At 42.1% G+C, this 59304-nt stretch overlaps 2 protein-coding genes and 2 long non-coding RNA genes across 12 annotated transcripts; 2 read left to right on the top strand and 2 right to left on the bottom strand.

Moving 5' to 3' along the window:
- Nucleotides 1-1510: 1510 nt before the first annotated feature.
- On the bottom strand, nucleotides 1511-11433 carry LOC101166845 (sodium/potassium-transporting ATPase subunit alpha-1-like). Of its 2 annotated transcripts, none has more exons than XM_004084864.4 (23): nucleotides 11271-11433; nucleotides 10827-10934; nucleotides 10699-10758; nucleotides 9958-10059; nucleotides 9779-9880; nucleotides 9594-9707; nucleotides 9360-9494; nucleotides 9158-9275; nucleotides 8201-8469; nucleotides 7789-8097; nucleotides 7359-7493; nucleotides 7032-7224; nucleotides 6776-6951; nucleotides 6562-6698; nucleotides 5619-5769; nucleotides 5368-5536; nucleotides 5130-5284; nucleotides 4931-5054; nucleotides 4698-4843; nucleotides 4462-4592; nucleotides 2658-2762; nucleotides 1804-1895; nucleotides 1511-1686 (listed from the first exon to the last, which is right to left on the bottom strand). In XM_004084864.4, the coding sequence occupies exons 1-23, from the start codon at nucleotides 11280-11282 to the stop codon at nucleotides 1658-1660; spliced, it is 3072 nt and encodes a 1023-aa protein (XP_004084912.1). In that variant the 5' UTR covers nucleotides 11283-11433; the 3' UTR covers nucleotides 1511-1657. The 2 variants fall into 2 exon arrangements, with proteins under 2 accessions (XP_004084912.1, XP_011491492.1); XM_011493190.3 differs by having other exon boundaries at nucleotides 10836-10934.
- Nucleotides 11434-23249: 11816 nt separating this feature from the next.
- LOC144983637 (uncharacterized) lies at nucleotides 23250-28613 on the top strand. Of its 8 annotated transcripts, none has more exons than XM_078930610.1 (6): nucleotides 23250-23873; nucleotides 25224-25315; nucleotides 25671-25782; nucleotides 27304-27331; nucleotides 27468-27567; nucleotides 27999-28613. In XM_078930610.1, exons 1-4 carry the CDS (start codon nucleotides 23835-23837, stop codon nucleotides 27307-27309), a joined length of 249 nt encoding a protein of 82 aa, XP_078786736.1. In that variant the 5' UTR covers nucleotides 23250-23834; the 3' UTR covers nucleotides 27310-27331; nucleotides 27468-27567; nucleotides 27999-28613. The 8 variants fall into 8 exon arrangements, 4 of the variants coding, with proteins under 4 accessions (XP_078786736.1, XP_078786733.1, XP_078786729.1 ...); XM_078930607.1 differs by having other exon boundaries at nucleotides 27448-27567; XR_013647386.1 differs by adding an exon at nucleotides 24857-24939 and having other exon boundaries at nucleotides 23501-23873; nucleotides 27304-27567.
- A 9838-nt stretch (nucleotides 28614-38451) lies between these two features.
- On the top strand, nucleotides 38452-39599 carry LOC144983667 (uncharacterized). The gene is made up of 4 exons (XR_013647433.1): nucleotides 38452-38613; nucleotides 38827-38899; nucleotides 39187-39259; nucleotides 39368-39599. It is a non-coding gene; the product is annotated as an uncharacterized LOC144983667 (long non-coding RNA).
- A 7000-nt stretch (nucleotides 39600-46599) lies between these two features.
- On the bottom strand, nucleotides 46600-48372 carry LOC144983658 (uncharacterized). The gene is made up of 3 exons (XR_013647421.1): nucleotides 48120-48372; nucleotides 47593-47743; nucleotides 46600-47229 (listed from the first exon to the last, which is right to left on the bottom strand). It is a non-coding gene; the product is annotated as an uncharacterized LOC144983658 (long non-coding RNA).
- Nucleotides 48373-59304: the final 10932 nt, after the last annotated feature.

Raw genomic sequence — 59304 nt, 5'->3', positions numbered from 1 at the left:
AGCAGCATGACTGTCGACTGAGGCAACTGCTAGAACGCATTCAGAAAATAAATCTGAAACTGAATAAAAGTAAGTGTAAGATAAGAATGACAGAAATCACCTACATCGGACATGTGCTCAGTGAGCAGGGACTCAAGCCAGACCCAGAAAAAGTCCAAGCCATTCAAAACATGCCTGCACCAGAGGATAAAGCCGCGCTCCAGAGGTTCACAGGGTTATTGCAATACCTCTCTAAATTCATCCCTAACCTTTCAGACATTAGTGCCCCTCTGAGGAAGTTGGAAGGAAACATGGAATGGCATTGGGGAACAGAGCAGCAACAGAGTTTTGAGAAACTAAAAGCACTAGTCAGCCAAGCACCAGTACTGAAGTACTATGATGTGAACAAACCAGTTACGCTGTCTGTGGATGCAAGTTGAGAGGGTTTGGGAGCGGTGCTACTTCAGGAAGGACAGCCGGTAGCATATGGCTCCAGGGACTTACTGACTGTCAAAAACCTTATGCACAAATTGAGAAAGAGTTGCTGGCTATAGTTTTTGGCTGTGAGAAGTTCCATCAATACCTATATGGAAGACACGTCCATGTAGAAAGTGATCATAAGCCATAGGAAGTGATTCAAAGTCACTCCTCAGTGCTCCAGCTAGACTGCAATGAATGCTCATGAGACTGCAAAAGTATAGTCTGGAGGTTAAATACAAACCAGGAAAGGAGATGCATGTTGCAGATGCACTAAGCAGAGCGTGTCTGAATGAACACAAAGAAACACTTATAGATGAAGAGATGGATGTTAACTGCATCAGCCATCAACTCCCAGTGTCAGAGGAAAAGTTTAGAAATGCAACAGCAGGAGATCCTGAACTGAGACTGGTTGAAAAGGCAATTCAGAGTGGGTGGCCAGAAAAGCAGAGACAACTTCCAGACAAGATCAACCAATACTGGACCTTTAGAGAAGAACTGTCTTATGAGGATGGACTCATATTCAAGAACTCAAGGTTGGTAGTTCCACACACGATGAGAAGTGAAAAGCTCAGAAAAGTCCATGAATCACACTTGGGAATAGTTAAATGTAAGGAAAGAGCCCGAGATGTACTGTTCTGGCCAGGTATGGCTAAGCAGATAGAGGAAGTTGTGGCTCATTGTGTCTGTATGTAACACACACAGACACAATGATCCCAAAGAGCCACTTATGCCACATCAGTTCCTGAAAGAGCATGGGAAAAAGTAGGTGTGGATTTGTTTCACTTCAAAATTAGTAAAATACACAAAGTGGCTGTGTGACACGGCATCAAATGAGAGCGTGTAAACTTTTTATCCAAGAGGAGCAAAGACAGTTAGGATTTACCGGCTGTCCTCCTCTGAACTCGTCGTGTTCATCTACCACTCCGTAGTTTTTAAGCTATTGAGGTGGATAATATCCCCCTAACGGGTCACTGGACGTGACTCACTCGTACAAATCTAGCAAACCTCACATGAGTGTGGTCAAAAGAAAAAAAAAACACGAGGTCAGGAGTAAAATGGTTCGGACATGTTTTATTGTGACTGACACATAAATGAAGGAATGCTCGACTTCTCCATCCTGTGTTTCACGGAGATGCAGCATCTCAAAGAAATGTGTAACAGGGCAGCAAATGGTGGTAAATGCTCCGTCTGTACTGACTCAGTAGTAGGTCTCCATTTCCACCCAACCTGGAAAACAAAGTAGAAATGGGGTCAAATTCAAATTATTTCTTTAGTTTGTGCTTTGTATGAGTAAACTCAGATGCTCCAGATAAAAAGTTTCCATAAAAGGACAGGATTTCTTACCTCCTGGGTAGCGTCTGAGGAGATATCTCCTGACTTCATCATAAACGAAGATGAGGATGGCGTATGGGAAGGCACAGAACCACCAAGTGGGCCTGAAATAACAGAAACATGAGACTTAAAAGAGGAAACAACCCTGCCTGTTAGCAGGATTGGGTGATGCCAGAATAGTTTTTCATGCTATTATGGCCGCCTGATGTGTCCCTAAAAGCACATAAAAGCTTTTTTTTTTGGCAACACAACACCAAACACCAGATTGTACAAAAAAAAAAGGTTCACATATGTGGTGAAAGTCGGGTTATAACCAGACGTAACAACACAAGAGAGAGATAACAAACAGGAGACAGAAATAGGCACAGGAAGTCTGGAGGGAGACAGGCACCCAGACACATAGAAGAAGAAAGCTGGGTTAGTTAAACATCAGCTGACACCCACAGAGAAAGGTGAGAGGAGAAAGAAGAAGAAAAAGGACAGGGAGCAGATGAAATGGAGGCAAAGAAGTAGAGGAAGAAGCAACTCCTGAGCTAATGAGGCTGATGTGTCTGTGTGGCTTTCTGAGTTTTGCCGGAGAGTCTCATTATTCCGGAAGTTTTTGCCTCTGAAATGGAAATTCCAGAGCAACATTAAAAAATTGCTTTCCTTTATTAATTAGAACCAAAAAACAAAAAGGACTTAAAATGCATTGTAGGAAAACTATCTGAGGAAAATGAAGGTAATTGTTGCACCACAAAAGGAAAGCCAGTAAGCAGAAACATTTTTTTTTTGGTTTAACGTGTTAAAAGGAAATAAAATAAGGAAAGCCAGCTTCATATATTGTTTTTCATCCAGAAAAGCATCCCATAGCTTTTGGCACTTACTTGAGGGGGTACATTCTGAGGGCGGTGTCCATTCCTGGGCAGTATGACAGGAAAGCAGCCAGAGCTGTTTCCTCAAAGAGTCCAAAGATGAGGATGCGGTTCTTTCTTAATGGAGGAAACACAAGTCCGTTAGATTTGAACATTTAAAGGGCAAAGAAGATTGCAACATACAATGTCACTACATCATTTTTTATGTTAAAAGTCGAAAAGAACCTGGTGGAAAAAGGAAAATTGAAGCCTTTTTTTGACAGTTTGAATTTGTATAAAAACAAATATGTTGCTAGATGATATTCTAAAGTTGAGCTTAGAAACTCAACAGAAAAATTTGTTTAAAAATATTCAAGAAATTCTAATTCTGCAAAATCATACAAGTCAATTTAGCTAAATATAGCCTGTTGATATGTGTCAAAATGATTCAAAATGATAAGGAATAAATGCTAAAGGCCACAAAAGTGGCCTCATTTTGGAATATTTAAGAAATAATAAATAATTAAAGGAACAAAAAGTATTTTTCAATATTGAAGACCCACTCCGACCGTTTTCCCAGTGGACTCTTAATGTTGATTATGCCGTTATTAGCCATAGTAAAAGAAAGTGTGTTGTTCTCCAGGACATGATTTTTTTCAGCGTGGCAGTAGTTCATTAGAAATTCACCTCTGAGTTGTGGGCGGGAATGCTGGCAATCCCGCCTTCTCCTCATTAGTGTGAGTTGATTTTTTAAACGCTCTCTCGCTAGCTAAAAGCCCCTCACACCCCCAACTTAACATTAGCAGCAAAAATGGCAAGCACTCTTGGAGCTATCCAGCCATCCAGTTTGAGCCAGATGCTAGCTCAGAGGAGGAAAACGAAGACATACAATCAGAATGGAGCGGAGCAAGGAGGTTTTTCCAACTGCATTTTTTTCGTCTGCTCCTGATTCACAATTATTTAAATATGGAAATACTCATAAATACATTTCTAAGTTTAATTTTCTCAATTTATCTCGTCAATCAACCAAAAAATGCTGACCAGAACATGCTAAAAACACAATTTTTATCAGAGTGGGTCTTTGAAAAAAGAATCTCGAAGGCTAAAGAATACCAAACTGGACATTTTTTTTTATTCATTCATTTTCTATTCCGTTTTTCCCTTTCAGGGTCACAGGGCTGCTGGAGCCTATCCTGGCCACTTGTGGGCGAAGGCAATGGACGCCCTGGACAGGTCGCCAGTCTGTCGCAGGGTAGAATGTCCTCAATCACACACCCATTCACTCTCACACTCACACCTAAAGACAATTTAGAGTTACCAATTAACCTATGAAGCATGTTTTTGGATGGTGGGAGGAAGCTGGAGACCCCGGAGAGAACCCACGCATGCAGGAGAACATGCAACTCCACACAGAAAGGTCCCCCATTGATGTTGTGTTTTTCATGTCCCCCAGCTGGGACTTGAACCGGGGGTCCTTCTTGCTGTGAGGTGAGGCAAGAGCGCTAACCACTGCGCCACAGTGCAGCATTTTTTTAATGTTAATACATAAATGCTATCCTAGTTATTTGTCATCAATAGAGTTCGAGTCCTAAATTAATTGAAAACTTGGACAATGCTAATGCTAAATTAGCCACAGTGTTAAATAGGCCAAAAACAAAAGCAAAATTAGCAAAAGAACGTCATAAATCTGAAATGTCATTTCTGAAGACATGTCAAGGGTTAAAATAGTGCAGAAATGTTATTTTGATAACCAACACAGGACTTAAAAAGATTGTGGAGGGACTATTTGGAATGTAATACAAAAGTGCACAGGTTTTGTTTAGCCTGGTGTGCGTACGTCATTCCTTGCTGCACAATAGAGTTCCTCCTGGTCTTGCAGATGATCAGATCAGCCCACTGGACGACCACAATACTGATGAAGAAAGCTGTGTGGCACGTGTACTCGATGATCTTTCTGCCCTCGTATGTCTGTAAGGCAAAACTCCAGGTTAGCTCTGAAGCTCTGGTTTGTTTGTTATTTTTTTGCTCTGGGGATTTAAGGTGAAAGTGGCAAAAATTGTTAGAGGTTCTGACCCACTGCTGTCCGTAGCTGTCTTCCAGGTCGTTTACAGGTTTGTCGTCCCATTGAAGCCTGATGCCCAGCAGGTCCATGGGTAAGAAGCCGTTTTCAGCCAGGATCACAAAGTAAGTGAAGAACCCAGCTAAGGCCTGCATCATTCCTGAGGTACAGAAAGCCAAAGTAAAACTAGAGAAAATCTAGTTAAATAAGAAATAGTTTTTCAATTAAAAAAAAAATGTAATGCTACCAATTTGTCCATAGGCCATACTGATGAGCCTTTCATTTACAAGTTTGTCTGTTTTGGAGTTTCGGGGCTGTCTCTTCATGATGTCGCTCTCAGCTTCTTCATAGGCCAGGGAGATGGCGGGTAGCTGGTGCAAAAACAAGAAAAGACTAAGCAAATTAAGTTGTAGTAGGTTTTTGGATATTTTTGCAAGCATCATCACCATGTCAGTTCCCAGATCAATACAGAGGATAGTGACGATTCCCAGAGGCAGAGGGATACTGGCGAGGATGAAGAGCAGGAAGGGTGAGAGTTCAGGGATGTTACTGGTCAGACTGTAAGCGATGGACTTCTTCAGGTTGTCAAAGATTAGACGACCTGAAAAGTAACACATCAGGTAACTTTTGAGGATTTCTTCAGGTGAATACTTGGGGATTTTCCCAAATTTCCCTTTGTGGTACCTTCTTCCACTCCGGTGACGATAGAAGCAAAGTTGTCGTCCAACAGGATCATGTCAGCAGCTTGTTTGGACACGTCAGATCCAGCGATCCCCATGGCAACGCCGATGTCGGCTTTCTTCAAGGCAGGAGAGTCGTTCACACCGTCACCTGTCACAGCCACAATGGCTCCCTGCAGAGGCCAGAGAAGAATGTCAGGGAAATGTCAGACAGCACTTCTGATGCCTGTCAGTTTGGGGAGGGGGGACACTCACCTGTCTCTGACAGCCTTCCACAATAATCAGCTTCTGTTGGGGGGAGGTTCTGGCAAACACAATTTCCATGTGGTGCTTCAAGATGTCGTCGAGCTGCTCTGAGGTCAGGTCTTTCAGCTCCCCGCCGTGCACGACACAGGCCTTGGCATCTCTGCAGATGAAGGGGGGAAAAAGCATTTTAGGCTACAGTAACAGAAAGCAAGCCTCTGTAAAACCACAAACCAAACCCGCAAGTTTTAAGATCATTTTTGGGCTCCACATACAAGAAGAGCATCCATAGAACACAGATTGAAAGTTAATCCAGGTCGAACTTTGACCAATCAGGGACTCTGAATTGGTAGTTACAGAGGTGCAAACTGTTCGAAAATTTTTAATGGAGGAGAAATTAATAGGTAGGGTTTGTGCCCGGATGGATTTATACGAAACAGAGTCTTATTATATATCGGAATAGAATGGAAAAGCCTGGAGCAAGATTTACGAGATCTGCACCACTTCAGCATTTCACACCAAACCTTTTCCATCTGCAGGTACAGGCACTAGTATTGGGTTGTGACAGACCTGTGAGAACACCATAAGCTAAAAGTTCAAGAACTCACGTTTGGCATGTTCAAGAAAGAGCGGTATGCACTGACTGCTTCCCACTATAGGGGGTGGACATGAGGTAGTATACAATAGAAAAAGGAGAAGAAGCCCCTCCCTGCTTATCCAGTGAGAACACCGTAGGCTAAAAGCACATTCAAGGATGTGTATTTAGCGTGCATCACATGCATGGTGTGTATTTAGCTTGATAGGGTAGCTTTCCCACTCAAAGCCAGTAGCGATATTTGGCACAGGCAATACGGGAAATTGCCCTATTACTCCCCGGCCTGGGAGTAAATTATAATAGAACCACCACTGCTCAGAGCCGCAGGTAAGTCAGAACTCTACTGGAAGACCAACTAACCTAGGGTTGACCTCTGAAACTGGAATGTTCAGGCGGGCAGCAATGTCTTCAACTGTCTCATTGCCTTCAGAGATGATCCCCACACCTTTAGCAATGGCCTTAGCTGTGATCGGGTGGTCACCTGTGACCATGATGACCTGCAAACAAATTAAAATTGTAACAATTTGGCTATTTTGGGGGAAATTTCATTAGGTTTCATCAGTTTCCTCCACACCTTAATTCCAGCGCTCCTGCATTTGCCCACAGCGTCTGGCACAGCGGCACGAGGCGGATCAATCATGGCCATGAGGCCAACAAAGCACAGGTTCTCTGTGGGGAAGTTCACCTCGTCTGTGTCAAACGCAAAACCCACGGGAAACTGATCGTCGGGCAAGTTTAAATGACAGAAACCTGGAGAGGATAAAGAAGGCTTATTGGGGGACTGTACACCAACGTGTGAAACACTGAGTTGGCTTCAGAGTTTGTTCTACCAAGAACTCTCTCTCCAAGCCCTCCAAGCTCAACATAGGCATTCTGAAAGGCGTCTTTCATCTCGGCATCCAGAGGTTGCTCTTTTCCCTGGAGAATGATGGTGGAGCAGCGGTCCAAAATCCTCTCTGGGGCTCCTTTCATTACCAATATGTGCTTGGTTTCTTCAGGAGTCGAGTTCTTGTGAATAGAAAGCTGCCATGGAAGAGAAAATATGGTTCTAAAAACTAGTCTTGGTGTAGCTAAATTCAGTAAAAATGTGGTAGTAAATCATCTAAGCACTAGAGGGCAGCAGCGAGTATGCGTTACCATGAGTTGAAATGTTTCACCTGGTATTTGTTGGTGGAGTTGAATGGGATCTCAACAATCTTAGGGTATTTTTCTCTAAAGGCGTTGACGGATCCACAGGTCAGCTCGATACACTTGAGCAAGGCTGCTTCAGAGGCATCTCCAGCCACATTTCTCTAGATTTAAACGATAGATCCAAAGGTAACAACGTTTATATTTATGCTACAGATGAAGCAAAGAAGTATGCTATTTTGGATCTAAAAGCAAACTTGGTTATCCAAGAAAGCTTTTCGATCAATATAATCACCTCAGCAAAACTCATAGTTTTTCATTAGGCTAAGTGGGTTGGTGCCTATTTTGGCTGCTTTTGCAGGTTCTTGTCTTTAGAAAAATATTTGCAAAGTACTATGAAACATCTGAGTCACTGTGTAAGGCCAAAAAAAAAAAACATACAAATAGAAGGATCTTTACCTTTAGGATGGGGACTTTGTCTTGTTCTGCCAGGAAGACAGCCCGGTTACAGAGTCCGGCAATTCTTGACAGAGCCGCCCAAGTTGGGGAGCTCCTGTCGAAGCCGGCTCCACTCTGGTTCTCGGTGGTGTCGGCCTCGTGGATCTGGTTGTCGAACCACATGTGGGCGACGGTCATCCTGTTCTGGGTCAGGGTGCCGGTCTTGTCAGAGCAGATGGTGGTGGTGGAGCCGAGGGTCTCCACAGCTTCCAGGTTCTTCACCAGGCAATTCTTCCTGGCCATTCGCTTGGCAGTCAGGGTCAGACACACCTGGAAACAAGCAAACCTTTAAGTGAGTAGACAGTATCACTAGTTTACAAGGGAATATGGACTTGGAGCAAGAAAAACAAGCTGTGGAGATACTCAAACCTACAGTCACAGTAGCTAGAAGACCTTCTGGCACATTGGCGACGATGATACCAATGAGGAAGATGACGGCTTCCAGCCACCCATACCCAAGGAGGAGAGACAGGATGAAGAAGGTCACACCAGTGAAGATGGCCACACCAGTGATGATGTGGATGAAGTGCTCAATCTCAATGGCAATGGGGGTTTTTCCGCTCTCAAGGCCGGAGGCCAGAGTAGCGATTCGACCCATGACGGTACGGTCTCCAGTGTTGATGACCACTCCTTGGGCCGTGCCTGAACAGACAGTTGTAAATTTGTTCAGAACCCACCCGATCTTACACATTTTTATGGACTAAAATTGGTATTTCTAATGCTATGTTCACATCACCATGTTCCCTTGGAAATGCGCATTTAAGTGACCAATTCCAATAAAAAGTCTACTTAAACACGCGTACATGTGCGTTTGGGGAATCTGATCGTTCTCCTCCTGAACTTATTCTTATTTGTAGTGAGTCAATGATACAAAGATTTTACTGTTTTCTTCGCTCCTTGGACTAATGCAGGACAGCACGATGTCAAACTGGGTCACATAGAGAAGGAAGTACCACTAAAAGCGTCCATCTCTCAGACACATCTGAGGTAGTAAATGGTGACGGTAACCGTGCTGGGAGAGTCTCTAAATGATCTTATTAACAGACATGAAGACATGTTTATCAATGCTTATGTAGAGCTCTTCATGCATGTCTTCCATGCATTGACTCTATAAGAAATATACTGTCAATGCTTCCATGTAGCAATGAAGCTGAAAACTTTGGCCAGTAGCTCCACCCACACGTGTGTTTGGTGTGAACATCTTTGTGGACAAGCGTCGGGCAGCGTAAAAAAAAAGATGGCGGATGCGAATTTGGTACGCAATCCTCATTCGGTGTCAATGTAGCATCACAGCAAGAGTATGGCAGTCCTAGAGTCATTCGTTTCATACCCTCAACACAGTTGGTTGAGAAGAAAGCAATGTTCCTGGTTTCCAGTGGGTTGTCATTGGAGAACTCTGGGGAACGAGCCTGGGGCTCGGATTCACCAGTCAGAGAGGAATTGTCCACCTGAAAGAAAAAAGGGGAATCGCTAAACAGACTGAAGAAGATAAGATATATAGACAAACGTTCATAGGAGTTTGAGGTGCACACCTTGCAGCCGTGAGCGGAGACAATGCGCAGGTCAGCAGGAATCCTGTCTCCTCCCTTGACCTCCACCAGATCTCCGACAACAACCTCCTGTGCGTTGATGCTCTTCTTTTCACCGTCACGGATAACCAGGGCTTGCTACATCCACCAAGCAAAAATAAGGACGGTAAGCTTTCGTTTCCACATTCTCAGCAGCGAAACCTCCCCAGAAAGAAGCGCAGGAGGTTAAACTCTAACCTGTGGAACAAGATTCTTGAAGGACTCCATGATCTTTGAGCTCTTGGCCTCTTGGTAGTAAGAAAAGCCGCCGGTAATGATGACGACAGCGGACAGCACAATCCCCAAATACAGCTGCACACAAAAAAGCATCACTGTTGTTTTGTTGACAGTTCCTTTGGTTTTTAATGAAACAGCATTTTTACATTATCATTGGTTGGCTCGTCTTCTGAAGCAGTCTGGATGCTGTAAGCAAGGAAGCAGAGGATTGCACCGATCCACAGCAGCATGGAGAACCCTCCGAAAAGCTGCAAAACAAGAGATATTAAAGCTCATATTCCATCTTTGTCTGTTGATTTTAGTTGCTGTTGAATGGGATTTTCACCTGTTTACAGAACTTGACCCATTCGGGTGTCGTGGGAGGGGGAGTGAGGGCGTTGGGGCCATCCCGGGCGAAGATCTCCTTTACTCTGGAGGAGGACAGACCCTATGGTAGCAGGAAGGACACTGTTTAGCGGAGGGCAGTTTTATTTGGTAAAACTGCTATTAGTATATGAAACAGCAGCTGTTTATTTTTATTCCTTTATGGAAAGTCACAGCTGGTGACATTGAATCAATGCAAACGTGAGATTATCAGAGTGCACTTAAGGTGTGATGAGGTCACGCTTGCTTATCTCACATTTTTTTAAAACAAAAGGAGAAAAGGAGTTGAATCAGCTCAAGCAGATCAGATTTAACAAAAGTTTTTGCATCAACCTTTTCTATGCATGCTGACACTTTAAATGTCCAATTGTTATTTCTATGATGCAGAGATAATGGTAATCCTCCATATAAAAATGCATCTTTTATCTAAAATTGTCTCATAATCCTCTAAATTAATTTGAACATTTCAGCTTTTTTTTTTTTAAAAACACTAGTTTAACTGATTACAAAGAACATAATCTGACATGATGTTGTTGATGAATTTATTTAGAGCGTAAAAAAAGCAATTACAGACAAAAATTTCAACTTGAATCATGCAAAATAATCAAACTTTATCTCAGAAAAGTTAAAGGTGCAAAGATTGCATTCTGAATAAACCAGTAGGATAAGTGCAAAAAACAAAAAAAACATTTAAAGTGCTCACTCTGTTTGCGTCGGTCCCATATTTTCTGAAAAGTTCTTCCAGTGTCAACTTGTGATCATCCTGTGGAGAGAAAGAGGGAAAAATAAATACATTAAAATAACAGGAGAATGGGATTGAGCTGAATTTACCAAATCGACCTCCTTTTTCAGCTCGTCCATGTCCATTTTTTTATCCTTCTTATTTTTCTTGCCATGGTGCTCGGAGGTTGGCGCCGGCTTGTAATCATCCTTCCCTTTCTAGATTGAGAGAAAATGAGTCTCTGAGTGGTGAAACCAAGTGGGATCAACTTCCCGGCCGAACTCAAAAACATAAATGTCCCCTTTACTGTTCAAACACTTTGAAAAAGCATGCGTTCATCATTGGCAAACAGGTCAAGAATGATCAGGAGCAACTTTCCAAGAGTAGAAAAATGTTGAGAAAAAAAACGACAATGGATTTTGAACGCTGGTATCAGAGTGCGTCAGGACAGCCCTGCAACTGTCAAGCTTAACCAGTCATTGGCGACTAACCCCGACCAAACAAACACGCTTCAAAAGTCATGCCAAAACATGTGACAAGAGTCCAGTACTCACTCCAAGCCCCATGGTTGCAGTTCAAGTCTGGAAAGGCTCGATCCAATTTTTTGAATTCAAACTTCCCTACTCCGCCTCTCTCTTGCTCTCTCACGCTCTTCCTCTCAGCCTTGTTGTCTTCCTCACTCCCAGAGCAGAGAAGGTATTCAGGTTGGTATCCGCATAGCTTTATACCTTGTAGCCAGAGGAATACCTGCCTCTGAGGGGGAGGAGCCGGGTGGTGGTGGTGGAGGAGGGATGGTAACCCAACAGGTGAGTGGGAAAGTTTGTGAGAGGACGCGCAATAGTGATGTTATCAGGAGAAACACTACAAGCACGGGACATGTGCAGATCCCTTTCTTGGTTTGAGTCTGTCTGGTGGTTTCTGTGGTTCTGATATGGTGTTTATTGGGTTCAGTTTGGCCGTCTGATCTGCACCCCGTCACTCTCACACCAGGTCTGACTTACCAAAGATTTTTCCCATTTCTATAACTTTTTGCTGATTCTTGTACGTCAAGTTTCCTGTTTTGTCATGTTTAAGTTGAATTCTTAGTTGTTTTTAAGGTACGTCTGCATTTGTTTATTTATTAAACATGTTAAGCTTCCACCAATTCCGTCTCAGATTTTCATGAGTCACTAAGGTGAAACCAACTGACCCCAAAAAACCTGAAAGAGTCACTCTATCCTGGCAATTTTAAATTTCCGATAATCAGCAAAAGACTGCGAGAATTTGGTCAATCCGCCCATTTACTTCTGTTGAAATATACATTGACAAAATAAATATTTCTATGAATTGTAATGTTGTTTTATTACTCCAAATTTCATGATCTGCAAAGTCTATTCAAAAGCAAACTCCCTGTAATTGCATTGGTTGTTAAAAACGAATACACAAAAGCACAATGCCTTGACTTTGCACCGTCTGTGATGCTAAGACATTTAATATGTTTGATAGTCAAACCAAAAGTTCTCTGCCTTCATAAATGTTACTGTTTGAATCAGTGGCGCCTCCAGAAAATTTTCATGGGGGTGGCCGGTAGGGGGCCACATTAAATGTTGGGCTGGCACACAAAAACCATGAGCTATATTTTTTTAAATTCATTCTACCAAACATAGTAAAACAACCTTTAGAAAACCAACAGAAAAGTTAAATGCCTACTTATATCATGTAGAACATTAACTTATAGTAGATACTACTATAGATACTAGTAGATATCACTAGTACAGTGTTGTTTAACCTTTTTTGAGCCACAGCCCACTTTAACCTTGACAAAAATCCTGCAGCATCCAAAAATTAAAAAAAGGAGAAAATCATGGTCTGTATTGATCTACAGCCCCTCCTCATCTCACGTGCATTTTTGTGATAATTGAAGCAGAAGAAGCTGGAATAAAAGTTAAGTTAAAGGATTCAAAAACGGTTTGATGTGTGTTTGTTGTTTTAAGACGTTAAGAGGAGAGACTCATTGTGCTGTCACTTTAACCTAATGCATCATGGGAGATGTAGTGATGCCAGAAAGACTCTCTTCTCTGAGCTTCATTGTTTTGTTCTCTTGTTCCACAATCTGATACCGGATTCTGTGGAAATTTAAGCTACACCACTAAAGACGAGCTTTAGCTGGTATTTTCGTTGGAGCTGAGAGACTTTATGAGCTAAATCAGAACAAGGAAGTGAAGACTTTAAACACTTCTGATTGGTCAGACTGATGACGTGATTAAGCCTCCAAGAATGATTGGTGGAGACAGTTAAAGGGGCGGGACTTTTCAGAAAACAGTTAATTCTTCTTTGTCTTTCGGCTTGTCCCATCAGGGGTCGCCACAGCGAACGAGTCGCATGGTGAGTTTGGCAATGTTTTACGCCGGATGCCCTTCCTACGCAACCCTCTCAAGGCAACCGGGTTTGGGACCGGCACAGAGGTAGAGAGGGGAACAGGGAGCAGCCCGGATTCGAACTTTCAATACCCCCCCCCAGAACCAATATCTGCAGTATTACAACCAAACTCTGTCCCCTCCTTCAAACCCCCCAGCTAGATAACCCACAAACCATCACCACCACATGTCACCTTCACCATCCCCTCTGTTATATCCATGCGACCTGTTTCCCCTCAGAAACGTAACAGGAACTCTAAAAATCTTAAAACATGCACATCTAGAACTCATCCAGTCACCACCAATTCAATCACAGCAATAAATCAATCAAACTGAATTTATTAAACGTTCAATCACTTTCAAACAAATCGTTTCTTATTCATGACTTTATTTTAGAAAACAATCTTAATGGCCTGTTTTTAACAGAGACTTGGAATTCTGGTGCACCAATCTCTCTGTCAGAGGCAACACCCCCCCTTTTTAACTTCACAAATAAGGACAGAAAACAAGGCATGGGTGGTGGGACTGCTGCCATTTTATGTGCAAGCATTGGCATTAAAGACACCATGTTCAATGAATATTCCTCGTTTGAATATCAGGCCATTGTATTTAATAATCCCGTCATGTTGTGTTTGATAGTGTACAGAACATCCTAAATATAATTCAGCTTTTATTTCTGATTTTTCTGAACTGCTTTCTTTAGTATACATAGATTTTAGAATGCTCTGCTCTCTGGTTTACCCAAAAAGTCTCTTTCAAGCTTACAACTTCTACAGAACTCAGCGGCACGAGTTCTGACGAGGACCAGAGGGCGGGAACACATTACACCTGTTTTAAAATCGCTGCATTGGCTCCCTGTGCGTTTCAGGATTGATTTTAAAATTCTTTTAATGGTTTATAAATGTTTTTATGGTCTTGGGCCTTCTTATTTAAATTATATTATTTTAAAATATGAGCCAGAAGTGATGTCCTTCTGGGTTCTCTTTTCTTTAGCTTTGTCATTTCTCTTTTACTTGTGCTTGTTTTTGTGTGTTTTATTATGAGGGGTTTGTTTTTATTGTATTCCTGTTTGTTTTTTATGGAAAGCACCTTGAGCTGTCAGTTTGATATGAAAGGTGCTTTATAAATAAAATTAATTTGAATTTGAACCCTTCACAGACAGAAGGTGCCGCAAACCAGCACCAGCTAAATCGCGGTACCATCATTCTTATCAAAATGTCTTTAATAGAATCAAATAAACACAAAGAAAAAAGTATTTTATGATCTTTTATATTCCTAACTACTCAGTATTTTATCAGGGCCTGTTTGAAAGAACAAAAAGCGGACATCCTGGAGATGGTAAATGTTTTACATCAGTTAATGAGGACAATTTTCCACTACACACCTGACCATCTTCCATGGCACACTTGCTGCCGCAGCACACTGGTTAAAAAACACTGCATTAGTAGATCCTACTACTGTGTGGTGTTGTTATGGAGTGTCATTACACCTTGTGACCAGTAGGTGGATGTAGCTGAGGCAGAGAGAAGCTGCAGAAGAAGAATAAAGTTGGATCTTGAACTGAGCAGGTGTCTACATTTCTTTTCATACAACTCGACCGACACAACATACTGATATATTTTTATTTATTTTGTTTCTACTTTATGCTTAGGTGTGTCTGCTTGGGGTGTTCGGCTCTTGCCTGGGAGATATCTATAATAAACAAAAAGTGAAATCAGTTGTTCTGAAATAAAAAGAATAATACCCTTCCATGGCAATTATTAATCATATCTGTAGACATTTCTATTCAGGCTAATAAACATGACAGTTTTATTATTAGGGTAACATAATTCTAACTTCACCTGTTGGTCCAGGAACAGGTCCAGCCCCTGCTTATGCTGAGTTCTGCCTTGTTTCTCTGACCAATGATGCTGACTGTCCCTCCTCTGATGCCGTCTCATCTTTGTCTTCCTCATTCTCTTCTGTCATTCATGCTGCTCTGTCTCATCTTCCTCCTCCTCACTACTCCTCTGTCTCTCCCCTACCATCTCTTTCCCTCCTTCTGCTGTACTTTTCTTCTTAAAATAAGAATATATGTTGAACTTCTCTTCATTCTCTCTCAAAATTGACAGACACAAGCATCAACTAATGACTATAGGTAACTCTGTGGAAACAGTACAAACACACATCAGAATGTTGCGGTAACACAACAACCAGTGCTTAAATAGTGCCATAAAAATGAGTGGCGCGTGTGACAGGAAAAATCCTTTTAACGTATTAATAAAAAGTAATGGTACATCCACCATGATGATGATGATGTGGCGTATTTGCACCAAGTATTTGCGCACAATACAGATCAGGTGATCGAAAGTACAGTAAACAGATTGTTGAAAGACCCACAAAAAATAGTTAACAGGCATTAAAACGTAGAGTTTTGGGTTGTGTGATTGTGTGCGTGCTTGCGCGTATGTGTGCGTGCGCGCATGCGTGCTGAAACAAGTGCTCGCGAGATGCAGGAAGAGAGGGGGAGAGCGCGTGGAGCGCATGCACGCGCGGTCAGTCGCCGTTTGGACTTAAGGAAAAAGTAATCAAGTTCATCTGAAGGAACTGAGACTGGTTCTTCTGTCTAAGCCTCAGCCTCACCGTCTGATCCGTGTTCTGTGTCCAGCGGCTCATCTGTAGATGTCTGCGCATGCAAAGGCAGCAGGGAGGGGAGGGGGTGTGGGCCGGTTTAGGTGATCAGAGCGATGTGCCAGCTTGCTGGCTGGGCATTTGGGATGAAACACACAACTGATGCTACCACAGTATATAGCGGCTCGTGGGGTGGCCACTGGGGTGGCCGGCCACCCCAGTGGCCACCCCCTGGTGGCGCCACTGGTTTGATGGAGCTTCAACACTGATTGACCCATGAAGAGTAGAAAAAGGCACCTGGCATGCATCCAAAGAAAGGGTTGGAACTCAGATTACATTTAAACTCTGACTTTACTCTACTTTAACCCTTGTGCTATCCTATGACCCCCACCCAAACATTGACGTGTTCTCCCTAACATGACGTGGCTAAAGGTGAGGAGGATTTCATGTAATCTCTGGACACCAGTGAAGATCACAAATCATTGTAAAGAAAAGGTTCAGTGCACTGTCTTGTGGGGTCTAGATGACCAAACTGCCTAGAATAGCACAAGGGTTAAGCGAACCAAATGAGTCCAGTCCGAATACACCCTAAAACCTTCGTTTTCCCCTGCCTTGACTTTAACACAAACCCAGACAAGAGCAGCACATCCTGTGTACTAGTTACTTCAGGTGTTTTGATGCAAGCTGGAATAACAGCACCCAGCAGCACTACCACTGCCTCGCTTTTCTCCAAAAAAAAAGACAAAGCAGAGTTGGTGAAAGGGAAGACGTCCGCTGAGCTACAACGAACCTGTCTATAATAAAATAATAATTAAAATGACAGTACATTCCTATGAGCATTACAATGTCTTTAATGGAAAACTGTATAACCCAAAAGAAGTTGTTCTTGAACCATTTGAAGCCAAACACATGCCATATCTTGAAGCTTCAATCAATGAATCCTGTATTTTTATCTCAGTTGACAGCAGCTACTTACCAACTAACAGCTTTTGTACACACTAAAAAAATGCATAGTTTTTAAAGTTATAACACCTAAAAATGTGCTTTAGGGTATAGCATGCAATTCTACTTCTAGTCTGATCTTTATTTCATGCTAAAAATACAACAGAACTGCAAAGTAATCGAGATAGAAAGGGCTTACTGTGGGCAGGGTTAGCCTGACTGATCCTAAAGCTTGCCAGCTAAAGCAAAGACCCACTGTTTCCGCTCAACACGTCTCTCACACACACACACACACACTCACACACATACTGCACTGTGCAAATGAACTGTGGTGCGGTGGCGAGCACGGCTGCGGACGAACCCACGCCAAACTGGCCACCAAATGTGAAAAACGTGTTTGTACCTAGCATGCTAAGTCGCTAACCTAAGACAAAGGATGGTTTGTTGCACAAAGCCCATCTGTTTGTTATCCTGAGTTTCATTATTCTTAAAAAATGAAAATGAAAATGTGGGAGTAGGTATAGTATTGGAGCTGGGAACAGGAAGACGACTGACGGTGTCAAGAGTAGCCTGGTAACCTTGGTTTGACAAGGAGTGCTGATAAATGTCACACCTTCATTTTGTTTGTTTTCATATCAGATGAGCACCTTCCACTCCCCACTGCACCACCTTTACCCACAAAATAGTGCAAAGCCACATTACTTCCTGTTGTAAGAGGAAAATCTGTCTGTTTACATAGCAGCTAGACAGGATACGTAAAAAACAAAAAACAAAACTTGTTTTGACTTTAAAGTATAAGCTGTTTTATTAAATACGCAGAATGCATACGTAGCCTTTAATGCTGGGGATGTCGCAGACAACACCTAAAGAACATGTGCTCTATCACCTATTGCTACTCTTTGACTATGTATGCGATCAATGCATATCGACTTTGCTTCAACATGGAGCACTGTCATTTTCATGACAGTATTAGCTCATTCACGTTGAGTGCATTAAAAAAAAAACTTTGATGAGTGTATTTCAATGTCTTTCATTTCATTTAAAACATTCTAAGATCTGTTGCTAACCTACTTTCATGCTTTACTTCATAACCCTAAAATTTTCTTTCTCAAGCTGTGATGCTGTGTGGTGACAAAATGATAGTTAAACACCAGCATGTCATTGTTGTGATGGAGCTTCAATAGTTGATTAAACTATCTTCCATAGATGTAATGTGGGACACTTCTTCAACTTTTTTAGGCCATTCAAATAGAACATGTTCAAATGTATTTGTATTCAAATATAGGATTCGTGAATTATTGTTCCTTTTTTCTTTGTTTCTTTAATGAATAATACCTTACTTTTTCAATACAGGAAGTTAAGAACTATTTAAAATATTTTACTTAACAAAAAAGAAAAAAAAGAAAAAAAGGAATGTACCTTGGCTTTCAGTTTATGAAATTCTCTTCTTGAACTACATATAGCAGCTTTAAGATCAAAAAGGGTATTTATTTTACCCAAAAAATAAGAGTGTACATCTATATTAAGTCAGCTTTCCTGCCCCAGTAACACAATTTCAAAAAATCCTTTATATTAAGAAAGTTTAGCTGCAAAGAGGCAGAACAGAGAGAAGCTGGATGGCTTCTATTCTACTGCTGACTCTGGCCGCATGTGGAGGGGCCTGCAGCACATCACAGACTACAGAGGCACCATCACCATCAGTGCTGCAGACAGCCTGCCCGACGAACTCAAGGCCTTCTACACCCGCTTTGAGACGTCCACCCCCCACACGGAGGGACCGTTATATTCTTGGACCATTACACCCCCCTCACCCCCACCGGTCGTCTCAACAGCCCAGGTAAACAAAGCCCTGAGGAGGATCAACCCCCTAAAGGAGACAGGTCTGGACAACATTCCTGGACGAGCTCTCAGAGCTGCTAACGAGCTGACAGACGTTCTCACCTCCATATTCAACCTCTCCGTCAGCCAGAGAATCGTCCCCCCCTGCCTCAAGACCACAACCATTGTCCCCCTCCCCAAGAAGAGCCCTCCCACCTGCCTGAATGACTACAGGCCAGTGGCACTCACTCCGATCATTATGAAGTGCTTTGAGAGGGTGATGCTGACCCACATCCAGAGCAGCATTCCAGACACACTAGACCCCCTGCAGTACGCATACCGGCCCAACAGGTCCACCTCGGACACCATCGCTGCAGCACTGCACACCCCCCTCTTACACCTGGAAAATAAAGACTCATACATCAGGATGCTCTTTATTGACTACAGTTCTGCTTTCAACACGGTTGTTCCCCACAAACTGTTCTCCCTTGGAATACATCCCATCATCTGTGACTGGCTCCTGGACTTTCTGACTGGCAGGCCTCAGTCTGTCAGAATAGGGAACAGGACTTCAGCCAGCATCATCTCTAACATTGGCACACCACAGGGCTGTGTTCTCAGCCCCATCCTCTACACCCTGTTGACCCACCACTGTGTGGCCTCTCACAAGGACAACATCATCCTGAAGTTCGCCGACGACACCGCTGTGATAGGACGCATCACTGGCGGGGACGAAGCAGCCTACAGGAGGGAGGTGGCCAGTCTGGTGACATGGTGTCAGGACAACAACCTCACCCTCAACACCGACAAGACAAAGGAGATGATAGTGGACATGAGGAAGGAGAGGAGGAACCTTCATCAGCTGCTTCTTATCCAGGGTCTGGAAGTGGAGAGAGTGAGCAGCTTCAGATATCTGGGGGTCCACCTCAGCCAGGACCTCACCTGGGCACTAAACACCTCACAGCTGGTGAAGAAAGCTCATCAGCAGCTGTACTTCCTGAGGAAGCTGAGGAAGCTGCATGTCCCCAAAGATCCTCAGTAACTTCTACAGCTGCATGGTTGAGTCCATCCTGACCAGCTGCATCACAGTGTGGTACGGCAGCTCTACAGCCATGGACCGCAAATGCCTGCAGAGAGTGGTAAAAACTGCGTCCAAGATTACCAGGACTCCTCTGCCCTCGCTGCAGAGCATCTACAAACGCAGGGTCTGCAGGAGAGCTGCCTCCATCATCAAGGACCCCACCCACCCGCAACGAGGACTGTTCACTCTCCTCCCCTCAGGACGGAGGTACAGGAGTGTGAAGTGTAGGACCACCAGACTCAAAAACTCTTTCTTTCCCTCTGCCATCAGACTTCTTAACAGCTGACTGGAGTCTGAAACAACAACTGCACCTTTGCACATCCCCACTGTCCGCTACTGTTATTGTCACTTTTGCACTTTAGTATTGCCACCCGACATCTTGTGTTTTGTGTGTATGTTGTGTGTGAATTTTTTTGGCATTCGGAGCAGGCAGCAAAGAAAGAATCTCATTTTGAATCTTGAATCTTGAATCTTTAAAATAGAAAGCCAGTAAACCCTAAACAAACCCCAAAAAGTACTTCAAATAGTCAAACGTTATTTTTTGCTCAAAGAGGACCAAACACTGAACTCCAACAATCACCTACAACATAATAGCAAGATATGAGAATTAACACCAGCTGCTAATTTCCTCACAGTAAGTAAATGTTTAATCTTTCTGGTTAATCTGCGAGGGTTGTAGTGAAAACTAGTCATGTCCACATTACAGAAGAGTCTGTGGAAAAGTTTACAATAATAACTGAAAAGAAGTAGCTTATATAAATAAACTTTTCCCGCTGGTGAGGAAAAACAAATGAAATGATTTGAACTAATGGTCCGAACTCCCACTTACAATTTCTGCTGCTTCAAACAAAAGAAAAGAAAAAAATAAATAGACTTACTTTTATGATATGAAAACAGAGTTTTATTTCAAAAGAAGATGGAGAACTTTTGGGTTGAGTCATTTAGAAAAATGTCAATCCAAAGTGTGTTTTTTTGTCCCTTTTCAAACCCTCTGGGTCAGATCATGCACACCTGACATATTTAATATACTGTTATGCAGACGACACTCAGTTTTATGTACCTGTGCCACTAGACTTTCGTTTAGTACTTAGAAACAGCTTAACTCCTCAATGAAGTTTTTCTACGTAACAATGACAAAACAAAGTCTTTTTAGAACAGGAAGGACATTTCAGGACAGTCAAGTTAGAAAATTTTGGAGCCATAATAAACATATAGATCCGAGTTTGAGTGCTCACTAAATCAACCAATGCCCATCTCAATCGCATATTGAGACTCTGAGATGTGAAGTCCAAAACAAGATTTGGAGAAATGAATTTACGCCTTCAACTGCTGTAACAGTATCTCCTGTCTGCTCTTTAAAAAAGAAATTGGTTAGAAAGCTGTGCCTCATTCAGAATGATCCATAGGAGGCAAGCAGCTGGTAGAACCTAAAGATGGAGCCAAACAAAAGGAAGCTATTTTCAGCTACTGTGTAGCACGCAGATGGAACCAGCTTTCCAATGAACTTCACCAACTGTATCTATTATTAGCATCTGAAGTCCTGTTGTTTATTTTTTTTGCTTTTTTTCACAGAAGGTACCTGTAAAATGTCCTTCAAAAATGTTGTGTAAACAAAAACTATTTTACAGGACAGATTCACACTCTAACCAATTTATGAGCCTTTTTTTCTTTTTTTCTTTTTACTTGTCCTGTCCAACAGCTGGGCAGACAGATGAGAGCTGAGGGCCTCATGTGTTGGACATATTTTACTTTAGCAAGAGGGGTTATTAATCTTCAGACAAACCAAAGGTGTGACTGAACAAACCCCTTTTGTAATTGAGGCCAAACTTTATTAATTTCAACCATGTTTGAAAATTTCGGGTCTTGGACCGGACGGAAAAGGAAAGAAGGGAAGAAGAGAGAGGGATGTTAGAGAAAGGGGGGGGTGATAGTGAGGGGGGGGGTAAGACCATGAAGCAGCATAGAGCAGACAGGTTTACTGGTTGTTTATCATTACGGTAAGGTTCAAATGTAGTACAAAAAGGGCGGGGCCTGTCCACACACACACTCAAATGTTATAAACACACCTGCTAGCTGCAAAAATGTCCACATGTCAACATGTACACAAAGCAGATAGTGTTCACACGCATACCTATGCCTTTAAACCACCTAGTGTGAAATCTTTCATTCATTCAATCATGCAAACTGTTAGTGCAAAGGTGAGCTAACACCTGTGCTCAGGTGAGTGTTTATGTTCTTCTAAAATGGATGGTGGAATGTGAAAAGAAGGAGGAGGAGCGCCCAGCCACCCCCACACCCAGACCCCCGCCGCAGCAGCAGCGGCAGCCGGAATCCCCCCAACGCCACCGGGAACGGCAGGGAACAACCGCCCCCCGGGCGACAAAGACCGCCACCCAGGCCAGGGCCAGCAGGACCGCCGCGAGGCCCCCAGAGCCAGAGAGCAGGGAGGCGCGGAGGGAAAGAGAGCGCCGCCCCAGCCCAACCAGGAAAGCAGCCCTCCCGCCGTGCCGGGAGAGCCCAACACAGGGCCCCACCGGAGAAGGACGCCCACAGCCCCAGACGTGCACCCCACCACCACCCAGGAGTTCCGGGCATCCCCCCGCCCCAACCCCAGGTACGAGCCAGGACCCCCCAAGGGAGACCCCGCTCCGCGCTCCAGGCAGCCACACACCCGGCCCACGGTTGGTCCAGGGAGGAGCAAGGCAGGGACCCGCCGTCCCCGCCCAGGAGGGGGGAAAATTGAAAAAGGGGCCCACAAGGGGTGTTGTAAATATGGCCCGACCAGGCTCGGCCACTGTTGGAAGTTTGGCGGGGCCCAGCGCTCAGGGGCAAGGACCAGGACCCACCCCCCAGGGACACGAACACCCCCGGCTCAGGTGTAATGTGAACCCCCCCACCGCGCGGAGAGAGCACCGCCGGGCCCAGGAAGCCGGCACCAAGGGGGCACAGCCGCCGTCGCCAAGGGGCCCACACCCCCCACCAGGGAAGGGGTAGGGGACAGATGGACCCAGGTCCCAACTTCCTTGCAAAATGTGTGTGCGTGTATGTGTGTTTGAGAGGGTGTGTGTGTGCATGTGTGTGTGTTTATGTTGGAATGTATATATTGAAAGGGGAGGGGTGTGTGTACTAAGGGGGGTGCAGTTAAAATTGGCAAGTAGGGCACTAAGGGGACATCTCCTGATTACTCACAGTGATGTCCCCTCACCCTCCCCACCAAGGGGCCCTAAATGTCTAAGGTGCGGTTAAAATTGGCGGGTAGGGTGCTAGGAGGACATCTGCTGCTTGCAGAGACTTTGTGTGTACTGTAAGATGCTGTAAGATGACTTTTAAATTGGTCAATTTCAACATAAGGCAGGGGTCGGGAACCTTTTTGGCCAAGAGAGCCATAAATGCCACATATTTTTAAATGTAATTTTGAAAGAGCCATACAATAATGTAGTGTCCCTTCCCCACACTGAGGCACGGAGACTTAACCTCTTTTAAAGTTCTTTATTCTGGTTACTGCAGACCGCAACAAACGCCGTTCAATTAATTCAGCAACTCCTGAATCTCTCCCGCCGACACGAGAGCGCTTCTCCCAACTTTATATTCCCCTGCTCCCGCTGCAGCCCTCCCATTTCCTTATCCGGCCCATAGCTGAACCCCATTGGTCCAAACTACCTAACAACAGGCTGAGTATGGAGTTAATTCAGTCTCAATAATCAGAAATGCACACAACCGGTTTTACAAATGCACACGCTCCGATTCACAAATGTCATTTTATGCAAACGTGAAAAATAAATTCGGAAATACACACCCTGTGTTTCACAAACACACAGATTGTGTTTCACACATGCACACTAAATGTTTTACAAATGCACAATAAGTGTTTCTCACAAATGTGCACACTGTATTTCACAAAAACATTTTAGAAATTCACAATAAATGTATCAAAAATGCACAGTAAGTGCTTCACAAACATGATTTTTAGGTACACATGTGATGTGAACTCACAGATCATTCGAACTGCAGACTGTGCATTCAAAATCCCGTTCTCGTTTGTGAATCTCCCCGTGTGTGTGAGAGATTTTTCTACGGTGAATATTGAGACTCATCTGACGGAGCGGGTCAACTAATGTCACCATTGGCTAGTGAATCTGTCAATCAAACTCATCGGCAAAGCAGGCGGGTTCGCTTTTAACCAATCGAATGGCCCCTTACACTCCTCACTTTCAAAGTGACGAGGGAGGGAGCTGTTCAGCACAGCAGTTGGGAGGACGCGGGCGGCAAACATGGCGGAGAGGTCTTCTGAACGGGATCAGTCTCAGCCCGTAAGTAATGCATTTATTTGATCATTCCCTCGTTGTACGTCCTGTAATGTTATTGAATACTAAGTTGAAGCGATCTCCTTTGCCAAGTGACATGTGTGAATGCTTTATGAACACTGCAGCCGAGTCGTTTGCAGAGTACCCCCACCGCAAATTAGCTTAGCTTTGTTTTGCTTAGCCTGTGCAAGTTGTGGCTGCCTGTGAGTGTGAGTGAAGTTCAGCTAGCGTCTATAGCCAATGATCTGTAGGTTCTTAACATGATTCATAAGGAGCCAAGGGGAAAACATGCCGGATTTACAGCAGCAAAGAAAGTTTAATAAAAAGTATTGATTTGGAGACGGCGATTTGTTTAAACACTGATGCTATGCTATGCTAACTAGCTAGTTGTTCCGTGTGCTGCCTTTATGTAAACGCGATCCGGGTTAAAGTTAGACACAGTCTTTTCACAACCCAGACTTTAAGACGGGGTGGACTGTGCAACAAAGTTAATTCATATGACATTCATGAAAACAGCATTTTTTAAATATAACATACATGAATCCACTGTTGAATGAAAGAAGCCTCATTAAGTTTCTAACGTTAGAACCCGTATTCATTGTGATGACCAGCCCTGTGAGATTGTGTCAGTGACAGCCACTAAAATCCCCGTATCTTTACTTCCAATGACAAAATGACAAGAATCCCAAACATTATGATGTTTTTAGGCTGTTTTGTAGTCGATAAGTAATCACAGAAAGGGTGGATGGGAGAAATCAGCTGTCAACAGTGATTAGAGTAGAAGTTACTGTAAGTATTACACAAGGCTTCCTGTGATCAGTGTCTTGTCTCTGATTTTTTTAAAGCTGTTCTTTACTACAAGCTCAAGTAATCATAGCAAGAGTGTTTTAAAAAAAATTCCCCTTTCATATATTTGAAAATTATGTAATTTAAGATAAGACAGCTAAATGATCTAATCCATGTTTGTTGTGTTTTTATTTATTCTCTAGGAATTACTGAAGCGTGACAGCGTGACAATCTTTTGTTCCTCGTGCCATCAGGCAATACAACTCTCTGGCAGGGCATCTTACAAGTAATTTCTTTTAATTTTACCCACTGATTTTCCAATTATTTACCTTTTTTATCAATCTTTTTATTTTGTGATATTTCTATTTGTAATGCATGTGTGTTTGTGTTTTTTTAAGATGGCCATTTTTAAAAAAATTTCCTCAGGGATTATTAAATACCCTTCTATTCTATTCTATTTCATATTTTATCATCCTATTGTATTACTGTTTTACCTGTCAATTGGGAATTTAGCATTTTTGCCGCCGTAAACATCTGTCAGTTGAAAGTATTTGTACTTGTATTCCATAGATCCTGTACCTGAAGATAGCAGAGAACAACTGTGCAGACACCCACTTGGCCTTCTTCAGTGACGCTGTGAACGTTTATGGCTTTCCTCTGAGGTATTCATGTTATTCATAAAGAAATCTTTTATTCACATATCAGGCAGTATAAGTACTTGGTTATTTGTACAAAAATAAAATTACTTTTTTTAGACTCCTCTCCATAAACAAAGGCAACTCTAAAACTCTTTCCCCTCATGAATAACATTTTACCCCCCCCCCCCCCCCCTAACAGTCTCTCTCACCTCATTTTTTCCCCCAGTGATACATGTAACCCACTCCTGCAATTTTTTAACCTAGAAATTCTACTTATTGGCATCATACATAAGAACATTACATTTTAAACTGATGTGTACCGTATTGGCGATGCATTTGTAATTATGTGTTTGAGACATGATTTTCATGTTATTGTCAGGGTGAGAGGAGATCACGGAGGAGAAAATGTGGGCATAGCTGAGTTAATGCTCACAGTACGTACAACTGACACAAACAGCTTCATTGTGGGAAAAGTGTACACACAATCAACGGTGAGTTGAACCTAGTTTTAGAAGCTTTAATATATACACAGGGCTCCAGACTGCGTCCAAATTTGAGTGTGCGACTGAATTTTACACCCAGTTGCACATGTGCTACCAGTAAATTTGCCTCCTCCACCCTCCGTATTTTTTATACATTAAACATGAAAGGAGCACGTCAATGATCGATGAAATGAGAGATGAAATCATCAATGAGACGCGAGCGCACACGCACGCAGGCAGACACACACACTCGCGCGAATACTCATGAGACTGGAGCACACGCGAGCACACACTCGCGTTTCATTGAGTGATGCCTGAGGCGGCCAATGCGTGTGAGAAGAACAGGGAAAGTCACTGCAAGTGGCTAAAATATGTGGAGGGGCGGGGCCTAGAGATAATCGAGCGCACGTAAACATCTGTGGGAAGGAAACGGAGACAAATATCATCACAACCTGATATGTGCGTCTGAGCTATGAGCAAGTGAACTATTGATTCGTTCTTCCGAACTGCAGCTAGTGTACCAGTGACAGAGTGTACAGCAGGGGTCTCAAACTCGCATGAAATCGAAGCTGCAGCGAGACTGAAAGAGACCAGGAATTAGGAGTTGTCCTTAACATTCAATTTCGTTTTAATATGCCTCTCCCCCTAAGTATGATCTGTGATATTACATCTTTTATAATTATTTTAATGTTTTGTAATGGATGTAGCCTTTTTTTAATCAGTTGGTATTTTAAATTATTTTAATTGATCAGTGAACTACAAAAAACCCATCAGGACGCATGTCCCATAATGCATTGTTTTGTAGTCTGTAGGGCAGCTTTTAGTCAGTTCAATACTAAATTTCCAGCTGCGTTCGCTCTGATTGGTGTCTTGCTCTCACCCCTTTCTGGTGATATTTTTGTTTTGATTGACAGGTGATGTTGGAGCAAAAACAAAAATATACGTCACACACCAGGTGATCTGTGCAGTGTTGCGTCCATCTTGGGTGATCTCAAACACGCTTATTGTGCATCTTGGCTGCACCTATTTGGTGTCACCAACATGAATTTCCATCCTCTAATATTTACATACATTTAAGTATTGTTTGAAACTGTGAAATTACGAAAGGTTACTACGGTAATCACTTGTTACTAAAAACTTTTTTTATTCTAAATGTATGGTATTTTTTTTACTATTTTTACTTAGTTGTACTGTCATGACAGCGATGGTGATGTCAGTTTACCTTCATGTTGCATCTTCAAAAGTGCAGAATAAAATATGACACTGAATTAGAAACAGCACATTGTAATTTCTGCATCTATTATTAAAGTATTTATTTGTAATACAGTGGAAATTAGTAGATTTGGTTAGAATGTTGATTTACGGTATGCGCCCCTAAATTTTCTGGTTGTGCCCCTAAAATTTTCAGTTAGGGGCCACTATGCTCCTAGTGAAAAAAGTTAGTCTGGAGCCCTGATACATAAAAGTGAATGATGTATTAAAAATAAATCTGACAATATAATATTTCTTTTTGCTTTTTTCCAAATACAGGATTGAGCTCCTCTGGTGTGATGTCTTCGTGAGTGTTACTGGTTTATATTACAACATCCTGCACTCTCCTGAGGACCAAGACTTTCTCAATATCAGTCACATCACGTATTCTGCTGCCATTACATTTTTCTACCACGCATTCAGGCCAGTTTGGATGTCTTTAGTGACGCGTGGGACAGCCATCCAATCAGGACGGAGCAAAGCATGACACCAAATCAGCTGTGGCAGTTGGGCTTGACCCAGAACCCTGTTTCTGATCCCCGGGTAAATGCTTTATTTAATCTCACTGTACTGGACAACTGATTTGTGTGCAGTTTGACTAAAGTGGAAAGTATCAAGAAGAGTATCATGAAATCATAATGACTACAGTGAATTTTCATCGAAAATGAATGAAAAGGATTATTGTTGTGTGGTGCAAACAATTTCCCTAAATTGTTTGTTTGTAGGAAGAATAGCACATCTGCAAGTTCAAAATGCATCACAATGCATGGCATTATGAGCCATCAGCTGTACTAATGTCACTACTTTGTTAAGGTTCACTTATTTGCAAATTATAAACAGTTATGGAGATATGAGGTCTGCCTGCAAGCAACAATATAAGTTATTATTAGTCGGTCACTGTTCCTACATAATCTAAAACACAAAAAAAAACAGTGCTGTTCATAAACAGTATCTTTTTTTTTTTTTTTTGTCAGGGTATGCTGGTTCCAGAGATTGAATGGGAGGAGAGTGGATCCATGACTGAACCTCATCCTGGGATCAATGTCCTGGTATGGGACAGTCCTCTTTTGGGTCCACAAATGTTGGAACTGCAAGACGACATCAATCCATTGTTTAATTCAGACCGTGTGGGAGTGGACCTACATCTTTACTGTCCAGTGTGTTTAGAACTTAATTTAGGTGACATAATTACATACAGAAGAAGAGAGACTGAGCGGGGCAAGACAGAGTTCAAATCAATACTGCTGTATTGTTCAAGGGACTTCATTGTATGTAAGGAAGTTATGAAAATTAGTTCCAGTTTAAATAAAATTCAAATCAGTAGAGATCCCACATTTGCTTAAATTTTGATGTTTTAATCTGTCCATGTTTCTCTGAATTTTACTCTGCAATAAAGGGTGAATGTTTGCACTTTGTTGTTCTATGACCATCTTTTGTTGTGTAGTATTTAACCAGCTATAAAACCCAGAGAGATGAGGATCTTTTTTGCAAGGGTGACCTGGCCAAGAGGTGTATATGTATATGGTTACAATATAAAATCAATGACATTTGAGTTATTAAAAAAATAAAATTAAGGTCAAGCAAAGTGACTTCGGGCTGAGCAGGGGGGGTGTATTGGGTATCTGTGATTGACAGTGAGATGAACTTGAGGTAATGTAGTCCCACTGCGTGGTACGGAGCAAAGTGATGCCAGTTTCTCCACAAAACCTGTGGAAGTTGAAGATTTTTCTCCTCCACCTTCATATGATCAAAACCGTGTCTGAGTGTTGAAATGACGCTAGCATGAAAGCTAAGAGAATAACGTACAAACAATCCCGAGTGAAACATTCATTTTAAATCTAATGACCAGTACAGAGTTCGATGGATTCAATGTCAACTGCATTCAACCAATGTTGCCTTGCTTCCAGGTCCACTGAAAAGTTGCACAAGCCAGTAATTTTTGACAACCGAAGGCAATAAACCGACAAGCCATGCTAGGGCTAACACGCTAACGACCGACTGGTCCAGAATCAAAAAGAGGGCGGGGCTTTTGCCACCCGCAGAAAGCGTAGAGAAAGTGTAAGGGGCCATTCGATTGGCTAAAAGCGAACCCGCCTGCTTTGCCGATGAGTTTGATTGACAGATTCACTAGCCAATGGTGACATTAGTTGACCCGCTCCGTCAGATGAGTCTCAATATTCACCGTAGAAAAATCTCTCACACACACGGGGAGATTCACAAACGAGAACGGGATTTTGAATGCACATTCTGCAATTCGAATGATCTGTGAGTTCACATCACATGTGTACCTAAAAATCATGTTTGTGAAGCACCTACTGTGCATTTCTGATACATTTATTGTGAATTTCTAAAATGTTTTTTGTGAAACACAGTGTGCACATTTGTGAGAAACACTTATTGTGCATTTGTAAAACATTTAGTGTGCATTTGTGAAACACAATCTGTGTGTTTGTGAAACACAGGGTGTGTATTTCCGAATTTATTTTTCACGTTTGCATAAAATGACATTTGTGAATCGGAGCGTGTGCATTTGTAAAACCGGTTGTGTGCATTTCTGATTATTGAGACTGAATTAACTCCATAGCTGAGCGACAGAACTGAGGGCCAATCAGATCTCTGCTTGACGCGTTCAATGAACTCCAGAACTTTTAACGCGGCCCAACAGCCATCCAACTCAGTCCGCGACAATTTGTTTAAAACTAAATACACAAATGAATGTGTGCATTTGATTTAATTTCAACATTTTTAAAGTACAATAAGTCTGTGGATTCTTTTTAATAACATTGTTATGCTGTTGCTAATAAATGATGAGTATTTCTCGTAGTAGTTTTGCTGATGGTCTAGTCTGGTTGATACGTGGTGAGTTTCTGCTTCATGCAGGCGTTGAGACTTTAAACGTGATCGTAGGTCTGAATGTTCTGTAGATGTGACAAAGACTGCTCACATGCAGACGGGGAGCCAGACACACACTCACACGCTGCAGTGAGTGACGGGCAGCGGGTTTTACGTCTTTACAATCCCTGCGCGATTCACCTGCTGCCTGTCCCCACAACACCTCAGCCCCACCCTCTGCTTTCTCCCTCACACATCCCGTCTCCGCAACTGCGCGCTCTTTCTCAGAGACGGGAGCGCGTAGTTTTAGGCACGTCAATTCACAGGTTTCCAGATGGTACAAACCCTGTGAAATAATAAATAATAGTAACTGATAGTGCTGGCGCAGATTTCTCTCTCCAAGCACCGCTACTACTGCGCGCCTCTGGCATCGCATCGGGCCCGAGAAGGACTGGTCTAATGAAAAAAAAAACTATAATTAAAGATTTGTCTGCGAGCCACATGTGACCATCAAAAGAGCCATATATGGCTCGCGAGCCATAGGTTCCCGACCCCTGACATAAGGCAACTGGTTGCACTTTTCATATTTGAGCTTGTAGCTTTTACTTTTTACTAGTTTTACTTAAGATTGTTGCAGTCCCACTCCAATCCTCTTTTGATCTGTTGTAAAAGCGTTCCCAGTGGTTTTTAAATCATGATTATGCAGTCTTTAGGCAAAAATGAAAAAAAAAAAAACAGTGTTGTTTTTTAGGATATCGTTTCTGTAGAGTGGCAGGAGCTCCTTAGAATTTGCCTTCGAGCTGTAAGCGGGACCACTGGTGCAAATTAAGCCTCCCCACACTTCCCATCATCCATTTGTTGACTACAGCCCCTCACACCTCTAACCTAACGTTCAAAACCGCTAGTAATACTGGAGCCAGATGCCGGCACGGACGAGGAAAACGAAGACGTACATGGATCCAGTCGTCTACAAGTGGATGAATGGAGCTTGTAGCTTACCATCATAGATTCTTCGTTACGCACAAGCTTTTTCAAAATGCTCCAGATTCACAGTGATTTGCATAAAGACATTTTCATAAATGAAATTTTAATCTTAATACGGGTCCTCCATCATGGGAAAAATACCACAAAACATGTTAAAGACACTAAAAACTTAATTTTTATTGGAGTTGGTCTATAAACAAAACAGAGTTTTTTATTTAGTACTGCCAGTCAAAAGGTCTCCTTGCGCTTTCCTTGATGTCTTTTATCGTACTTACCCATTTAAAATACATTTTAAATATGAATAGAAGAGCCTACTGAGTAAGAAAATAGCAGGTTGTGTAGTTAAAAATAAGTAAGTAAAGCTAAAACTGAAAACAAGAAAGCAAGCGGGAATTCATTTTAAGGTTTGTTTCTTGTTTTAATGCTCATTTGAATTTCTGTAGTAGGCAGTCCTCTCACCTCTTCATTCACCTCTGCTTTACTAGACAGCTCAAAGAAGGGCAATGAGTTGAGAGAGGAAGAGGGGAAAGTGTGCGAGGGTGGAGCTGAGGGGACAGAGGAGGAGACCATTTTTTATGGATTAAGGTTTTTTGGAGGATTTCTACTGTTGGTGTTGCATAAATTTAGACCAAATATTTTTGGAGTAATCCCACTGATGAGTTCTATGATTTAGTCTTTAATGTTTTATAAGACCTAAACATATTAATCACAATACGTTTTATTTTTTAGATTGAATCCCTCTGATATGTTTCACAAAGACACACACAGGACGTCACACATTAAGAAATTATTGCTAAAAATTAAGCAGGAGTCCAGCTCTAAAAAAAAAGTTCTGAAAAATGATAAAAGAGCAAAAAAAACAGAATTATTTGATTTGCTATTTCTTTTTGTTATTATTTCCAGACTTTCTTTGTTTTGTTCTGCAGCATGTTCATATTTGTATAATTTTGACAGAATATTTTTCTATAGAGAACAAAATATTTCAAGTTATTTAAGGTTTAACTTGAGTTATTCTGGATTAATGTTCCTGTTTTTATTCATATTTATGTTCAAAAAGTTCAGTTTTAAAGGTTTAAAGGTTTAGCTTTAGTGTGTTCAGTAAATGTTTATCTTCTTCGGCCCAAAACCTAAAGCGTGTTTTTAACTTAGGCCCCTGTGTGACTGAGTTTGACCCCCCTGTAATACGAGTCTAGAAAATTCATGCATTTTTTGTGTAAAATGGCTAAATAGAAGATAGGGAACACAACAGGATGTTGTCAAATTTTGTATGTGTGCAGGGGGGGGGGGGGGGGGGCGCTGGTGGGGTTACTCGCCCAGGGACTAAATTAGTGTAGAACCGCCACTGCTTCCTGCTCTGTCTGTCTTCCACCCCCCCCCCCCCCCCCATCGTCTCCAGTCATGCAGCACGTTACCACACACAAATATGCCGGAGCTGTCATTTTCCGCATTCCTCTTTACTTTCGTTACCCCCACCCCCCCCACCCCACCCCCCCACGACAGGAGTTCATGAATGCACATAAATCTACTACATCTACTTTTGCCGACATTTTTACACCCTTGTTGTTTTTACTAATTTATAGACAAAATAAATCAAGATATTACAATTGAGGAAGTTCTAAAAGTCATTGAGAAAACTAAACTTCATAAAGCTGCTGGTGTGGATGAACTATCAAACCAGGTTGTTAAGTTTCCCAAATTGTCAACTACTCTACATTGTCTCTTTAGATTCTGTTTTAAGGATGGCTTTATACCATCTATTTGGTATAAATCGATCATCAAGCCGATTCCAAAATCCCCTCTAGACCCAAGAGTCCCTCTGAATGATGGAGGCATTAGCCTCCTGAGTACCGTGTATAAAGTGTTTTCTAGTATTCTAAATAATCGGTTATCTGAATACCTAGAAACAAACCAAGTCCTGGTAGAGGAGCAGAATGGATTCAGGAGAAATAGAGCGTGTATTGACAATATTTATGTTCTGTCCTCGGTGGTGAGAGCTAGACTGCAAGAAAGTAAAAGTACCTTTGTTTGTTTTGTGGATTTAAAAAAAGCATTTGACTCGATAGACAGAGATCTTCTTCAATGTAAATTACTTATGTATGGTATTAATGGTCCATTTTATAAAGCAATTGAAGCTCTGTACAAGGCTCCATTAGCCTGTGTGCAGGTGAATGACCTAAAAACAGGATGGTTTTCTACCATTTGGAGTTAAACAAGGAGATGTTCTTTCACCAACTCTTTTTTCTATCTATGTCAACGATTTAGCTCAAGAAATTAAGAAAACTAACTTGGGTATTGATATCAATATTTGGAACTTGAGCATATTACTTTATGCTGATGACATTATTTTGATAGCGGATGAGGAAATAAAATTACAAGGAATGTTAAATACAATGAATGACTGGTGTAACAAATGGAGACTCACTATCAATAGTGATAAAACACAAATCGTTTATTTTAGAAAGCCTTTAGTACCTCAAAGTAATTTTCTGTTTTATTTTGGTAAAACTACTCTCATGTTTACTGATACCTATAAATATCTTGGTTTTGTTTTTCATAAAAATATGATGTTCTCAGAAGGGAAGCAGCTGTTATCAGATTCTGCTGGGAGGAGCTTGATGATAAACAGATGAAGGTTTGTCCTGAGTTGAGTTTTGACACGTTTAGTAAATTGCACAATGTCATGGTGGGATCTGTGTTATTTATGCTGCAGGAGTCTGGGGTTATGAAGACGCTCCTGAGTGTTATAAGGTTCAAAACAGGGCAATGAGATATTTTCTGGGTGTACACAGGTTCACCACTAAAGCCGCCATTGAGGGGGACATGGGGGGGGGGGGCATGTGTGATCAAACAAAGAGCAGAAGTTCTCAGATTATGGAACCGGCTGGTGACTTTACCTGCAGAGAGACTTGCACGTAAAGTATTTGATTGGGATAGAGCTCATATTTATCCCTGGTGTAATGATGTATTGAACATTCTGTCGTCTGTGAACCTACAATCATGATTTTTCAATTGTTTGAAATGTAAGATAGATAATGTTAAGGAAACTTTAATTGGTTATTATGAAAAAGACTGGAAAATGAAACTGCTTCAAAAACCAAAATTACGAACTTATTTGCAAATTAAGGACACATTTTCTGCTGAGCCATATGTTATATATAACTTAAAAAGAGGACAAAGATCCTTATGTGCTCAACTCAGAGCAGGAGTGCGCCCCCTACAGGTGGAAGTAGGGCGTTTTAAAGGCATTCCTGAGGAGGAAAGACTCTGTGAGGTCTGTGAGCTGCGAGTGGTGGAGGATGAATTTCATTTTTTGTTTTATTGCCCTTTGTATGAGAAACAGAGACTTTGTATGTATGACGTCATAGAAAAGAAATGTCCTGATTTGTTTTGGTTATCTGAAGACAAAATTTTACGTTGGCTTTTTGAAAATGAAATGTTTTGTTTGGCAAATTTTGTGTCCAAAGCATGGACAATAAGAATGGAGACTATGTATTCTGTTAGACTCTGAGTAGGGGGGTTATTGGTTATGGGATTCTTTTTTCTTTTTGTGATGGGGATGTATCTTTATGTATTGTGTATTTTGTTTTGTTTTTCAGTGTCATATAAGCCCGTGTGGGCTGGGCACATTAGTGCATGACACTTAAATCAATCAATCAATCAATCAATCAAATATAGTTATCAGTTCAGAAGTTCCATCATGACACATTTCTATTGCTGACCGGCCGGAAGGTTAGAAGAATGAGCACAATGTCTCAAAAAACTGATAAAGACAGCAAATCCTATTAATTCTATTTACATCAGCACCACCTCCCAACGGAAAACTGGGATTGCAGCGTCATTTTTCCCACACTTTAACATTTTACTTCCATCTGCAGGTGTTTATTCCCAAACTACAGGAACTAAAAAGCTACAAACAAGAACTGGTTCAGGTTGGAAAGCTTAACCATCCACTCAGGAACTTGAACAAAAAAAATTCCAATAACACACTTTTGACAAGGTCAAGAAGGAGCAGAGCTCCTGCAGCGGGATGGGTGAAGGAGGACTTCCAGGAATTCCGCATTTGAGTTTCTAGAGAAGCACAAAATGTCCTGAACACTCTGAACTGCTTCTTACTGCAACCTAGAGAAAAATGGAAGAATTGATCTGTTTTTTGAAAGAATGAAGAGGCTTTTATCCACCCACACTTTAGCTTCAACGTATTCACATTTATTATGCTGATGCAACAACAAAGTTGACTAAAAGGGCTTTTATACTGTGCTGTTTGATTCAAACCAAGGATTGCTTCCTGAAACTGAAGGTGTTGAACTATACAAGTCAGACCGAAGCCACCGTCGCAACGCCTTCAAGCGACTACTTTTGATAAAAAGTCTATGTAAATGCGCATGCATGCACAAGTTGGGCTTCTGTATTCAAAACTCTTGCATTAACGTGACGTCAAGGGAGCTTCTACGAGGATTTTTAGGCTCTACGTTCAAAAGGCGTGACCACTGAATGCACATTGAAGTCTGACCAATCAGGGTCCCGGCTCTGGTAATGACATTTGGATGGCGTCCCTTTTATTTCATGGAGGTGCCAACTAACTCAGCTAAAATCCCTGCCTTCTTTAGAAAACGATCTCTGAATGGAAGGAGCAACAAGACAAACCTAATTTTCTTCTCTAAATGTGCATGTCAGCCGTTTTTAGAAACCTTTCCTCTTTGGATAGTGAATTTCAAGGTTTTCTGTAAACCACACCAGGATTCAGTTTTGGGGTTCTCTTCATTAGATTGACCAAAGTTTGTTTGTGTCCCAATGTTCCGGACCAAACAGCTCGGTGTAAAAGCGTTCCAGTTATAATTGGCTTAACGTTCAAATCTGTAGAATAACAAATGTCTAGTTGGTAAAGCAGGTTTATGTAGGATGGATATATTTGAGTGCGTTTTTGTCCCCCGATTAGCACCTGTTTGGGCAGGACAATCCTCAAACAAGTAGCTTTTCAAAGAGCCTCTATCATGCTTTTCTGAAGGCTTTCTACAGTATGTTCATATGTATAATAATCATTTTTCGGCACACTAAAGAACACATTTTTTTAATGAAATATGAGCTTAACCTGCCCTATTTACCTACCCGAAAGTAAGACGACGCGATCGCTGAGGCACCGCCTTTTGCTCACTGTGGGTGTGGCCCATTTCATGATGTCGGCCTCAGCAGCTTGTCTGCGTTTAGCCCAAGAAAACAAAGATAGATGCCAATATTTTGTCAAAAAAAAAGAAAACGTTAGCCGATCACTGCTATCTCCATGGAGATTAGGGTGGGTGTTAGTCTGGGGGTGGTGCTGGCAGCACAGACTCTTCCTGGAAAGGGGCTGTTCCTCACTTTGTGACATCACTATGTGAGAATTGATCGTTTTCATGGATTGGGAGGGGCTGGTGCTCAGAAAGCAGGTTTTTAGAGGAATAAACGGATCAAAATACTGCTTTGCGGTTGTTGTTTTTTGTGAGGAATTGACATTATAATACACTTAAAAGTTTAAAACAATTAACTTAGCACGGAATACGCCCTTTAACTTGTAATGCTTCCAGGAAGTTTGATTTACTCAAATGTATAATCAAACCAAACCAAATAACTTCAAACAAGTCTTTTTTTTTCCTTGTACTCAAGAGCCGCCATGTGGAAAAACCTGATGTTTATCTTATCTTATACTAAAGCAGTTGCTATTTTGGAAGTTCTTCCATTGACAAAAACAAACATAAAAACTATGAGCTTACATGTATTTACCATAAACAAAAATGTCTTCCTTACATTTCACACATGTGGGGGCCACAAATACGTAATTTTACTCAACCGTACTGTAAGATGTAGTCAGCATTTTTTTAGGACTAGAAGGTCGTCCCTTAAAAATGATTAAACTATTTGATACAAAGTGTTTACAAAATTAGTGACTTGTCTCATTTCATAGAAAAACTGTGAGATTGGATTTTCTGAACGTTTCACAAATTACATCAATACATCATCAGTTCACATAATTACAATAAATGTACAAATAACTGATTAGTGATGCTTGAAAATAGATCTAAATTGATGATTATACAGTATAGTACAAAATGATTGTTCTACACGTCGTCTTTTATAGAAGCAGGCAGCCTCCAGATGTCAATACACTTTGTGCCACTTTATGCTCTACTTTGCAGCTTAACAGGAGGATTACAGGGAATGACAGGATTCACTGTGAAAAAAGAAAGATGTCACATCTCTTTCAGTATTAAATGATGTATTTACCCACATTTGAACTGCCTTACTGCATCCGGGTAATACGTTTTCTCTCTTATTCAAAATGGTGGTTAATTATTTAAGTCTAAAGCACAGCGGAGGAGGCGTCACGCTGTGGGCTAAAATTAATATTGGATGTTCTAAATGCAAATAGGAAATGATTATTACTAATTTGAAGGGTTAAAATGATGAGAATAAAAAAAATAATCAAGCATTTCTGTTTGTATTTAAAATGTATACAATTAGATGAGGATTTTAATGCATACAATTTTGAACAAAGAAGACTTAACCACATTTTGATCATCCAGATTGAAGAGGAAATTTGCTTAATTTAGTTTACTTTAACTGATTTATTTAAATATATTTATGGAATTTTCTACTACCCTGCTGCGGGCGACACACTAAAAACAGCACATGATGGGTGAGACGTAGGCCTGTCATGTGGATTGATGAGTGCATGCATCACGCATGCAGCTTGACTGTTAGTAATTAGGAACTTAAACAATCTAGAGTTAAGCGGCCACTGAACCCGCAATAAAAGATAAACCAGGTCAAACGTTGGCCAGATAGGGACTTTGATTTGGAAATGACGTTTGGATGGTGTCCATTCTATTTAAAAATTGATCCGGCAGGAGAAATGAATACTTACTGTTTGAGCCCGGCTGGAATTCTATGACACAAAGTCTTTTATATATCGGAATAGAGCTGGAAAAGAAAAAGCCTGGAGCAAGATTTGCACAGCTTCAACATTTCGCACCAAGGGTCTTCCAACTGTGGAAGAGGCAGACATGCACTAGAATAGATCAGGCCAGTGTGAACACCATATGCTGATTGCTCGTCTTATGCCCCGTTTGAACATAGCATTACAACGTTCTGTATTTTACTGATATCCCTTAGGGTCGCTACGCAAAGCTCAATGGAACTGCAGGACACACCTGCGCTCCCCTTGTGGTGTGGGCGCTCCTCTCTATGACCCTGCACGGGCCCAAACAACCCAAAAGCCCGTGGCACCCATACAGGTGCATGTGATGCATGTGACTAAGGCTTTATGGAGTAGGACATAACATGAAGGCTAAAAACCGTAGAGTTGACTTGATCTCCAATTACATGTAGTGCCATTACTGGAGGAGAGTTGATGAAAAGGGTCGGTGAGCAAAGTCACAGGGTAAAACCTTTAATCTCTGTGAGGACAGAAAAGTACACTCATACCTGAAACAACACATTCTGTCTCCAGCATTGTTTGTTATCTGTGCCCCTACCCCCCAACAAAACCACACATTACAATGGAATGAAAAAATCTGTAAAGGGGCAGAGGGACTGGATTGGCCTACTTGCATTCTTGCCTTGTACACATGAGACGACGTGTTGACTCGCTGTTTGATTCCCTTGAAATTCCTCCCTGACTCAGAGACCATCGGAGCTAGAAGGTCCTGTAACATCTCTTTCATTTCTCTCGTCTGGACAGAGATCTTGGATGGTGTTCTTGGTATCAGCTGAAGGCACATCCCAGTTACCGAGTTTCCAGTGGGTATTTCTTGATTTTCTCGTGTCTGTCTGTATGATTGTCTGTCAGTATCTGAAGGTCCCGTATGATAATAGTTCGGTTTTTCTAAACCATCTTCCCAGGTGTTTATTGATCTTGACCTTCCACTCTATACTCTATACACAGATGTTTCTACACCATGCCAACCATACATTTATGGCGTTCCATGATTGTTCATCCTTTCTTACATATAGATCTATCGTCCTGCCCCCTTTGCTTTAAAGCAACTTCAAAGCCTGATGTTTCAACCCCCATGTCTCATAGAGGGTAAGGTGTTCTTGAAATGCAACTTAGCATTTTTCCTCCTCCAAACACGCAAAGTGGCGTTTATATAAGAGCTCCATTTTGGTCTCAAGAGACCATATGATATATTGATACATGATATATTGTTGATATATCATGTATTGTTATTAATATATTGTTAGACTAAGGGTGTGAAAAGGTGTCTATTATACAGATTACCAGTCCAAACATGTGTCATTAATAAGGCTACTTGTTAGGATTATGAGCTCCTCCCACTCCTACCGGGGAATAATCGCCTCACCTGTTTCCAGTCTCCTCATCAACCTTCAGCCTACTTATGGACTCCTCACCTTCCAGCCGATGTCAGTCCGTCTGCTCTCAGCGGTAGAGTACTGACCTATGCTAAACTCTAGACCTTGTCAAAACCATTTCTATGCCTATGCTCATGCCTATGCCAAGAATCCTAATCCACTGTTAATCTGTTTCCTTCAGACATTGCCTCCAGCATCCTCCACACCTTTGGTCTCATCTGCCGTCCAGGATCCAGCCACCTAAGCCACCACCACTGGGACTGATTAAAAACTCTTTTTCACCAACCATCTCTGTTCTGTCTTGCTTCTGGGTCCAGCCTCGTAAACTCTAACACTACTGTTTTTTCATAGAAGAATCAAGATGTTACAACATATATGACTGATGTATTTTTTTTCCCAGCCAGCAAGGCCAAGTGGACCCCACATGGTTTAAAAGTAGGGGCTGAATGGGTTTGTCCCCAGTTTCCGTGGTGGTCCCACCTGTGCTTACCCACATTGATATAAGTGGGCACTCAGTGGGCTGGCTCGTTACGCTACCCAGCTCCCTGGTGGACAGCGTAGCGAGCGGCGCCGCCCAGGGGCTGGCAATTTATTTTTGTATCTGTTTGAGTTGATTCTTTTTATTTTTGTGTCTCGTACCTTCATGATTTTTTTTTTTATTTGTGTTCAGTGAATTGCAAATAACTAGTAAAGCAAAGGTCTATTTTACTGTTTTCTGTTAAATCACTACATGTTTTCAGGATGTTTAAAACAATTTTTTTTTACATTTCTATAGGTAATAGTGAATTTTTTTGTCCTTGTCATTACATTTTACAAAAGCTGATGAGATTAAAGTCTACTGTTTTTGATTATGAGTCTCTGAATCTTTAGTAGACTGACAGCAAAAATCATAACATCAGAGAAACCAACTGTTCAGAATTTTAAAAAGCAGAGCACAGGACAAGCTGCTGCATTAAAGCAAGTCCTTCTAAAGAAACGTTACTGTACGATAAAAATTAAAATATGTCTTTATTGTACATAAAAACATGTCTTAATATAGCCTTACAATTTACTGCAAACCACTTTTATTTAGGTGCTCATTAACCTCATTTACAGGCCGTGTCACACAGCCACTACGTACTTCTTGCGAATTTCTCACAAATGATATTTTGGTCTTTCGTGATACACGCATGATATATGTAATCCATGAGCGCTTCTTGCGTTCGTTTTTCATCGATGTGTGCAGATGTCCGTTGCAGGTTTCGGCTGACGGGTCTTTACGCAAAATCATGTTTGAGCTGTTTAAAAAATGTTGAGCGGTTGTGAGTTATGCATTTTATTTGTATTTAACGTGGTTTATATGCAGATATTTGGAAAATCTTATGGAGTTATGTGTCTTTTTTCCACAACGCATAAGCAAATTTGTTGCTTTCCATGACCGTTCCACGTATTTCCAACAGGTTTTTTACGCATGTACCATCGATATGTAGCGCTCATATCATTTTCAAATGACTTAAGTGACGCATGCAGTGGTGGCTAACCTTGGTCCTCAAGAGCCTCAACCCTGTCTGTTTTCCAGCTTGATGCTGGACTGCTCGATGCCTCCGTCTGCAGTGGTTCCTCACCCAACACAACTGTGTAACCCTTGTGTTATCTTGTGGGGTCCAGATGACCCCATGCTTAAATTGACACCAGTGAAGATCACTAATCATTGAAGAAAAAAAGGTTCAGCGCTCTGTCTTGCGGGGTCCAGATGACCCCACTCCCAATGTTAATGTGCCTCGGATAGCACAAGGGTTAAGAGCTTTTGGTGAAATTCGTGTCAAACAGCTCAAAGTTTTACAAAACATTTCCACGATCGCACATTAAAGCAGTAGTTATCCCTTTTGTGTCGTTTACGCGTATCTGTTATTGCGTCTTTTTCTTCTATGCTACTGCGGACAGCCTCCTTTATTTCACTACCTGTTATGTGTTCCCTAGCAACTGTGCAAGCTGAATTTGTTGTCTAAACCCTTTAACACCAGAGATGTCGCCAGCGACAGCTAAACAACTCGCTCTTTTTGAACGATTGTGGAGATACAATAGTCGAAAGACTGTAAACACTGTGCTGTTAAACCCAGTTATTCCATTGAATTCAGTGTAAGACATTTCTAAAATGCCTGTGAACATTCTGGCCACTGCTGAATGGCTTGAGGCTCTGCTGCATGGAGCATGCAGGCCTCTGATTGGCTCCAGGGGGGGGAAAAGCTGCAGTGGTTGGTCAATAAGGCGAGCGTGGAAAAGTCATGAGGTTTGAATCTTTGTTTTTTTTCTCCAGAACATCTTTTTTTTTTTTTATAAAATTGAAAAGCAGCAGAGCCAAAAACAAAGATACACTGGCCTGTAACACATTTTTTATTTATGAAAATATTTTGTCCACAGGAGCCCTTTTAGTCACCTTAAGCTACTATTTAGGTAAATATTCAGTGTGTTTTAATTACTATACATCAGGGAAGTTTGTTATAGGTGACCTTTGAGAATAAAAAACCTTTAGTCCCACATAAGTGCCCCTCCATAAATTGTGGTAGGGGTTAAAAGCCCCAGTAGTTCTTTCAGCTATATTGGTGGAGGTCTGTATGTACCGGCACATGTGTAATGGTGGAGGGGGGGTATTAGTATAAATTCAGTCCCTTTTAAGCCAAAACGTAATGGATTTTATCCAAATACAAATGCAAACTCAAGCGGTGAAGGATGGGTCAGTCCTTCACCGCGTGAGTGATGAAACTCCTCACTCGGGTCAAAGTTAGAGAGGATTTGAGCTGAAGGATGGGCCCTTGTGCCCGATGTTGACTCGACTGCAAGAGTAGAAACATTCCTTAACCACAGTAACAGACACACACAGAGGAATCCAAATGCATTTGCAGTGGAAGTCTCTTGGGGGACAATATGAAGCGGCCTGCAAAGTAAAATTATTCCAGATCCCCAGATGGAGCTTCCGGGGCAGAAAAACTTCAGTTTAGACCTAGATCCCATTTATTTCCCAGCTGGATCATTCAACTGGTCACACACAGAAATGAATATAAACTGAGGTTTATGTTATTAAAATAAAAAAGAACAGATGTATGCATGTGTCCCAGTAGGCCATCAGAGACTGACCTTAGCAGCTTAATGATGACGAAGACAGAACGACAGCTACAGTGGGGCACAAGGAGGATGGGAAAGGCCAAGCGTGACAGTCATTTTCAACACATTACAGCAGTAGCGATTGATGCTAGAGATCAATACATTTTTACTGCCCTTTTTTGATTTGCTTTGCTAATTCTCCTTCCCTATAAATCTTTAGAGGTTGCAGGAAATGCTTTATGAGAAACTGTCCAGATAGAAAAAAAGGTCAAGTATACAAAGAACAGACACACACTTTTCATCCTAACCTCATTACTGAGTTGCCATGACAACAAGTTGCTACTCATCTACTGAAATAACCACTCCAGTGATACAAACCATGACACATATACAGACGGTACAATGTGTCTTTCTAAATCTTGCCAAAAAGATAAGATCAAAGAAGAGAAAGCAAGTTCCCCATGGGCCTTTAAACGTGTTTGTTTTCCTTCTTTGTAAATTACCAAGAGTGAGCAACATTGGAATGACATCAGTTGATATTTTGAGTCCTGCTTCACCACTTTGACCAAAATTGTGGTTTTATTTTTAATTATCAAAACATGGGCTTGAACTGTTTTCTAAAACATTACAATACAGCCTCCGTCTGCAATGGTTCCTCACCCAATACAACTGTGTAACCCTTGTGCTGTCCTATGGGGTCAAGATGACCATTGATGACGTGTTCTCCCTACCATGACAAAAGTGGATAAAGGGGGAGAGGATTTCATGTAATCTATGGACACCAGTGAAGATCACAAATCATTCAAGAAAAAACGTTCAGCGCTCTGCCTATGGCGTCTAGATGACCCAACTCCCAATGTTAAAGTGCCTCGGATAGCACAAGGGCTAATGTCAGATAATATCTGCACGGACTGGCCTGTAGAAGGCTGAAGTTGGCGTCTGACTTTTTTAGCTTCCCGATTCCTTTAAATTTTGATGGAAAATTTTGTTTTTGTCCCCTAAAAAACATATGCAGCCTGCTTAAAACTGTCTTTGACACTCCCAGCAGATACCAACTGATACAATTTAAAGTCCTCCATTGGCTCCACTGCTCCAAAATATATCCTTCAATGACTCCCAATTGTTGCAAATGCAAAATATCTGAAGGCACATTGGATCATACTTTTTGGTCTTGTCCCTCACTGACTAGCTTTTGGGATAGAATGTTCGACTGGGATTCCACCCGATGCCGAGCTTGACATTTTTGGCTGCCTACGTACCAGAACTATCCTGACTGTAATGCAGTAGTCACTAGAACTTGGGTTGATAACTGCAAAAAGACCATTTTTGCAAGAGTGGAAATCTACAGCTTCTCCCTACTTTACAGTGTGGCTCACTGACATGCTTTCTCTTATCCAAAGGGGAAAAAACCTCACCTCAGTCAATGTTCATAATAAACTCTGGACACCATTTCTAAATCCCGTTCAGAAAGTTAAAATTATTTAGCTCTGTTTTAAGACTGCTTTTTTTTTTTTTCCTGAAACACAAAAGGAAAAAGAGGAAAGATGGGGAAGTGAAGTGTTTGTCTTCGGTTCAATGTGTCCAAAAGGAAACTTAGTGGTTTTTCTTTCCTGTCTTTTCTTAATGCCCTATGTGGACAGCCTGTTTATACATATTAAATAGAACTGCCAATTATTTATTTACTTTTCTTTTTTCATTCTGTGTTGCAATGGTCAAAAGAGCACTTCGACTGTTTGTTTTGGTTGTCTGTCATTTTCTCTATTTGAAAATGAAAATAGAATATTAAAAAAAAATAAAACTGTCTTTGAACATTGGATTGATGCTACATTCCCACCGCTATCAGCAACGTGCATTCAAGCGACAACTTCCAACAAAAGGTCTATAAAAATGCCCATTTCTGGCTTCTGTGTTCAAAACTCTCCCAAGTCTATTTTTGGGCACGGCCATAGAACGTGCATTGAAAGGTAAACAAGTTTAACTTTGACTAACCAGGGACTGGGACTTGGTAATGAAATATGGGAAGCATCCTTTTTAATTAATGGAATTGTCAACCATTTGAAAAGAATCATGAAGGAAAAAATAAAAATTAGGAATTAGGCAAGATTATGCAGGTAGCAAGATTTGTGAGATTCGCACCAAACCTCTTCGATCTCTTAGTCCATGCGCTATTATCAGGTTGTGGCAGTCCACCGTATTGGAACAATTTTCCAATACGGTTTAATGGATCCAAGTCATGGAATACACATATAGATCTGGTAAATAGCCCAATTATTTTATCAACTAACAAAACTAAATTAAAGAACAGACTTTTGTCTAAATACTTACTGTGATACGTCATCAAAATACATACCAAATGGATTTATAAACTAGGCAGAGTACAATTAAGAATTGTTGTTGGGCTTTGCTGCTCTATAGTCCTTTATTTTTGTAGTACACATATCTTGTTTTTGTATTCCTGTTGTTTGTCTGGGAGTGGTTTTGCACTAGCAAACTAGGTAATCAAAGAATTATGATTATAATGACGCTGTGCAGAGTGAGATCTCCCCCTAAAACTCAAGCACGTCGTTGAGCAGCCGCCTTCATAAAAGGCAGCTCATGAAGTCCAGCAATAATCCTTAACAGCCTTTTGATTCCTTCATTTCATGCGTATAAATGCCCTATTGTCTAAATGAAGCCTTATACAGTTTATAGACAGACAGAAAGACAACAGCAACAGTGTCTGTGAGGTCACAGGACGACTGTCCTTATTGTGTTAACAACCGTATGGATGTTTTATACCAACAGTCTGCTTGTTTGTATTCATGCCAACTGCTGATGAAAGTCGTGACACAAGTCCTTTTGGTTATACAAGACTGTCGTTTTTTTCCCCTAATTGTTTATAGACCTGATATGGGTTAAGATTGCCTTAAATTCAAACTAAAAGGAATTTCTTCAAACGGCTTAAATCTATTCAATAACAGAAACCATTTCAAACACTCTTGTGAATGGCATGTGCAGTAAAGTGAGGGCAGTTGACATGTCAGTGTAGCAAATGTGGCTGTTATTCTTACACCCACACGAATTAATTAATAAAAATAACGCATAAAACACAAAGAAAAACCTTGTCTGTGATGAAGATGTTTTATTTTTTAGCGTTCACCTAATTTATTCCACTTGGCACTGACGCCATGTAGTGCCATTGCATAACATCTGATTATTGCTGCTGAATCCCTGCCATTCAGCGATCCGCGTGCAATAAATCACCGAGCTGACTCAGTTTTCATATAGCACATGCGTGCAAGGTCTTATGTAACGATCCTGTCATCTGGCAGAAAATGAGTTTGGAACTACCCCATTCATGTGCACACGATAAACTCTACACTTTGGATTTTGCTGAAGCCAAAAAGCACATAAAATGGCTTGAGACTCTTAATGTTTGTTTTACTCTGTTTTAATTATTTTTTATGAGGTTCCTCCTGTTTTTATCTGGTCCCTGGTTTTAATCTTTTACAGTTTTTATCTGGTTTTAATTATTGATATTAAAACTATTCTTACGCCAGAACCACGTCTCCACCTGGTTGAGTCCTCAATTTTCTTTGGTGTGTCCTGAAACGCTCGTGTTGCCACAAAAACATTGACTCAGTTCAAGTTTTCCTTCAAGACCAGAAGTCAAACGAAAGTCCCGTGACGTCACAGACCGGATCGGCCACATTCGGAGAAGATCGGGTATTTCCGTGGAGCTGAACATCCAGCAGCTGCAGCTCTGCAGTCTGCCAGCAGAGGGCGCCCTTCCTGAAACTCTAATGCATCAGGTATGGAACATTGATGTTAAAACACGGAATGATGAACTAAAATAGCAGAGTATGAATGAAAAAACACACAATGAGGATTTAAAACCACATCAAACATCACAGATTTAACATTGAAACAGTTTGATGTTGAGAACAAATTCATGGACTTTAGAGCTTTTTGTTTTTCTACATTTAGTCTGACATCCACAAAATAAAGAAAAATGTGGGATTTAGTTAGAAAATGGACATTTATGGACATAAATGAGCAAAGAGTGGGAATAAGTTTCTGAAACATTTGAAGGACATTTCTTTATGTTGGTGGAAGTCAAACATGTTTCCATCAGAAAAGGAAAGTTTCCACTAGAAATGACAGGATTGTAATCTGTTAGTGGAAGTGAGGTCATTCTAAGCCTCCACAGCTTTCTGCAGAGTTTAAAGGTTTAGACTCATTCCTGCAGGTTTATTGATCCATCATTGGGACCAGAGATACTGGCTCTACAGAAGTCCTAGTTCTGAACTGATCAGGATTCCAAATGTGGGTCAATAACTGAGTCCTTGTGAGTCAACTTGATACTTTTATTGATGAAAGCAGAACTCCTCTTTGTTTGGAGTTGGAGCAAGCAGAGTACAGGAATGCAAACTGTGAGCAGCACAGAACAGGATCAGCTGATCTAGATAAGCGGCTCTGCTGCAGTAAAGCCAGATGTTCAGTGGGATTCAGAGAAGGTCAGCAGGACATTTCACTGTCGCCTCAGGAATACAGACATCAGAATCCAGGTTAGTCTCTGTCACCATGAAAGTGAACAGGCAGGTTGTTCTCACACTTGACCAACAGCTTCCTGTTAGTCAGCACACTGCCTTGATATTGGCAGTCGGGGTACTTGGCTCCTGGCGCCAATTCGCACCTGACGATCCTGAACGTTCCTTTGCTCAGTGTTTTGTCTCCGTATGGCTCTCCTTCACCTATACAGATTTGTTTAACTCTGTAATCGGAAGAGACGATGAAACTGTTGCTATCTTTACATTTCCGCTCGCTGATGTGGCTGTTTATTGCTTCCATCTCTTGGTGACAGTGAAGCAATTCCATGCTGTCACGTACGTGCTTCCAGGAAAAGCTTTCATATGTAGCCAGAGATGAGTCATCAACCAGCATGAGGATCAGCAAACAGCTCAGCAGGATCTTCATGGTCACCTGGAAGCAGAAACAACAACATCTGTTGGTTTGTCAGCTTTTCTACCAAAGCAGCTGCAGATCCTCAACACTTTCTTCCAGAAAGCGTTTAGCAGAAACCAACACGTCTAGAGATCCTAATGGGACCAGGATCACAGTGATGGATGGCGTTTCTGCAGAAACCATGACATTCCTGGAATTCCCTGTTTCATCCCCAAAGAAGGACCAGGACCTTCTGTTCTAAACGTCTGTCTGTCTCCGTTCAGAAGAAGGAACCAGCAGATAAAGCAGTTTTCTAAGGACACTTTCAAAGTCCCTCAAACTGAAAGGTCTGAAAGGAACTCCAGACTTTCTGGAGAGTGAACTGATGGCTGATGGTCTCACCCACAGTCTCTGGTTCTTCAGGAGCTTCAGAACGGGATGCTGGACCCACGCTGGTTCAGGCAGGAGGACCTCTGAGGCGTCAGCTGCTGAAGGTCTTCAGTCTCTGAAGATCTCACAGGCTCTTTATAGAGAGTAGACGGACAGGAAACGTCTGCAGGGACAGATGCAGATCAGAGAAAGGGAAGTGAAGACCAGAGATACAGATAGAAATGCCTTTATGGCGCTGGTAGGCCGCCCGACCACCGCTGATCGGCTGGTGGGAGCCGTCCACAGTCTGGTGAGACGCCACAGCAACGAGAGGTGTCCTAGTACGCGAGCTGTGCGTTCGCTCCAACCAGTTCCGTCGTGGCGGGGGTGGGACCCGGACAGAAATCACGGTTAAAAACAATCAAAGCACAGCAGCAGCTTTAATCCCCTATTTGCGGGGAGAGAAGGGCGTGCAGCCTGAAACACCTTCCTGAAGAAAAAGAAAAATGGTTTGCAGGAGCCTTAATTGTATGTGCAGGAAGAAGGCCAGTTTAACATACCGGTCACTGAGAGGAGGGCGGATCTAGGGGAACAGAGTCACGTCACGCTTGCAGACTACTGCAGCCACGCCAAAGGTGCGCCAAAGTCTGGCCGATTTCTCGTGTCCAGGGAGCTGCCTGCCAACCCCCGTTCCTCTTCCCGATGCCTTGATGTATGGCACAGCACAAGTTCATGTCCCAACGGGGAGGAGGAGGGCTTTTAAAGCACCGCCACCAAATGAACACAAGCCTCATAATTAGTGGGCGTGGCCTACTTGCCACATGTTCAAATAAGGTGGTAGGGGGCAGGGCAGCTGATGGAGCTAATGCCAGGTGGGCTAGATTTAGCACACTTTTGGTGCTGGGTTATGTGTTGTGTTGTTTTTTTGTAGTACTGTTGGCTGACAACATTTGTGTGGTTCCTTTCTACTCCCATTGTGTTAGAATTTGAAGAAAAAGTGGAAAAGCATCTAATTAGTATGAATGAGATTGAAAATGATGAACAAAACTCTTAATATATGAAAAATGTTCAACATCTTAAGGTTTAAATGGAATATGAATGTAAAGACAAGATTTGAAAATGCATGAAAAAGAAAATTCAATATGAATCCTTGGATAAATGGAGAAGGATCCAACTATTTAGAATATGAATAAAAAAGATGAATAAACTGGTAATGGATGAAAAACATGGAATGTTTAACGGCTTGAATGAGAATCTTAGATGAACAGTTGAGGAGAGAGGTTTAACTGGCAAAAACAGCCTAACTTCAATCCACTGATGGGAACAGAGACTGAGTGGTGATGGGGACAGGTTACCATGACAACAGCTGAGGTTGACATCCAGCCAGACTTTTGGTTTGGCTTCTCTGTATTCACCGTGTCTTCATGAACATGTCCATGAACCAAACATACTGGCTGTTAGGAGGGATTTCAAACTCACTGAATTAGAAGCCCAATCATTTCTGACAGTTGGTCCATACAGGATGTCTAATTCATTAGATCAACCTTAGTGTCGTCATAGTAACCATCAACTATAAGCCCAACATGTGTCTCCTACAATCTAAAGAAAAAAATCAATTTTCAAAACCAATAAGATTGTTTCGGCTGTGGCTGTAATATTGTTTTATTTGTATATTTGGAGTGTTTTTCTGTTTTCTTTGGTTTTCTGCTGCAGTGGGAAGTTCTGTCTTTCCTTTTCCTTTCACTCCTATAGTTGTGTGCAGATTGGATTCCAGTATCCAGAGCAGCTGATTGGCTGTGGAATTCCAGAAGCAGCTTTAAAAACTGCCACATGATCTGTTGGAACCCCCCCCCCCTCTCCAGCTGACAGCAGCAGAGCATTTGACAAACATTGTTAGAGGCTTTTGTCCTTGAAATGTGGGTTTGGTTGTTTTTCATTGTAAATAAATCCCCAGCTTCATTTCAGTCTGGGTCCCGTAAGAGTTTATGAGTCATTGGTGAAGAGAATTTTCCTTTATGTTACACCCATTTACAAACCCCTAGACAGGGGTGTAACAAAGATATATAAACATAACTTCAGAATAATTGAAAGAAAAAAAAAACGACACAAGTTTGAGCTCAAAAAGCTCAATATTGAATAACCGCCAATCAAATCAAATCAAACTTTATTTATGAAGCACTTTTCATATAAAAATATATCACAAAGTGCTTTACATTAAAACACAACAAAATATAAAAACAAGCAAGACGATTAAAAAATAAATAAATAAAAATAAATAAATAAATAGGGCCCCCCTCCCGTTACCTAGCCCCCCACTCCTCTCACACCTCCCACCCCCCTAACTGATGGGAAAAGACACAAAAACATGATGCTGGAAACGCTGGTAATTGGAACCTCCCCCTCTGTGAACAGCCGCATACACAGCCAAATGCAGCTTCACAGGCGGGGACCGCTCCACCACAGCTAAGCGGTGATGCAGGTCCCCATCTAGAGCCGCAGTGGCTGAACAGCAGCCGACCCAGAGGGAGGGGTTCCAGCTGAGGAAGCACCGGAAATAAAGATGAATGAAAATGAGAATAAAACAGTAAACATATTGATAAAAACAATAAAACATTGAAATACGGTAAATTAAAATAACATGATTAAAAATCAGGTTCAAGTTCATAAAACAAGATAAAATGGATAAAAAATAAAAAAATACATATAAATGAATAACTGAATAAATACATAAAAGTAGTAATAAATGAGCTAAATGCCAGGTTAAACAGATGGTCTGGAGCCTTTTCTTAAAAGCATTAATGCTCTCTGCGGCTCTCAGGTCCTCTGGCAGACTGTTCCATAAACGGGGGCCATAGTGCTGAAACGCAGCCTCCCCATAGGTTTTAGTAATCAACTGAATTGAACTGTTCCTCATTCAAGATGAACAGGATTACTGCTCCTCCATTTTAGTTGAAGTGACTTGCTTCAACAGCATTCTGTCCAATGACGTTCAAGCAGAAACATAGCTCAGGTGAAAACTGAACTTCCATTCATCCGTTTTCCACACAGTGACATCATCAAGTCCAAAGGGTGCAGCTGGCAGAATTCCCTCCATCATGTGTTGTTTGAAGGCTTCATAGGAAGAGTGCAGTGGCAGGCGGAGTCCAAGAATCCAAGGATTTGCTTCTGGGAGGATTCTGTTGCCCTCATGAAGGAACTGAATTAGTGGACGGTGTGGAAATCCCAGTGGAGGCTCTGTTGAAGCTCCAGATGGAAACTCCAATACCTTCTCTAGGCTGACTGGACTGCATTCTCCTTCTTGAACCCAGGAAAGTGGTGAGAAACACGCATGTTGATGTGATGTTTAGGCCAGAACGTCTAGCCCTAACCTTTGGCATGTGTTACTTTGGAGCAATGTGCACGCTGACAGAGGAGCACAAAAGCCTCAGTCAAGTCCATTTTTGGTCAAATATTCCAACCCAACATGAAGAAGTTTAAGGGAGCTACCCACGTTCAAACAAGCAGACTTCACATTTTCAGCATTTCTGTTCCTGCCAACCAGGACAACATAAGGACCACTGATCATTGTATTGATGAAGTCTGTTAGTAGACCTTGGACCTTCAATATCAATGAAGCAGTCCCGCCAAAAGCATGTGGTCATGTTTTCTGGGTCTCTCCTGTTGCTGCCTTGCACAGAGAAGTCCACATCAAATAAAGTGCAGAGGTCCTTGGCCTGCAGTGGAATCTCCTCACTGACAAACATGTTGGAGAACACTGCCGGATTCTTCCTCAGCTCCTCCAGTAGACCAAGTGTTTTGAACCCCTCAACAAACCTATCCAAACATTTGAGAATGTGGGAATGGTCCTGGGCAAATGAGGGTTTCATTTTTCAGACAGGTGAGACAGGTGAGACACTTACTGGTCCAGGGCAGTCGCCAATCTTCCATTGACCAAGAAGCCTGCAGCTGACTGGACAAGGGAGTCCTTCTCCTCCAGGCTGGACACATGTCTGAATGATGCTGAGACTATCTGCTGCCTCTGCAATTGTGCTGTTGTTGCTGCCTGTAGCTAAAAAGAAAAAGAAAAACAAAGATAGTGAGTGGCTTGTAAAGATCCCTTCCCTCTAGAAATGAGATGTTTCAGCAATAAAGCACTGGTGTTCATGAGAATGTTCATGGATATCCTCACGGCTATGGTTGGGCTGAAGGCCAAGTGACCCAGGTAACCTGAAGACGTTTGAAGCCATTGATAAATCCTAGAGAATAAGGCTGTGTCACTGTACTGTCCATTCAATGGAGAACAACGTTCTCCTGCTGACTGATGAACTGTTCCCTGAAAGCATGGTCACCACCTTCATCCACCGTGGACGGGGGGGTTGGTGTCCCACAGATTGGATTGAAAAGTCTTTGGGAAAAGAAATGTGGACCGACTCCTCCATGGACCACACACACAGCCATCATTTTAGCCCCCCCCCCCCACCCCCCACATGTCCAGTTTAGTCTGCACAGCTAAAATGAAAGAACAGTCAAATGTAGCTCTGCTGTAATGCTTGTTCATTTAACACCTTCAAATGCTCTGATTCATATTAGTGCTGCTACAAATAGCTTTTTATTGCACATTTCAAAACATGCTTCAAAAAGGTGATTCAGTACATTGAAGAAATGAAGAATCAGGGAAAAATCCTAACCAAGAGTTAACAAATGAAGGCAAAAGAACTAAAAAGACGATCCAGACAATAAACACATGAAGAAACCTGCCCAATACATCAAAAACAAACAGAATCAACAAATCAGAGAGGAGAAATAAGGGAGCAATCATGTTTCAGTCATCTACATTTCTAGAATTCTTCCAGTTGAAGGAGGACAGTCCTAAGAATTTGGGCTTCCCTACCTTGAGGATCCAGAGACAACTGCCGGTCTTTCTGGTGTCCCTCAAAGATCTTTGACTGGTGGACGGCCCTCATCAACAGCCTTAGGGCCTCTCTTGTGGGGCCGCCTTCATCAACGGTCAATCATGGTGAGTGAATCCTGCTGGAAAACTCCGTGGATGCTTTCCCCTTTCAAGTGGGGCAGAAGAACTTGACAGACATGAAGGTAACCCAGAATCATTTCTGTATCCAAAAATGTTTAGTTCTATTTCCAATCTAGTTTCACTTCCATCCAGAACATATTTGTCTGTCTGCAGTCCACAAACAGATGAGAAATAGTTTCCTCTCAGCTTTAGATACAGAATTCTACCGTTCAGAGAAAGATCTCTCATTAACCACATGTTATATCTTTGGATCATTTGTTCACTTATGGGCTTGAAATGAACTTCACTGCAATTTTTGTCATTTTTATGAATAATTATACCAAGATATGTCAGTGAAGTTTGAACTGGAATACCACTGATTTCTGGTGAATCCCAGTCTTTTAGTGGAAACAGGACAGATTAGTTAAGGTTCATTTCTAATCCAGAGACTCCAGAGAAGTCCTGAATTCCTTTGATTGCATCTGTTATTTCATGTTCATTGGACAGAAACATTGTTGTGTCATCTGCTAGTTGAGAGAGTTTCAATTCTCTCCCTGAAGCTGTAAAACCACCAAATGGACATTTTTAATATGATTTTAATAACCTGAGGGGGCTGAGAGGACATCCCTGCTGGATTCCTCTGTTAATGTCCAATCAGGAGTCAGTTTCATGGAGCTGTTGCATCCATTGAAAAGAACCTCCATCACTTTAAAAATCTTTGTCTTTTGGAATCAAGAGACTTTCTGGTTTCAGTCTGGTTCTTCTCATAATCTAGATGACCTGCAGCTCGGATGCAGCCAGAACAGCTTAGTGTTATTGTCTTGATAAGAAGAGTCAGGGGCAGAGTGAGCAAAGGAATGAGGGTTCAAATCCAGCCTTTGATCTTAGTGAATTATTTAACAGAAACATGTGACCAGCCCCTCTGGGGGAAGGAAGAGAGAGGAAGACACAGGCTAAACAAAGGGAAAAAGGTTAGAGAATAAGAGCAGATTTGGCTTTTAGAATAAACCAAAATGTATCTGGGTTGGGGGGGAAGGTTATAAACTTTTACAACACACCTCCCTCTATCTCCACCTTCATCCTCTCGCTCTTTCACTCTTTCCATCCCATCTTCTCCCCCATGCTCCCTTTGGAAACTGACCACATTTGTCTTCTTCCTCTCATTTCCTCCTTTGTGGCCAGTTCCCCCCCCCCCCTCCACTAACCCCCCTACACTGACCTACCAATGAATCCTATCATTTGTTTCTTCCTGTTGAATTCTCTTTAGTTCTTGTTTCTAGATGACAGAGGTAAGTTACTGCCTGTTTTCAAAGAAATATGCCAAATGTTCAAAACAGCTGCTACGAATGAAGAAAAGCCCCCCATGGATGCAACTGACACCCCCACAGGAAAAATGTGTTTTACCCCCACCCACAAGAATAACAACAAATAAATACGTGTGTTGTTTCAAAGTGATGTCATTTCTGTACTAAAACCTACTGGAGACGTTTTGTTCCTGACAGTTTCTGGAGGAAAGGCTGGAGTGTGACCCAAACATTTATGATAAATAATAAAATGAAAGAAGTTTCTTTGAAAATAATTCACTAAATTTACCCCCCCCCCCCCCCCCCCCCAATCAATTCATGCTGAAATACAACAATTGATTCTAACTGTACTTTTTGCAGAGAATATCCAGAAACAATCAACCATCTTTTTTGGAATTGGACTGAAATTAGAATTTTTTAGAAAAAGTGTTTACGGGGCCGGGGCCTTGGGGGGTTGACGGGTCGGGGTCTCCGCTGAGGCAATCGGCGGTTGCCCCGGCCGGTTGGCTGCCTCGGTCCCGTCGAGGCCTGACCAGAGCTCTTCTAGGGCCGGCGCTTGGGGGTGGGGGCCTGGACTTGCTCCGGGGGGCCGGCGCTTTCTGGTTCCTCTCTATCTGTGTGGGGTGGGTGGTGCTGGGCCGGGGGTGTCGGCGCCTCAGGGGATGGGGCCCCTGATCTGGGGGGGCCGGGCCCCTATGCTGGGGGGGGGGGGGGGGGGGGGGGGGGGGCTGGGGGACGGCTGTTTGACCACCGGGGGACAGTCTACCAGCTGTCCCCAACCTACCCCCTTCCTCATATAACCTCATGTTAGGGTGAGGGGGTGGGGGGCTTAGCCTGCGATGCGCCCTAGGGGGGGCTACTTGGTAGTGCCCCCCCCTCCCATGGTTGCTGTATGGAGTGGGCCCCCTCTTTCGGTTTTATTTGCACCTTAGACATGTAGGGTCCTTGGTAGGGGGGGTGCTTGGACATCACTGCCAGCAAGCAGCAGATGTCCTCCTAGCACCCTACCCGCCAATTTTAACTACACCTTAGACATTTAGGGCCCCTTGGTGGGGAGGATGAGGGGACGTCACTGTGAGTAATCAGGAGATGTCCCCTCAGTGCCCTACCCGCCAATTTTAACTGCACCCCCCTTAGTACACACACCCCTCCCCCCTCAAAATATACATTCCAACATAAACACACACACAAGCACACACACACCCTCTCAAACACACACACAAGCACACACATTTTGCAAGGAAGGTGGGACCTAGGACCGTCTGTCCCCTACCCCTTCCCTGGTGGGGGGTACGGGGTCCTTGGCGGCGGCAACCGTGTCCCCTTGGTGCTGGTTTCCTGGGCCCGGCGGTGCTCTCTCCGCGCGGGGGGGTGGGGGTGGGGTGTTCACATCACACCTGAGCCGTGGGTGTCCGTGTCCCTGGGGGGTGGGTCCTGGTCCTTGCCCCTGGGTGCTGGGCCCCGCCAAATCTCCAACTGTGGCCGAGCCTGGTCGGGCCAAGTTAACAACACCCCTGGTGGGCCCCCTTTCCCCCGGGGCGCTCCCCTCCTGGGCGGGGGCGGCTGGCCCCTGCCTTGATCGTCCCTGGACCAACCGTGGGCCGGGTGGGTGGCTGCCTGGAGTGTGGGGCGGGTCTCCCTTGGGGGGTCCTGGCTCGTACCTGGGGTTGGGGCGGGGGGATGCCCGGAACTCCTGGGTGGTGGTGGGGTGCTCGTCTGGGGCCCTGCGTTGGGCTCTCCCGGCGCGGCGGGGGGCTGCCATCCTGGTTGGGCTGGGGCGGCGCTCCTTTTCCCTCCGTGCCTCCCTGCTCTCTGGCTCTGGGGGCCTCGCGGCGGTCCTGCTGGCCCTGGCCTGTGGGGGGGGCTGGGTCGCCCGGGGGGCGGTTGTTCCTTGCCTGCTGCCGTGTGGCGTTGGGGGGTTCTGGCTGCCACTGCTGCTGCGGTGGGGGTCTTCGGGTCGGGATGGCTGGGCACTCTCCTTCCTTCTTTTCACATTCCACCATCCATTTTCGAAGAACATAAACACTCACCTGAGCACAGGTGTTAGTTCACCTTTGCACTTATAGTTTGAATGATTGAATGAATGAAATTTTTCACACTAGTTGGTTTTAAGGCATAAGTATGCGTGTGAACACTATCTGTTTTGTGTACATGTTGACATGTGAACATTTTTGCAGCTAGCAGGTGTGTTGATAACATTTGAGTGTGTTTGTGGACAGGCCCCGCCCTTTTTGTACTGCATTTGAACCGTACCGTAATGATAAACAACCAGTAAACTTGTTGCTCTATGCTGCTTCATGGTCTTATCCCCCCCCCCCTCCTATTATCACCCTCCTACCCCCCCCCCTCTCTCTAACGTCCCTCTCTCTTCTTCCCTTCTTTCCTTTCCGTTTTCAGACATGATTGAAATTAATAAAGTTTGGCCTCAATTACAAAAGGGGTTTATTCAGACATACCTTTGGTTTGTCTGAAGATTAATAACCCCTCTTGTTAAAGTAAAATATGTCCAACACATGAGGCCCTCAGCTCTCATCTGTCTGCCCAGCTGTTGGACAGGACAAGGTAAAAAAAAAAAAGTGTTTACAATTTATTAGACATCATATTCAGCCCAACTTTACTTAAGTTTGAATATATCATTTTTAGCTTTCATAATAAAAACTTGAACTCGAATAAAAAACTCATATTCAATTTTATTATTATTTTTGGTAAATTTTATATTCATAAATGTAAATTTTCTTCATCTTCTATTTATTTCTCCTGTGTTAATCAAACAAATATAAATGTATATCAGTAACATCTCCAAGAGTCTTAATCAGAAAGCTGTATGTTTATATGAAAGTTGTAGAAACCTGAATGTTTTTATGTAAATACATGTTATATGTCTGCTCCCCTGGAATATCAGGGGGGTATTCCAGGAAGCATGTTTAAACTAGCCTGACTTTAAGCCTGAACTCTGGCTGAAATCCGCCTGAACTTGCTTACTCTGGGTCTGTCGGTTCCAAAAGACCGGATATGAGTTGGCGTAATTACGCTCGACTTGGTAACCCTGGGTTAATGGGGTTAATGCACGGTACATAAAGAAATTCTCAATAGATCGCCGATTTCTGGAGTCACCATGGAAACGCGTGGAAAAAAAGAAAGCGTTACACTTTAGTGAGACAGAGTGTGAGGTTTTAATGACGCCGTATGAAGATTATACGTCCATCAAAAAAGTAATATGGCTGCATCATCAAAAGAAAGAGTTTCAGCTAGTAGTAGTAAGAACAGACAAAGTAAACGCACAAGTTTTTGATCTTATTTCCATTTTCCCTGTGACTCATATATATATATAACTTATCCAATTTTGCCACCTTAAATGAATTACTTCTATTGGTAACAAATAATCGAGTAAATTTAATCAACATAATTTCTTACGTCTATAAAACTCAATAATTGTTTATACAACTGAAATTTATGTATTTATCTAACTAAATGTCATATTACTCCAATTCAATTAATATTTTTTCCATCTTAATTAATTATATTTCTTGATCTCTCATATGTCTAAGTATGAGCCGGCAGATATGCTCATTTTCAAAACAATAAAAAGGAGGGGGGGGGGGGGAGCACGTTGCGCAAAACTTCATTAAAGAACTTTCCGTCAATGTCATTACAAGAAGCACCGGCAGGGGTGCAATTTAAAGTCATCATCCTCTCCTTCACTCTTCCTCATGGTGCAGAGACATGAGCACAGTAGGAATAAACAACTCAGCAAAATATGGCACAACACAGTAAAACAGCTAAACAACTAAACACATTTGGTCAAAAACCCACACTTAAACAAAAATTCGTCCAGACAGGCAAAGGAAATGGTATCCCATAATCCTTTGCGGTGCCGATCTAACAGCAGGACCAACGTTACACCTACTTAATTTAATTAATTTGAATGAAAGTAAAATAACTGTCTGAAAACTGTGTGTTATTTTTAAACGGACTTAACAAACAAATGATTTATCTTAACTGAAGCAAATAATTAAGTTAGATCAAAGTAAAAAAGTTTAATTTTCCAACATCCATACATGGTCTTATCACCCTCTCATGGTGGAAAAAGTATTATCTGAGCTTCTTCATCCACTAAATCATCTTCAAATGGACACGCCATGCTGCTTCACCTCTCTGACAACAAACTAACCTTCAACTAAACCTGCTCCAGACCAGGTTATGTTCAGAGCATGAGTTGCCATGGCAACTTGACCTACCCTGAAACATACCTCCATTTCTGGAACAGAAAGCTGAGGTTATCAACTTCCTTAGCCTCAAACTTACCGTGGGAGCTAGCATAACCTGCTTTCTGGAATACCCCCCAGAAGTTTAGTTTGTAAAATTGTGTTTTGTGATGCAATTACATTTTGTACAATAAAGTTGTAAAAATAAATTTTCGCAAAGGATTGTGGGAATGAAGGTGTGCAGGAATTTCCGTGTGACACGCGCTTGTTTCATCAAGTGAGGACAATAAATGAGGAACCATCAGACATTCTTGTCAAAGAGAACATTGACTCAGTTCAAGTTTTCCTTCAAGACTTTTTTTTTTTTTTAGTTTTCCTTGAAGACCAGAAGTCAAACGAAAGTCCCGTGACGTCACAGACCGGATCGGCCACATTCGGAGAAGATCGGGTATTTCCGTGGAGCTGAACATCCAGCAGCTGCAGCTCTGCAGTCTGCCAGCAGAGGGCGCCCTTCCTGAAACTCTAATGCATCAGGTATGGAACATTGATGTTAAAACACGGAATGATGAACTAAAATACCAGAGTATGAATGAAAAAAACACACAATGAGGATTTAAAACCACATCAAACATCACAGATTTAACATTGAAACAGTTTGATGTTGAGAACAAATTCATGGACTTTAGAGCTTTTTGTTTTTCTACATTTAGTCTGACATCCAAAAAATAAAGAAACATGTGGGATTTAGTTAGAAAATGGACATTTATGGACATAAATGAGCAAAGAGTGGGAATAAGTTTCTGAAACATTTGAAGGACATTTCTTTCTGTTGGTGGAAGTCAAACATGTTTCCATCAGAAAAGGAAAGTTTCCATTAGAAATGACAGGATTGTAATCTGTTAGTGGAAGTGAGGTCATTCTAAGCCTCCACAGCTTTCTGCAGAGTTTAAAGGTTTAGACTCATTCCTGCAGGTTTATTGATCCATCATTGGGACCAGAGATACTGGCTCTACAGAAGTCCTAGTTCTGAACTGATCAGGATTCCAAATGTGGGTCAATAACTGAGTCCTTGTGAGTCAACTTGATACTTTTATTGATGAAAGCAGAACTCCTCTTTGTTTGGAGTTGGAGCAAGCAGAGTACAGGAATGCAAACTGTGAGCAGCACAGAACAGGATCAGCTGATCTAGATAAGCGGCTCTGCTGCAGTAAAGCCAGATGTTCAGTGGGATTCAGAGAAGGTCAGC

The sequence above is a fragment of the Oryzias latipes genome, chromosome 2 (genome assembly GCF_053564925.1).
Source record: "Oryzias latipes strain Hd-rR chromosome 2, Olatipes_Hd-rR_3.1".
NCBI lineage: Eukaryota > Metazoa > Chordata > Actinopteri > Beloniformes > Adrianichthyidae > Oryzias > Oryzias latipes.
The sequence above is the reverse complement of the archived record's forward strand: the minus strand, read 5'-3'. Positions and strand labels throughout refer to the sequence as shown.

Excerpts from the sequence above, each read along its gene's own strand:
- LOC101166845 (XM_004084864.4), bottom strand. Across the intron at positions 7,225-7,358 it reads ACTCCACCAACAAATACCAG|CTTTCTATTCACAAGAACTC; the intron begins GTGAAACATTTC and ends CTTCCATGGCAG. Across the intron at positions 5,537-5,618 it reads TGGAAGGCTGTCAGAGACAG|GGAGCCATTGTGGCTGTGAC; the intron begins GTGAGTGTCCCC and ends TGGCCTCTGCAG.
- LOC144983637 (XM_078930599.1), top strand. The coding sequence starts at position 23,835 with ATGGCGGAGAGGTCTTCTGAACGGGATCAGTCTCAGCCC. Across the intron at positions 27,332-27,447 it reads TCCTCTGGTGTGATGTCTTC|GCCAGTTTGGATGTCTTTAG; the intron begins GTGAGTGTTACT and ends CCACGCATTCAG. Across the intron at positions 27,568-27,998 it reads ACCCTGTTTCTGATCCCCGG|GGTATGCTGGTTCCAGAGAT; the intron begins GTAAATGCTTTA and ends TTTTTTTGTCAG.